Below are 72089 nucleotides of genomic sequence, written 5' to 3'. Positions count from 1 at the left end.
CCGTGCTGACATAGGTCAGCGGACGGCTATTGAGTACAAACTCAATCTCCGTCAGTACAGTACACAACACTTCTTCTGAGACGCACTGGTTTCCGAGCACGACCCGCAGAGCACGCTTGACCGAGGATACTAGTCGCTCCCACACTCCTCCCTTGTGGCTTGCGTTAGGTGGGTTGAACCGCCAGTCAATCTGTCTTTGGCTGAGTTCATCGACGATCTTCTCCTGGTTCCATTCATCCAAACAGACCTTGAGCTCCTTCTCTCCTGCCACTAGGTTGGACCCGTTATCAGACCAGACGACACGTGGCCGTCCGCGGCGGGCGACGAAGCGCCTAAACGCCATGAGAAAGCCGTCTGTGTCCATGGAGCTGACGAGTTCCAGATGCAAGGCCCGAGTCGCGAGGCACGTGATCAGCAGGATGTATCGTTTCTCAGTCTTGCGAAACTTGCGAACCGTCAGCGGCCCACAGAAGTCGAGTCCGACGCATGCAAACGGCTTCGTCATGTCGAATCGACTCGCCGGCAGGTCTGCCATCATTGGCGTCTGAGGCTGCGCTCTTCTGTTTCTGCAGAATGCGCATCGGTGTAGCATCTTCCGCACAGTTGATCTCGCCTTCGGTATCCAGTATTGGAGTCTCAACTCACTGAGTGTGTGTTCCAGACCAGAGTGCATGACGCGCTGGTGTACATCAGTCACAATTAGTCGGATGATGTCTTCGTCCTTACCAAGCAGGACTGGATGGCGACAGGTTTCTGGCACCGGCGCGTTACGAAGACGCCCTCGGGCTCTCAGCAGGCCTTGTTCGTCTACGTACGGGGAGAGCTGATGTAAGATGCTTTCTGTCGGCAGTCTAGATTTGCTAGCAGCAGCTTGCAGTTCGGCGGGATATGCGGACTTCTGAGCTTCTTTCAGAACAAACATCTCGGCGGATTTGAGTTCTTCGGCAGTTAAAGGCCCACTGACTCGCATGCCGCTTCCCTTACTTTGTTTGGCGTTCTTGGTGAAGCGAAGAACCCATGCCACGGTACGCTTGTACTTCACCCACGATGAGTGTCGAGCTGGGTCTAGCAATGGTCCATCGCTGTGGTGCGCCGCAAAGAAGACTTCACGTGGAGCCTTCACCTCCTCATGTTGAACCGGCTCTGATGCTTTGGTGTTGAATGGAGTTAATAGAAACCGTCATTTTAACCCACATTTTTTCCCGAATGTCGGAACAGTTTTAAACTGTTCCGAGCAAACTTAAGCCACATTTACCACTTAACTCATTCTATGGCATTTCACGTATATGCAAACAGGTAAATCAGTGCCGTTCTTCCTTTACATGATTTACATTCGCTCGTTCTCACTGCAACTAAATATCGCTGAACACATATTTTCTCGCGGCTTTCCAGATGAAATACCTCCGGCTTGAGATGACGGACCACTAAATAAAAACACGGATAAATTGTCGGCTAGTCGCAACAGTCACTACTGCAAGTGAAGTGCTTCGCCTCAGTGGTGGTCTTGGGGTCTGACTGATGGAAGGATCTGACGCTGGATGTGTGTAGAGATAGCTGATCAATCAGAAGTCGTCATCTGACGTCACGTTGACGTCATCTCTTCCAAGATTACTTTACTACTCTCTCTTCCTCCAGTGACGGTGAGGACGTGACCACTCCGCCGGACGACGCTCACAGCAAGAGTGACGTCATCAAGTCTGATGACGTCACGACCCAGGCGGCGCCGGCGGGCGGGGACCTGAATAAAACCGATCCCAGTGAGACAAACATTAATGTCCTGGACACTGAACTCCTAAAGATGGTGCTGAGAAAGATGGACTGCTTGGAGATGTTCCGCGCCAGACGAGGTAAGCCTCTAAATACCGATCTTGTGTTTCACAAGGCGATTCGAGCAGACGTGACTCTTCTTCCTCAGCCTATGGAAATGTAGTTACGTGGGATTTATACCCAGTACTCAGTACTCGTAGATCCAATGGTTTCAGCAGTCCCATCAGCCGATATATTCTGGTCTAGAGATGAAATATGCATGTACGCTGCCCTCACCCGTCCGTCGTTTCCATACTCAGGGTCAGGATGTTAAAATTATTTTCTCCCACGCCGCAACCCTCGCTCCGGGGTGGACAGACAACTCCCAAGCGGGCTGCTCCCTTGACGCGGCACCGTTGCTCCCATGGGGAGCACACCCGTAGCCGGGTGCAGTGAGTAACTTGGGGTATGGGTGGCCCGTCCATTCGGACTGGCTCAGCCCCAGCGACTCTCGAGGGTGTCTGCCCAGACCAATATCTTCCCCTAATTCCTATCATCCATCCGGCTCTGCAATGGTCTTGTCAGACCGAAAGGGCCTAACCCAACAAAACAACTTTAAAGTGACCACCGACGCTGATGCTGGACGGTGACACATGCCCATTTTCTCATTTATTTTCCGTCGGTGTCGACAGTCTGTCGGAGCTGGCGGTCCGCCGTCGACGGCATCCTCGACGACTGTCGGCGGAAGCTCGCCGACCGGTCAGCTCGGGGGTTTAACACTTTAACACTGACGAATCTGGAGCTCGTGATACGGGCAAAAGACCAGCCGAAAATGACATCACTGAAGGCGCCGACCGCTGAAAAGGGCACCGACATCCGACTGGTCGGTAAGTCCTGTAATGGATTATGGAACACACTTTACATCATCTGATGACTAATTATCACGTGACCTGTCCAATGTCCATGTGATTATTACTTTACACACAGTGTTGTTGTATTCCATGTATCCTATGACCTGTCCGTTTGATCGCTAGCTCACTGACGGTGGTACTGTATTCCAGTGGGCAGTTGTCACGCCCTCCAGACAGCCGACCTGCGCGGCTTCAAACTGAGAACCTCTGCCCTGCGCCATCTGGCGCGTGCCAACGCCTCCAGTCTGCGTGAGCTGACACTTCCAGCCGGCATCGGTGACTGCCAGCTGGAGGCGCTGCTGGAGCCACTGAAGGCTCTGGAGAGATTAAATCTTAGCCTACCCGTGAACAGCACCGGCAAGTGGCTGTGGCTGCTACCCAAGTCGCTGAAAAGACTGGACATCACTGGTAAGAGTGCCGTGCGGTACAGATTACATTGTACTGGAACAAAGCCGCGACTGCGGGCCGCTGCACCAAGCCGTTTGCAGTCTTCCTGACTTTATGTAGTGATTATTCATTTGCCGTCTCCTTCGGTCGTATGGGTCTAATGATGTCCCAGGTCTCCAGGTCTCTAGGCTCTAAATGCCCGCACTGCTAGAACAAATTACTGTTTGCTAGTATGATTAACTTCAAGCTCCATATGGTGTGCGTAGTATGCTTTGCCTAGTCAAAAGACAAGTGACCTTTTTACCAAGAAGTAGTTACGTAAGAACTTGTTGGATACTGGCTGCTACTGTATCGGATACTGACTACTCCTTTGTTGGACACTGACTACCCCTGGCTGGGTACTGACTACTGTGGTGGGTAATGACTCTTCAGTCTTGACCATGGCACTGACTCTGCTGTTGGGTTGGATACTGACTCTGCTGGGTGTGATACTGACTAGGTACTCCTCTGTTGTAGTCAAAAGATATGTTTTGTGTAGTCAAAACATAACTGACCTTATTTATGAAGCCAAACAGTCATTATGTGAAAATATGTTGGGCTCTGTTACCGTATTGGCACGGAATATCCCTCGCCCGGCGTGGGGGGGTTGATGCAACCCCCTAAGGTTTTTCGCAAATAACGTAAAAACGGCGGCGCGTAGCGCTGCCAAATTTGGCATAAAAAGTGCTAAACTTTTTAAGTACACTTAAGCAAGCAAACAAGTATATAGTTCGACGCGCCTTGACGTGCTGAGTTCACTGGTGCTTTTCTTTTTGCTCTATCTTAATTAGATCAAAAGTTATAAGCGAAAATTTTTTGGCCTGTTTTAACAAAAAATTTACACTTATACCCCCCAAACCCCCCTAAATATTGACCTAGAGCAACCAAATTTGCACAGGGGTGAGACCTCCTATAGACCCATCTACCCTGTAAATTTGGTGTTTCTAAATGCCATAGGAGCGAATCGCCACGGGGGGGGTTGTACCAACCCCCCTCGCCGTCCGTGTTATGGAAACGGCCCTCGCCTGGCGAGGGATATATAGTCTACGACAGACTATATGTCGTAGACTATATATTCCGTGGTATTGGATACCGGTTGCTGCTGCGTTGGATTCTCACTCTGTTCCTGTTGGATACTGACTCTTCTGTGGTCATGTTTCTCTCCACAGGGTCGGGAATGACTCGGTCACCAGTGAGCTATGATCCTGGTAAACTGAGTGTCGGCGTACAGCTAGCAACCGACAAACTCCTGGACCAGCTGAGTGTTCTGTCGAATCGACAACCCGATTACCGAGTATCCAGTTTGACCATACTTGGTGAGCAGCGGCAGCACGGACACAGTCCATTGAAGACATTGGTGCCATGTGGCAGCATAGTGCTCAATTTTGTATGCTATAATATGTCTTATGTAAATTTCACTTTAATGAACTTCTATACTTAAGTCACTGTATGCCAAGACTTAATGAAAGATAACACTACCATCATAAATACGCCAGAATCACCGTTACTTGCTTTATGTATGCGTGGTGTGCTCGTAACTTTCTTTTCACTCTAGGATATACTCGTACATGACCGTATACATTAACACATGACATGTATCTATATTGTCTGTACGTGTTTTAAACACATACTTTTTATATTTTACCAAAGTCACTATTACCTTTTTTATTTTCGTGCGTGCTTTGTTTCACCTTCTGATACCGGTGCGATTTCACCTTTTGGGTTGCGTTATTTGGACCGCAGCCACCGTGTCCTTATTTCTGTGTGTCTGTGTGTTCAACAGAGTCGCCGTCCGTGACACCGGGAGCACTGGCACGTCTTCTGGCTTCCATCACCAGCTTGTGGTGCGTCAAACTTGGCGTGGTCGGCGCCACTTTGGAAACCACGCTGGCCGCCCTCCACGGCTGCTCTGGGTTGGAGGTCCTGCGTCTCACAGCAGACCCGCGGCCCCTCACGGACATCCCTGCCCTGACCGAGTCAGAGGTGGCAGCGGTCTGCAGGTCAGTCGGACGGCCGGCGCCGGCGGGTATCTGTGTAAACGAAGTCATACAGACAGACATGCATACAAACAGACAGACAGACAGACATAAATACATACATACATAGTAGATACATACATACAGAGAGACAGACAGGCATATCACTATTTGCGAGTCGCACTACCCCAGTCTGGACATTTCATCTAGCGACATTCACATCTCCGTTCCCCTGTGTTGGTCTTGCGATGTCGATCCACAAATGATTCCTTTGGTCTTGTTTGGCTATTGTCAGTGTCAACGTGCCATGAAGTGTGGAGCTGACCGCTGGTAGTGGTGCCACTGTGTGTCACTGTGTCTCGCAAGCTGACCTGTTCTGTTCTGTTTTGTTACAGGATGGCAAAGGCCTGCAGGAAACTGCAGTATCTGTACCTAACCTCCTCAGCAGTAAACTGCCAGGCCGTCCTGGCCGCCCTGCTGAAGACAGGCCTGGGCTGCACTGACAGAGGCCAGTGCCGTTACATCAGTCTCTACGTCCCCAGTAAGTAACGGCGCCACTGACCACCCACACCAACCGACACGACGCCACCGGCCTCTCGGACACGCACCAGCACGAGATATTACTAGCACTAAACGTTACTAGCACTGGACTTCACTATAGCACTGGACTTCACTAGCACTGGACTTCACTAGCACTATACGTCATTATCACTAGACATTACTGGCATTAGACGTCACTATTACTAGACGTCACCAGCGCTAGTATGATGTCACACATGTCACATATGGCACGATGCCTTATCAGACATCAGTCGGGAGATATGACGTCACTTACTAGAGGTACATATCAGTAGGTATATTGTCAGTGCATCTCTAAAAGTGACGTCACACCAGCAGCATGGGCTAGCTCTTTGTGACGTCGCTGACGAGCGGTTCAATATACTTTAAATGTATTTGTACTGATTTGTTTATCATTTACCTAATCAGCCAGCATGGTACCATGGTTTATGTGATTGACGTCACACCATTATGCATTAGCTGTTTATGACGTTACTAACGGCTCATTGGCAGTGACTGACTCCCAAGGTGACGTCACGTCATCAGTCTGAACTGACTGTCTATGACGTCACTATCCGGCGTTGTGTGAAACCAGACATGCTCTCCTTTCAGGGGCTGTACTTGGACGGCTTAGCAAACCGCCCGACGGCAGTAACGTCGACGTGCGGTACTTCGACTAAACCCCATCTGGCCGCGCCGCGCCTCGCGCCGGCTGCCGTGCCGGTGGTAGTGTCCAATTCCGACAGCAGATGGCAGCACCGTCTCCCGTCGGCAACGCCGCACTTTGAGTCGTCCCGCCTTCAGCGACCTGAAACACCGCCATTTTATCGCTGCATTCGAGACCAGGAAACCCCACGGAAAGGGCATAACCATAGAAGGTGGCTATGTGACGCGTTCCAACACAGAGGTCTGTGGTTTTGTACGTTCTAGCGCGGTAATTTGTGTCGCTATTGTAGGTCCCCGGTCTGGGTTATCCAGAGCACACTTGTAGCTTACGTTGATAGTTCTGCGTTATATGGCCAGCTTGTTCACTAATCGAGACAATTCCACGGCCTGGATTTCCGTCCAGCCATCGGAGAGAGCCTTTGTGATCGTGACGTCACGTGTGTGATCCCGTTGTTCAGCTGAGTCGTGACTCACAGTGACTCTGTTTGGTGGCGAGTCACGACCGAATGTGAAATACACGGCTATTAATCACGGTATCCGTCTCTGCCGCGGTGTGTTGTCGGCGGTAATCCGTCAACGACTCTGGAGACGCCGTTACACCGGGCCCGGGTGTATGTGTGACGTCACAAACACCAACAGTGTGTGTTTCGGTGTAGCCGGGAGATACTGGGGGCTCCAACACCAGGGAGGTAGGTTCAGTTGGTCCCCTGATGACGTCATACCTTCTCTGTGACGTAGGGCGGGCTAGTGGGACAGCAAAAGCGGGATTTTTTTTTTCTCAAGTAACATAGGTACATACGTAGGTAACATAGGCAACATAGGTAACATTTCTCAACGTCCAATGTCGCAGATCCACTAGGCCGAGCATGATCACAACAAAATAAAGGCACGGTCAAACGATTTTTGTTGCTTTCGCTTGAAAACTTCTCGCACAGTAAGAATTCAAACTTTTTCCAATTTCCTCTGACCACCCGTTAGTAGGTACCCCCGCAGAGGTGGGAATTGTTGGATTTGGTTTAACCCTCGCCAGGCCAGGGGGATTGATGCAACCCCCCTTCCCCTAAGGTTTCTCGTTAATAGTGTCAAGAGGGCTTACTCTCTCCAGGGCAACCTTTTGGCATCTTCACTGACAATTTCAGGTAACAGTGACCTCAGGTCAGGTCACCAGGTCACAAAAACCGATACACTGTCAAATTGGGACTGAAATTACACTATTTTTTAACGAAATCTAGAGTGCACCGATCTGATTCCAACTTGCAGGACATGCTGAGCTCACCGAGCGCCATAACATGCATCATGGTTTTTCAAGTTCGGTTGACCTGAGGACATCTAGAGGTCATGACAAATTTTAAGAAAATTTAACCGAATGGGTCAAATCGCAAAAAAATATGAGATAAATGCAACATTTTTAAATAGATTAAATTAAAATAGATTAGTAAAATAAATTCATCAACGTTTTAATTGGTGCTTTACTTCATAGATTTATAGCAATGCGTGACTAACCTCGTGTTCTTATGCTACGGGCACGCTAGAGTCGGGTCAGCTGAAGTCAGATGGGGGATGGGGTAAAACTACGTTTTTTTTTTGCTAATAACTTGACTCACAACCAGGCTGGAGCTTCACGCTAGAGTTGGGGCAAATGAGGTCAGATGGGGTCAAGCTACGTTTTTTTTTTTCGCTCATAAATTGACTCACAATTAGGCTAGAGCTTCAATAATGGTGTCACCTATTATGTTCCTTGTAATCAGCCGAGTCGAATGATATGCAATATGATGCACTTTGATGAACGTGTGAACTTATGAACTCAATCTAAGTTCACCTAATTATCAGTGAGCTTTTAAGTTCCCCTTAACTGGTAAAAAAAAAGAATCAATGCGGATAGACGTGCTGAGTTCGCTGTTGCCTTTATTTTTGCTCTACCTTTAGGTACTAGACCAAAAGTTATCAGCCAAAAACCTTTCACGTGTTTTAGCAAACTTTTACATTCATATACCCCCTAAACCCTCCTGAAATATTGACCTGTGGCTTAGTTTAGTTTAGTTTATTGAGGGCATCATCAAAGGGCATAGAAGGCCCAATTACAGATGGAGTCGAATGTTAACACGCGCAGTGGAAGGGGGGGGGGGCGGATTTCGCCCACCCCTCCTGTTTTTCGCCAATAACTCGCGCCGCAAACATAATGTTAATGTGAAATTTTGGCTACCTGTCCAGAATTGAATTGCAGATCTTCCCGTGCAAGAAATAAGAAAATCGGTTCACAACTTTTCTAGTAATAGCGGTGTAAAGTCAAACATCCTGCCGCGGCGGCGGCGCGGCGGCGCGGCGGCCGGCGCTAGCCGTTACGCGCCGCCTGAATTGTAGACTGTGCCGGGGCGGGACGGTTACGTCTTTACTTCGCGCTCCTTACCGCTGATTACATTAGATTCGCGTCAAATTTGGTGAGAAGACTGAGAAATGTACAGGCAATCATATGGTCTAAGAATTTTGAAAATCGGCCGGTAACAACTTGAGTTATGAGCATAGGCGTAGGAACGTTTTCGAAAGTGGGGGGGCCAGGGTCCCAGAGATCCAAAACCTAACCTACCCCCAAAATCCGATTTCTCCTCGGATTTCGGCCACTTTGTTTTCGCAAACATGCTCAGAGGTAAAAAAAATAGAGACAAAAAAAAAGAAAAAAATTGGTTGAAATTTCAGGGAGTCTCCACTCTCCCGTCCATAAACTCAAACTGATGGACGCGTTCCCCTGTCCTCCGCAGCCGTTGGCACCCATGCAAATTCCAGAGGCATCCAGCAACTTTGTCATTACGAGCAAGCGTGAAACGTGCAAAGCGAGTCTTTTCAATATACCTATAAAAATCAGCATGAACGGCCCAGGTAGGCTCAGCCAGGCCTATAACGTTTTAAGAGGTTTTATATCAGCGACCACTGCAACTGGGCTGATTGACTTTCACTTATCAGAGGCCGGTGTGGGACTTTTAGACGGTCTGGGCCTTCAGAGGCCAGTTTAACCCTCCACGGCCCGGTCCTATAGGTTTTCTACATACGCGCTGGCCGAGGGGGCGGGGGGCGGGTACGACCCCCCTCGCCGTTTCGCCCCAGGTGGAGCTAGCGCGTCGCGGTAAAACGAGCGTGTGCGCCGTTACGAGACGCAGAGATCGATACCCGATTTTATGGTCCTAGGTCAACCAGTGACCTCTGACACCGTTCCGTGCTTCTATCCTCAGGATACTGAAATCCTTCTCCTCCACACCGCAACCCCCTCCGGGCTGGACAGGCAACTTTATCTCATGCGGGCTGCTCCCTTGGAGCGGCACCGCTGCTCCCGAGGGAGCGCACCCCGTAGCCGGGTGCAGTGAGTGCCTTGGGGCTGGGTGGCCTGTCCTCTGGACGGGCTCAGCCCCGGCGACTCACTAGGGTGCCTGCCCAGACCAATGTCTCCCCCTATGTATATCCTATCATCCTTCCGACTCTGAAATGGTCTCATTGGACTGGACTGAAAGGGCCTAACCCAACAAAACAAACAAAAACCGGTGACCTCTGAGGTCAGGTCAAGTGCCTCAAGGCACGGTTCCGTTTTTGGTGAATAACTTCGCAAAAAAATGGCCGCAGAGCCGCGATTTTGCCAGCATCGTGTTCGCCTCTCTCAGGCGCGTCGAATGATATACTTTTTGTTTGGGTGAGGTAAACTTAGGGTGTTGACCTCGGGTCACGGTCAGGTCGGCGTCCCCAGGTCACGAAATTGGTCGAAGGAGGTCATGTCGCATATCATTCGATTCGGCAGGTCTTCTTGAGTCCATAGGTGGCTTTCCCGACTCGCTAGCTCAATTTGATCGGTACCTAGTTATTGACGAAAAACTCTTATTTCCACACACTTATTTCACACTCTCTTATCACACTCTCTTAAACACACTCTTATTTCCAAAGGTACCCATGAACAAAAGGCAACCTTTCATTTGTAGCTAATTTTGAATGAAATTGGGGAAATTGTAGGTAGGGTAGGTGCATAGGTCCGTCCAGAAAAGGCAACCCTGGGATTTACATAATTCTCCACCCATGTCAAGGTCGCATTAATCATGCAATATGTATATTCACCAGATACACACCCACCTTTTTCGCAAAAAAACTTCTTATATCCATCTCATTTCTAAATTCTACCTGACTCAAACCAGATCTTCATCTTAGTGCCTTGACCAGATCCACAAAACGAAACCGGTTGGCGCAATAAACATATCAGATATGTCTCTTCTGCGCTGAATTTGAAAATTCACGCGCTAAATCGCTAAACTGCTGCATGTTTTAGACGGTGTTAATTCTACCTGCAAAGCACAGATTATCCGTGACAGAAACGGCACCGTGGCCCATCTTTTTGTGTTTAGTTGGTTGAATCGTGTTTAAAGTAGGGGAAGCGGGGGGAACACCGCCACTGTGGGAAACACCGCCACCCCATCTGGCGGCGAAAGTATGAACTATAAAGTGTAAAAATCCGTTATTTCCTATTAACCGCACGAAGGTACATGGGTGAAACTTTGACATCACCATTGGGGTCCCAAACGTCCAAGGGGGCCTCCATTTCGTGGGGGCCTCCAAGCAATTAGGGGCCTCCAATTGCGGAAGCGGTAATTTACGAGCCACGCCAGGGCCTCCTCTAACAAATTTTCATTGGGGGACCAGAGGCTCAGAAGCCAAACATGGGGTACCCCCAAATCCAGTTTTCTCATCGGATTTAGGCCACTTATTTTTCGTCACAGCTCTGATGCCATGATTTTTTTTTTTAATATCGATAAAGAAATGGTAGGTCACCTGACCCTACTGGTGGATCCAGGCCAGCAGGGTGACATTGTATGTAAATATCCCCCGCGGCATCCGAAATCGACGAAAATTTCTGGCTTTTTCACTTTTGACAATAAAACACAATGCCTTTATAATAGAAAAAAAATTAACGGCACAGCATTGCGCAAGGAATCTAGCCGTAAGCCGACCCCAGAAAGTGTGAGGGTTAACCTTCGCCGGCACCTGGGGGGAGGGTCGCCACCCCCAAGTTAGTTTTTCTGCTCTACACTTAACATTTTTAAAGCTAGAAACCTGATTTTCTTTGTATAGCTGCTTTTCTATCTTTTCTCAGCGTCCATTGAAAATTTCAAGCTTCTGCGGCATTTGGGTTTGGAGATATGACCTTGTTCTTCAGGTCATGTCATGTCCTAAATGACGAATACCCAATATCTTGCGATGGCTATGGGCCTTGTGAGCTTTTGACACGCTGATTTCGGCTTTTTTTTGCCAGTCTTACCTCCCACCTATCATTGAACATGTTGTTCTGCGATGTACAGATGTCAGAGTCAGGGTCAAGGTCAACCTAGGTCATCTAAAATTATTGCGCTTTAGGCAAGCTGAATTTACTTTTCGTGAAGTTTCTTTGACTGTATGTTTAGTAAAAGCTTCTCAGTTCATGATCAAGTGTAATAGGGACACACAAACCGATCTGTGCACACATCAGTACATACACAGACATACACAGACATACAAACACATATCATTGACCTTGACCTAACTTGACGTGAAATGACCACAGCCAGCAAATTAGTCGGATAGTGTGACAAAGAGCTGTTCTAGCTCGCTTGGCACTAATACGGCAGCGTCATCGGTATATGATGGGTTGGCCCGCTGCTTGTGTAGGTATCTTATTCGACATCACCACAATTTTTTCTTACAAGATTTTAAGCCTTGCGGTCAAGAGCAACAGATTCTTTGGGAAGTGACGAATCCAATGATACCAATTTTACCTCATCAGGTCAGTCATTGACCTTCCAGGTCAGGTCAAACTAAAGAATGTTGCTGTTTGGGGTCACCGTTGCCCGTTGGAATATCACGTGCGCTGCTCATCATGTACCGATGACGCTGCCGTATTGTGGTGCCAAGCCAGCTAGAACCTCTTTGTCACACTATCCGACTAGGTTTTTGCTGGCTGTGGTCATTTCAGGTCAAGTTAGCTCAAGGTCAATGACATGTGTTTGTATGTCTGTGTGTGTCTGTGTGTACGAGTATACTGATGTGTGCACCGACTGTGAATGTGTCCATATTACATGAGATCATGAACTGAGAAGCTTTTGCCAAAAATACAGTCAAAGAAACTTCACGAAAGTAAATTCAGCTTGCCTAAAACGCAATATTTTTAGACGACCTAGGTTGACCTTGACCCTGACCCTGGCATCTCTACATCATTGAACAACATGTTCCATGATAGGTGGGAGGTAAGACTGACAAAAAAGGCCGAAATCAAGGTGTCAAAAGCTCACAAGACCCAACGCCAACGCAAGATATTGGGTATTTGTCATTTGGGTTATGACATTACCTGAAGAATAAGGTCATATCTCCGAAACCAAAAACCACAGAAACTTGAAATTTTCAGTGGACGCTAAAAAAGGATAGAGCAGCAGCTATACGAAATATCCGACTTCTAGCAATCAAAATGTTTAGTGCAGAGCAGAAAAAAAAACTACCTAGGTCGGGGTGGGGGGTGTGGCAACTACTGCCCCCCCCCCCACCATGTGCGGACGAGGATTACCTAAGTAATTTGAATATCAGGAAAATAATTTGTTAAATCAGGTATTCCAACAGAGTCCCGCTTTTTTATAGGTGACCTCCGATTTGTGTTGCATCTAAGTTACCCAGGGGGCCTCTTATTTGTAATTGTAGGTACAGTACAGAGAGCCTTCGACTACTTGCACAGAGAGCCTCCTAGCGTACATACGGCTAAGCTTCTACAGCGCCGGTCTCTTGTACGTACAGAGAGCCTCCTACTGTTACAGAGGGCCTCCTGTTTGTCTAGGGGGCCTCCTATTGGTTAACGGCGCCTCCTATTTGTCCAAGCGGCCTCCTATTCGTCTATGGGACCTCCTATTTGTCCAGGAGGCCTCCTGTTTCTCCAGAAGGTCCCCTATTTATCCAGGGGGCTTCTATTTTCCAGGGGGCCTCCTCTTTATCTAGGGGGCCTCCTACGTGTCCTATTTGTCCAGGGGCCTCCTATTTATCCAGGGGTCTTTTATTCGACTAGGAGTCTCATATTTGTGCAGGGGCCTCCTATTTGTCCAAGGGTCTCCTACTTGTCCCGGGGCCTCCTTTTTTTTAAGGGACTCCTTTTTGTTAAGGGAGCCTTCTATTTGTCCAGGGGGCCTCCTATTCGTACAGAGAGCCTCTAGCTCCTACTTGTCCATGGAGCCTCCTATTTGTTCAAGAGGTCCCCTATTTGTCCAGGGGGCCTCCTACTTGTCCAAGGGACCTGTTATTTTTCTAGGGGGCCTCTTTGCCCAAGAGGCCTCCTATTTGTCCAGCGTGCCTCCTACATGTTCAGGGGGCCTCCTATTTGTCCAAGGGGCCTCCTATTGGTTAAAGTAGCCTCTTATTTTCCAAGCGGCCTCCTATTTATCCAGAGGGCTCCTATTTTTAGGGGGCCTCCTCTTTATCCAGGGTGCCTCCTTGTTCAGGGGGCCTCTTAATTGTCCAGGGGCCTCCTTTTGTGAAAGGGGCCTCCTATTTGTCCAGGGGGCCTCCTTTTGTGAAAGGGGCCTCCTTTTTGTCTAGGTCTAGGACCTTCTATTTGTCCAGGGGGCCTCCTATTTTTGCAGGGGCCTCCTATTTGTACAGAGGGCCTCCTACTTGTCCATGGGGCCTCCTATTTGTCCAGGGGCCTCCTTTTGTGAAAGGGGCCTCCTGTTTGTCTAGGTCTAGGACCTCCTATTTGTCCAGGGGGCCTCCTATTTTTGCAGGGGGGCCTCCTATTTGTACAGAGGGCCTCCTACTTGTCCATGGGGCTTACTATTTGTCTAGGGGCCTCTTATTTGTCTAGGGCCTCCTATTTGTCCAGGAGGCCTCCTACTTGTCCAGAGAGCCTCCTATTTCTCCAGGGGACTTCCTGTTTTCCGGGGGCCTCCTACTTGTTCAGGGGGCCTCCTACTTGTTCAGGGGGCCTCCTTGTTCAGGGGGCCTCCTACTTGTTCAGGGGGCCTCCTATTTGTCCAACAGGGCCTCCGATTTGTCCAAGGGGCCTCCTATTTAAACAGAGAACCTTTTATATGAATATCGGACCTCCGTTTGCAAAGTAGCTGATGCGTCTCGGGGGCCTCCACTATTGGGGTCCCAAAATGACAATTGGGGTCCCAAATGTTCGCATTGGGGTCCCACATGGGACCTCGAAAGTATACAAAGTTACACCCATGCGAAGGTAAGCGTCTTCTGATTTGTGTTCCGGTGTTTCAGTGTAATCGAAGCTCATTGTGGGCATTTAAAGAAAAATGCACATTCTCTTATAAAAATTCGATGAGTTGGGAGCACTTTTGAATGTCTTTAAGTAGAGACTCATTTTGATTTACTTGATTACATCGAAAAATAACTGATCGGCTTTGTCCAGTAAGATAGGTTTGCTTGAACCGTGTAGTACATTCTTGCCGCTGGCGATTTTTGCTTGTGATCACTTATTGGGGAACACCGCCACCCCGTGGCGGTGTTACCCCAATTGAGGTTGCGGTGTTTCCTGTTCGTAGCGTGATAAGTGATGAAATTCCAAAGACACGCTTTATTTATGTTCGTAGATGTTCCTAAGTCGGGAATAAGCAGCTTATTTGACTTTTTACTTTATATTTTCATGCATCCCGACCAAGCACTTGCCAGCTGTATAAAACTGGCAAACAGCTGATGAACCTATACCTATTTAGGTGTCCATTACCGATTATTTGCGAAAATTACCACTTACCGACAGGAAACTCATCGCACGCGATCTCTGAACAATTAAAAGCTTTCGTAGGGATGGGTTGGGTTAACATCAACACCGGTGGCGGGGTTACCCACACAATTTGTAGGCGGCAAATATGCAAGGTATTTTTAAAAGTCGTAATACATGAAAACCTTTTAGGAGCATGCAAAATAAGTACCTAAAACACGTGAGCAAATGTTTAAATATTGTAACCAAGACAATAACTACCAAGAGACTTCACACATATTCTCTCATTTTGGCGAAAAGCTTAGGGGGGCGGTGTTACCCCCGCTTCCCCTAAAGAGCGAATCTCAGACATTGGAGTGCTCTCAAAAGTGGGGGGGCCACACACATTACTGGCCCCCCCACTCCAAAATGGTGGGGTGGCCGTGGCCCCCCTGGCCCCCCCCGGTTCCTACGCCTATGGTTATGAGTGTGTAAACACAAAATTGTGATTGCCGCGTTTCCCGCGTCGGCCGATCCCGCTTTAGCCGGCGACATCTTACCCTTACCAGGCTTCTAACTGCCATATTTATTGTTGGATTAACTAGAAATTCACCCTACATACTCATAAATGTATGTTCTTTCGTACAGTGAAAGAAAAAAGAAAATCGGCCGGTAACTTTTTGAGTTATCGGCGTGTAAACGCAAAAAAGTCGCAAATAAGGCAGATTTGACCACATTTGACCTCATTTGACCTTGCAGATATTGACCTAAAGTTATGAAATTCACACACAACAGAGTTCCCCATGGCCCCCACCTACCCTCCAAATTTCGTTTTTCTAGCTCCACTGGGAGCTGAGATCTTAGGGGGGGGGCGACATCCGCCCCCCCTTCCACTGGGCGTAGTACTCGCAACCCTTCCACTGCGCGTGTTAAAAATACATTACATATGCCGACACAAAGATAAATACGCATATAGGTATACATACAAACAAATCATAGCAGTGTTTACTTACGAACATGGGCAATTACATAAGACTTCAAAAAGACGCAGCGCTGCTCGTCCACACGTCTATCTCACGGTTGCTGTCCAAGAAGCCATTGCAGAGTTTTGGCATACGACAGAATGGACTGTTCATCACTGTGTTCACCTGCGCGTACGGTACATGGAAGAGAACCCTTTTTCGCAGGGGGCGATGCGGCACGGCCAGCGGGAAACACTCCAGCAGATACGATTAGTCCACAGCATTACGGTGAACATTGCAGATGAACATAATATCATGCTGCTGACGCCGTACCTTGAGGGGTGACATGTGATGGTATTTGAGCAGAGCATCGTACTCGAAAGACACGCCCCAGACACCACACCTACCAGATAACCATATTAAAAACTTATGCTGTACGCGCTCTGTCCGAGTCATGTGCACCACTCTGCAGCTCCTCCCCAAACCACACTAGCCCGGCCGGGCCCGGGGGGTAATCCCAACCACCGCAGCCCGGGGGGGGGCGTTTTTCGCCCCCCCCTGTCTAACTGCGTAAATAGGGGAGCTACGGAAACAAAAGCGATACCAAACGAAATGTCCTTACAAGACGATTCTAAAGCACCTAAAATTTTTGACCTCAGGTCAATTTTCAAGGTCAGAGGTCAAGGTCAAAGGCAAAAACCGGCACATGTGTAGTGATCTCAAAGTAAGCGTTCTAGACGACGGCAGGATGCATAAAACCGGCAAAATTGGAAGTCAAACAAAAGAAGAGAATCTAAGGATTCCGAAAATGTGCTCAAAATCAAAGGTCAAGGTCAAGGTCATGCTTAAAATTGACCTCAAACTTTGCACTTTTTCGTACATCTTGCGTGCTAGCTTCCAAGATGTTTTGAAATGTTTTGAGGCTTATCAGTTCCCTATTTGTGGTTCATCTTACGATACAAGGCTGCTCAAAGGTCAAGGTCACAGAAGAGTATCCCTGCTAGAGGCTATTTCACTGATTCAAGTTAGTAATGATAAATAGGACAATTTTGCCGTCCAGAAGCTCTAAATGAAGGCTTAGAGGAAAATAGATGCCAGATTCGTGATCAGCGGGTACGAATCCATCATAAATGACCTTTCACGTGTCAAGGTCAACCAAAGGTCATTCGAGGTCACATGAGGTCAACATAAAACTTGACCTTTTCCAAACAAAATATATATCATTCGACGCGGCTCGACAAGGCGAATGCGATGGTACCACTGCCGTAGCTCTAGGGCCATTTTTGTCGAAGTTATTTGCGAAAAACTAAAACCACAGCTCGGGGTCGTTGACCTGACCTGTGGCCTCAGGACGCGACGTCCGCGACGGTGTCTACTTTGCTATACAGCTTAACATCGTCAGCGAACATCACGCAATCGGTTTGGACGCTGTCTGGTAGGTCATTGATGAAGCAGGCGAATGACAGTGGCGACAACAGGCCACCTTCCGGCGTGCCGGATGTACCGGTATCCACCGCGAACACTTCCCTTTCACCAGAACGCGCTGTTCTCGTTCAGACAGGTAAGATTTGCACCAAGAAAGAGCACTGCCACACAGTTGATAGGAATTGTTAAGTTTATGCAGGAGTAGTTTATGATTGACACTTTGGAAGGCCGAACTGTAGTCTGTGTAAATTACGTCTGTCTGAGACCCAGCTGCGACGTTGTTCCAGACAGCGGTTAGCATCGTCAACAGATTCGATGCATCGCCTTTCTGACAAAGCTGGGTTCACGTGATCGTACAAGGCAGCAAACACGACACGCTCTAAGACCTTACCAAACAGTGGCAGCAGCGATACTGAGCAGTATAGTTCAGCTTTTGGCGCCTTTCTTATGTATGGGCACAATGTTGGCGCGTTTCCACACCTTGGGGAAGAGAGAGAGAGAGAGAGAGAGAGAGAGAGAGAGAGAGAGAGAGAGAGAGAGAGAGAGAGAGGAGAGAGAGAGAGAGAGAGAGAGAGAGAGAGAGAGAGAGAGAGAGAGAGAGAGAGAGACCCAGCAAACATGCCCACATGGTTCCCATATGGGGCCCACATGGGCCCCCCACCTCTTCCATATGGGTCCCACATGGGAATGGCAGTGGGTGACACGTGGGACCCATATGGGCCAGCCCACGTAGGCCCCATATGGGACCCACGCGGCGCCCACATGGGACCCATATGGGTAGCCCATCTGTAGCCCATGTCCCATGTGGGCCCATCTGGCCCATGTTCACCCCATATGGGACCCACATGGGATGCCCATCTCCAGCCCACATGCGTTTGGCCCATCTTGATCCCATATGGGGCCCATATGGGTAGCCCATCTGTAGCCCATGTCCCACGTGGGCCCATCTGGCCCATGTTCACCCCATATGGGACCCATGTGGGCATGTTTGCTGGGGAGAGAGAGAGAGAGAGAGAGAGAGAGAGAGAGAGAGAGAGAGAGAGAGAGAGAGAGAGAGAGAGAGAGAGAGAGTCTGCACAACATTCAACTGCACCAACACAACAACAACAACAACACAACAACACAACACAACACAACTTTTCTGGATTGATGGCTCTCAATATGGCTCTAACGCTCTCAGTAGATACATCAAAGCATCGCAGAGAGTCTAAATTATACACAGGCGCTTGAGGTAGGTACGTCAGAGACAGACGAAACGGTGAATTTGCTCTCAAACACGTTATTCAACAGTTCTGCCTTTGAAGTGTAATAATGTACCTTTCTGTCGCCTTAAAGGGACCATCCCACCTTAACATTAGTTTTGAGTTGAGATAGCCAAGTTTGCGGCCAGGCTCAGAAACCACCATTTATCCTGGTCGCAAACCCCGCAGCTTTATGGTGTTCAAGAAATTTCTTCCCTTTACTTGCAGGGTGGGACCAGCTTAGTCCCTATCTCTTAACCATTAGCGGTTTTTTGATGACGTCAGCAGTCATTTCAACGCCCGCCATTCCTTGAACCCGAGTTTTGCTGACCTTGAGCTCCCTTCTTTATCAACGTGAAATCCGTCGTCGGCGCCAAGGCTATATAAACCAGGTAGAACGCTCCGGGAAAAAAGTTGGAAACAATAAATTAGTTGCGGCATTCCCTGATGACGCGAATGTGGGTCAGCGGCCGGCGGCCGGCCGCCGCTAACACTGTATGAGGAGGGATGCGCGAAACTTTTGCTTGTTGGTGATTGCGCTAGGCAGTTAAATGGTAATGTTAGGATATGTTTCGAAAGTAAATTGAACGACGCTTCGAACGCCGTCAATGAATTTGCGATACGACGACTATTTGTTTAGTTAGAGCCGGCGAACTTTTACCTTCCGACCGCGCGCGGAGGCGATATGGTGCCACACTGCGGTTTTTACGATAGCTCAAAATTCTTTTGAGATAAAGAGATGAAATTTGACATGTCCTGTCTTTTGATCAAGCTGGATCTCATGGTACAAGTCGCATATTTAAGGTAGGTCAGGTTGTTGACCTATGTTGTCGCTCGTGAGCCTCTGCACAGTCCAAAAACAACGCAATTTCTGAACACTCAGTGCCAAGAAATCCTTCACAGAAAGATGACACTTGGCAGAAAGAAGAGTTGTCGGTTTCTTACCGTTCGTATGTGTCGTGTTTTCACAAGAGTTTAGTAAGGTCAGGTCGGTCACGTGACCTCCCCTCATAACTCAATAGGTTTACTATCATAGAAGCGTTTATCAATCGCCGGAAATCTTAGCCAATCCCACTGGACACTGGATCCATACCCACGTGGGGCCCTCCTGACTGGCCACTCCCTCTGAAATCCACAATAACATTGGGCTGCGGCCACGGTTATGTATTAATGCTTTTCACTAACAGAAATACAACTTCAACCAGCACAGTGCACGCCGCCACAACAGTCCGACCCACGTCCCTGATATCGACTAGCTCCCGGCCGGATGCACATACGCGGAGCCAATCAGTCCGAATGTGACCTGCAGCTTACAATTGCTGTGTCGCATGGCGCATGGCACAGGACGATTCCTAGTTAGCAGCTGTCGGCTGGAGTGGAGAAACAGCACGTTGCGACACACCGCGCCGGCGACAGAGCTCAGCAGGGCTGGTTGGAGGCTGGAGCCGGAGGTAAGGGCGGACACAGGCACAGACATTGCAGGACAAATAACAGGATGTCAGTTAGGGATATAATTCAAGACGAATGATTCAAGACGGACTGAAATAATACACATTTTGCTCACTTGGATACCAACTTCAAACTTGACGTTTATGTATAGCACCATGGAAACAATGGGCACACAGGAAAGAAACAAAAGATGAGGGTTTTTTAACTCAAGGAAGTAAAACAGACCGAAGTGCAGACAGCACATACTTTTGGTAATAGCTATCAGCTGTCCTACTCCTCTTCTCCCTTCATCAGCTACTGGACACATTTGAAGCATCATATATAGCACCAATGTCCATAACCAAAGCTTGCAAGTAGTTTTAACTTCTATGAAGCCAAGGGAAATGTGCCTACATTATGCATGTAAACTCAAAATTACACATGCATGACAAAGGAAGCTTATGTAAAGAGAATAATGACAAAAGCATCTCATGGTTAAAATTATTCAAAACTGCACACAGGGCAAACATAAAAAGCAGCAAGTGTACTGTTCTGTTATGCTAAGAAATAGTCCAAAACAAAATACAATCTTTTCATGTTTGAACTGGTTGTTCTTCTATGCCCCTTCATCCATATCTTGATTACAGATGGGCTGTTACTGTAGGCTGATGAAGTGACACTTGATTGCCTTTGTGCGAGTTTCAGTTGCAGCCTCCTTGGTACTGCACTGGAAAGCAGATTGAATTGAATGCCCCTGAAAGATAGGAATACAGGCAAAGTTAGCTGTAGTAGTGTCAATGATAATAGACATGACATTTTTGTCCTTTGACATACATTTGTTGAAGTACAAAAAGGTACAAAATAAATTGGTTTGTTTCAAGACATGCACACTGCACAAAGCCACACAGACATTACACAGGCATATGAAATTGGTACACATAAAAATTGATGATTAAAAAGGTCAAAACTTGCAATAATAATTGAAGTAAAAGTTAAAATCACAATCATTTGATTTAAAATGACTTCACATAAGTCACAAGACGCAACGCTCCTATTCTTTTATGCCTTCATTATCCTCCACATATCAACCAGCTTGATACCAGGCTGTGCAATAGTGTGTACATAACCCCATGTTGCCATTTTATTAGAGCAAGTGGGGTTACAACAACAATGCTAATGTCAAACCCACATCTGCAACCCGTACTGCAGTTTCCATCACCCTACAAGCACACCTTCTGGCAGTTTGATAGGCAGAATGGTCATTACTACTTTCCCCTCATATTCAACACATATTCCCTTTATACAGATACAGTTTAGACCTGGTTATGGCAAGCACTTTCGAGAAAAGATATGATTTAAGTCCAAGACAAAGGTCGAGAGAAACAACACCAACATAAATCACCGACTATGTAGCACTAATACTGTCAAATTCATAAAAATATATACATGAGTCGATCAGAAATTCACTGTAGATTTCGAAAATGGTGTCAAATGCCACTCAAATACCCCCATTCGCATGTACGAAGCATGGGTGAAACTTTGACATTACCATTGGGGTCCCAAACGTCCAAGGGGGCCTCCATTTAGTGGGGGGGGGGGCCTCCAAGCAATTAGGGGCCTCCAATCGCGGAAGCGGTAATTTACGAACCACGCCAGGGCCTCCTCTAAGAAATTTTCACTGTGGGACCAGAGGCTCAGAAGCCAAACCCAGGGTACCCTCAAATCCAGTTTTCTCATCGGATTTAGGCCACTTATTTTTCGTCACAGCTCGGATGCCATGATTTAATTTTTTAATATTACCCCCGCCCGGCTGGGGGTCCTGGATTTCCACGCCCTGCTGGGGGGGGGGGGGGTGTTTGAACACCCCCCCCCCCTTCTAACTCGGCTCCTGGGCCACGTAGCGATACGCGGAAGGCGGAGTTCGAAAGAGCGTCAAAAATAATGAGGAAATCACTTCGGTCAATTTTTTGGTCAGGTCAAAGGTCAGGTCACCAGAGGTCATTGAAGGCAAAATTTCGCCGATTTCCAGGTCGAATGTCGACAATTTCCAAGAAGCCAACGCATAACTCGGGAACCAATAGAGCTACAGCGCTGCGGAAAAGCGCATTCGATAGCCCTATTAACGCCCTTTCTGGGTAATTTACTCAGATTTGACCTAACGTCAACGGTTTTGCCACCAGGGGGCAAAGACTGCAAAAATAGCCGATTTTTTTCGGAAACAGTTTTTCTGCAATAACTTGTGACCCAAGTCTTGTACGAGCTTACTTTTACCGGCATCGTGTTCCTCTCCTCGAATGACGCATCGAATGAACTATAACTTGACCTTGAAAGGTCAACTTGAAAATTTGACCTCAGGTCAAGGTCATGACCTGACCGGAAAGGGTCATGTTGCATATCAGTCGATCCGTATCGTCGAGCTGAACACATCTAAGGCGTTTTCATCGCTCTAGCATGCCTCTATCAAAAGTTATTTGCGAAAAACTGTTAGAAATAGATACCATTCGTGACCTAAGATGACCTCAGGGCATAAACAGGGGTCACGGACACCATTTTCATGTTCAGTGTGTCTAAACCACTTGTAATTCAGTGTTTGGGAGTGTTTAGGAATGTCTTTCGTCCAAAAGAGGCGCATTTCAATTTTCTCCCCTTGACTTATAATGGGGAGGTCGCAAAATTGACCTGACCTTAGGTCATCGATATCAAAATTCTGAGATAAACATTTTGTACATGCTATTGCTCTTAGCAATCGCTGAAAGTTTCAAAGCGATCGGTCACTCGGTGTAGCTATGACAGACATTGAAACTTTTTATGAGGTGAAGTCTTTTCAAGTGACCTGGTGACCTGACCTTGAATGACCTTGGTCTAAAATTTTCACAACATGTGTAGAATTGATGTATGATAAGGTGTACCAAAAACGGCGGCGCAGAGCGCCGCCGTTTTTGAGATATTTGCGAAAAACCACAAGGGGGGGGGGTGTTCAAACACCCCCCCAGCAGGGCGCGGGTTAATGAAGAAATGATAGGTCACCTGACCCTACTGGTGGTTCCAGGCCAGCAGGGTGATATTGTATGTAAATTTCCCCCGCGGCGTCCGAAATCGACGAAAATTTCTGGCTTTTTCACTTTCGACAATAAAACAAAATGCCTTTATTATAAAAAAGAATTTAACTGCACAGCATTGCGCAAGGAATCTAACCGACCCCAGAAAGTGTGAGGGTTAACCCTCGCCCGCACCTGGGGTAGGGGTTGCCACCCCCCAAGTTAGTTTTTTTCTGTTCTACACTGAACATTTTAAAAGCTAGAAACATGATTTTTTATATAGCTGTTTTTCTATTTTTTCTCAGCGTCCATTGGAAATTTCAAGTTTCTGTGGCTTTTGGGTTTGGAGATATGACCTTGTTCTTCAGGTCATGTCATGCCCTAAATGACGAATACCCAATGTCTTGCGTTGGCTATGGGCCTTGTGAGCTTTTGACACCCTGATTTCGTTTTTCTTTTTGCCAGTCTTACCACCCACCTATCATTGAACATGTTGTTCTGCGATGTAGGTACAGATGTCGGGGTCAGGGTCAAGGTCAGCCTAGGTCATCTAAAATTGTTGCGTTTTAGGCAAGCTGAATTTACTTTTCGTGAAGTTTCTTTGACTGCATGTTTAGTAAAAGCTTCTCAGTTCATGATCTCATGTAATAGGCAGGGACACACAAACCAATCTGTGCACACATCAGTACATACACAGACATACACAGACATACAAACACATATCATTGACCTTGACCTAACTTGACGTGAAATGACCACAGCCAGCAAATTAGTCGGATAGTGTGACAAAGAGCTGTTCTAGCTGGCTTGGCACTAATACGGCAGCGTCATCGGTATATGATAGGTTGGCCCGTTGCTTGTGTAGGTATTTTATTCGACATCACCACAATTTTTCTTACAAGATTTTAAGCTTCGCGGTCAAGAGCAACAGATTCTTTGGGAAGAGACGAATCCAATGATTAGATGACCTAGGTTGACCTTGATCCTGACCCTGGCATCTCTACATCATCGAACAACATGTTCCATGATAGGTGGGAAGTAAGACTGGCAAAAAAAGGCCGAAATCAAGGTGTCAAAAGCTCACAAGACCCATAGCCAACGCAAGATATTGGGTATTTGTCATTTGGGTTATGACATCACCTGAAGTAAGGTCACATCTCCGAAACCAAAAACCACAGAAACTTGAAATTTTCAGTGAACACTAAGAAAGGTGTTAGAGAAGCAGCTATACAAAACATCCGGCTTCTAGCAATCAAAATGTTAAGTGCAGAGCAGAAAAACTACCTGGAGGGCCCGGTGGGGGGTGGGGGTGGCAATTGCCCCCCTATGTGCGGGCGAGGATTAAATAATTTGAATATCACGAAAATAATTTATTCAAACAGGTATTCCAATAGAGTCCCGCTTTTTATACGTGACCTCCGATTTGTGTAGCATCTAAGTTGCCCAGGGGGCCTCTTATTTGTAGGCACAGTACAGAGAGCCTCCTACTTCGACTACTTGCACAGAGAGCCTCCTTTTTGTACATACAGCTAAGCTTCTACAGGTCGAGCGCCGGTCTTCTATTTGTACGTACAGAGAGCAGTCCCTACTGTTACAGAGGGCCTCCTATTTGTCTAGGGGGCCTCCTATTGGTTAATGGCGCCTCCTATTTGTCCAAGGGGCCTCCTATTCGTCTAGGGGGCCTCCTATTTGTCCAGGGGGCCTCCTGTTTGTCCAGAAGGTCCCCTATTTATCCAGGGGGCTTCTATTTTCCAGGGGGCTTCCTCTTTATCCAGGGGGCCTCCTACGTGTTCAGGGGCCTCCTATTTGTCCAGGGGCCTCCTATTTATCCAGGGGTCTTCTATTCGACCAGGGGTCTCATATTTGTGCAGGGGTCTCCAACTTGTTCAGGGACCTCCTTTTTTGAAGGGCCTCCTTTTTATTAAGGGAGCCTTTTATTTGTCCAGGGGCCTGCTATTCGTACAGAGGGCTTCTTGCTCCTACTTGTCCATGGGGCCTCCTATTTGTTCAAGATGCCCCTATTTGTACAGGGGGCCTCCTATTTGTCCAAGGGGCCTGCTATTTTTCTAGGGGGCCTCCTATTTGCCCAAGAGGCCTCCTATATATCCAGCGGGCCTCCTACTTGTTCAGGGGGCCTCCTATTTGTCCAGGGGGCCTCCTATTAGTTAAAGTAGCCTCTTGTTTTCCAAGCGGCCTCCTATTTATCCAGAGGGCTCCTATTCCTATTTTAGGGTGGCCTCCTCTTTATCCAGGGGGCCTCCTTCTTGTTCAGGGGGCCTCCTATCTGTCCAGGGGCCTCCTAATTGTCCAGGGGGCCTCCTTTTGTGAAAGGGGCCTCCTATTTTTCCAGGGGCTCCTAATTGTCCAGGGGGCCTCCTTTTGTGAAAGTGGCCTCCTGTTTGTCTAGGTCTAGGGCCTCCTATTTCTCCAGGGGGCCTCCTATTTTTCCAGGGGGCCTCCTATTTGTACAGAGGGCCTCCTACTTGTCCATGGGGCCTCCTATTTGTTCACGGGGCTTCTTACTTGTACAGAGGGCCTCCTATTTGTCCACGGGGCCTCCTATTTGTCTAGGGGCCTCTAATTTGTCTAGGGCCTCCTATTTGTCCAGGAGGCCTCCTGCTTGTCCAGAGAGCCTCCTATTTCTCCAGGGGACCTCCTGTTTTCCGGAGGGCCTCCTACTTGTTCAGGGGGCCTCCTTCTTGTTCAGGGGGCCTCCTATTTGTCCAGGGGGCCTCCGATTTGTCCAAGGGGCCTCCTATTTATAGAGAAACTTCTAGAGAACCTTCCATATGAACATCGGACCTCCGTTTGTAAAGTACCTGGTGCGTCTCGGGGGCCTCCACTATTGGGGTCCCAAAATGACAATTGGGGTCCCAAATGTTCGCTTTGGGGTCCCACATGGGACCTCAAAAGTATACAAAGTTACACCCATGGTACGAAGCAATAAAACACTGACCTTCAATTCCGCGTGCCATTCTCCATAGGCCACTGTGTATTAAATAACGCGTTCACTGATAGCAAAAAAAGAGACCCACATATGACGCGTTTGCTACCAGCCAATCAGCGCTCGAGTTACCGAGCGCTGATTGGTGGAGAGGGCCGTCGTCAGCAGCTAATTACACGTTGTTTTCCTTGAACATGTGCGTGAGCGCTGATGCTGCTCACGGGCTGTTGCCATTTTTCGTAATGCTGAAGGCACGGGAGCGAACCCCCCTGGTCGGCGCTGATAGTATTCTATGACCGTGGGCGCTGAGAAAGCCTGTTGCTTTTCATTTTAATTTGAATATTAGAAGATACCCACCACTGGAACTTGGACTGATATTATACCCAAGGCCATATATATTATACCAAGGCCGAAGATGATCAAGCTGCCTGCTATATCTGGAGCTTGGTGTTGAACTTTAACATGGAATAAAAAACAAAATATCAAAGCAAACTGGATATGGTACTGCAAGTTAAAGTCCAAAGAAATTTGAAGAGCTGACAATTGACATTAATTCTTTTCCTGCAAGGCTTTCATATGGAGATCACACCATGAAGAAATATTTTTGATGTTAACAGTTGAAAGGGGATTGATCTTCCAGTTTTGACGAAAGACGCTGCTGACTGTCTTTGGAAAAGGAAGTCGGCATGAGGTGCAATTGTGCTTGTGAAGTGGTTATAACTGGTATTTTCACAGTATTAAATTAAATGTGCCATTGCAGCCAAGTGTGTTATCATGTAAGGTAAAATCAAAACTACAATGTTGGTTTTACGAGCATTGAGAAGGCTGGTAGGTAACATCTGCCTGTGCTCGTAAATCATGCTGCCAAAGTATTCTAAATTAATTTTATCATACACTTTTATTGTCCAGAATGGTTGCACTATTGTTTGGTATCATATTATTCCATGTAAATATGGTAGTGTAAAGTCCGACCAACATGTTACCAGATTTGAAGCTGTTACGTTACCTAAGTACCTGTTTTTTACTGGCGTGGTGAATGTCACCTGGATTTTGTTTTGAGGTGCAGACCTAGTAACTCTGACTACATGGGTTTGAAGCTATTATCTATTCTGTTTTTACTGGCCTGGTGAATGGCGACTGATGTTGTCTGTGGATGGCACTGAAACAAATTTTGAGTGTCATGTACAGTGTTTTATTTTAATACAATGCTGAGGGCTGAAAGTTGTCTTGTTTAGAGTGGTGAAAGTTCAGGATATGCCAGCCACCATGGTGGGTCAGAGTTAATGTGTTGCAGTCAGTTCGGCTTCGGCAAGCACACGGATGGGCATACGCATCAAGACCTGCTCTGCCATACTTTCAGCCAATTTTACCTAAGTAAGTCTTTTCTTTTTTTCTGCCAAAAGCTATGACATTGTGAATTTCAGTGCTGTGGCCTGTGTGTAGCTTTCAGGAAAGCAATTCTAAATAAAGCTCTGATAAAGTGCAAAATCAGCAATGCAGCCCTCTAATACATTTTCTACAACATCTTACTTGTTCCTTGCATGGAGAGAAAAATGCAATGTTATGAATTCGTTTATTCAGTATTCACATAATTTGACAAGCATGCAGTTACCTGCTACTATCACTGCAGAAAACATCAGTTGATCAAACACAAGACACAACAGAAGTTTACAACATAGGGCTGCCGAACCTGCTTCCTCCCACCACAGTTGATGCCATTTCCTAGCCTGGCTTGATGTGAGCACTGAATAGCTGCTTTGTCTAATTACAGCTCACTACCATTCAACTTAAACTGCTCTCTTTAAAGTAAGAGTGAGAGCGTTCAGTGTTCATAGCAGCTCGACAGACGACAGACAACAAACATCTTGACAAACCAACCAGTTTTTGATTTGGCTAATGATTTATGTGCTTGTTGTATCATGGCCAAACTACTTTAACAGCAATAATCCCTGTTTCATCTTGATCTTGCTTTTATTTCCATTTGAACTCAGATCTTGAAACAATCATCTGAAGTGATATCAGATACTGGCTTCTGTTTCTCTTGAAAGCAAGTTAAAACAACAATGATCAGACTTGTGATCAGCTCAGTTGAGCCGGCTCAAAAATCAGCTCAGCTCATGAGCCGGCTCAACATTTTGCCAAATTGTTGAGCTGTGAGCTGAGCCGGCTCAGTAATGCATTGAGCTGAGCTGCTGTCTGAGCTGAGCTGAATGAACTTGAGCTGAGCTGAGCTGAATGAGCTTGAGCTGAGCTGAGCTGAGCTGAGCTGAGCTGATTGAGCTGAGCTGAGCTGAGCTGAGCTGAGCTGAGCTGAGCTGATTGAGCTGAGCTGAGCTGAGCTGAGCTGATTGAGCTGAGCTGAGCTGAGCTGAGCTGAATTGAGCTGATTGAGCTGAGCTGAGCTGAGCTGAGCTGAGCTGAGCTGAGCGAGCTGAGCTGAGCTGATTGAGCTGAGCTGATTTAGCTGAGCTGAGCTGATCCAGTTCTAGTAGGTACGTACACTGGAAGATGATGAGAACGGATAAAAATATAAAACCGAATGCAATGTGCATTGAACTATAAACACTAGAAACATGATAAACTGGAAATAATATTATATACAAACCAAAGACGTCACTAGGTGAAAGGCCATGCAGTTCGACACCGCAAACTGAAGCGATCGGTCGGGAAATCGCTACATTCCTCTATTGCACCCCGTTCGCACCGTTGTAAGCCGTTCGGTTGGTATCCTTATCCACTGCGGCGTGATGTCCCGACCTGTGTCCCGATGATTCGATGTCCATGACCAATCAGCACACGCATTGCCGTGACGTCATTGGCCGGACCCCGACACGTTACGGAGATATGGGTGGCATTCGGCATTCGGCAATGGGTGGCATTGAATTTAACTGAGCGGAAACTGAGCTGAGCTGAATTGAGCGGAAACTGAGCTGAGCTGAACGGGAACTGAGTTGAGCTGAGCTTAGCTGAGCGGAAACTGAGCTGAGCTGAACTGAGCTGAGCGGAAACTGAGCTGAGTGGAAACTGAACTGAGCTGAGCGGAAACTGAGCTGAGGTGAGCGGAAACTGAGCTGAGCTGAGCGGAAACTGAGCTGAGCTGAACTGAGCGGAAACTGAGCTGAGCTGAGCGGAAACTGAGCTGAGCTGAGCTGAGCGGAAACTGAGCTGAGCTGAGCTGAGCGGAAACAGAGCTGAGCTGAGCTGAGCGTGAGCGGAGCGCAGCCGGTTTGAGCGGAACGTGAGCTGAGCTGAGCCACGTTAAACTGAGCGGGAGCTGAGCGGGAGCGGATAAGACGGAGTTGAGCTGAGCGAGCTCACTTTTTTCTTGAGCTGTCACAAGTTTGACAATGATAAACTAAGGCAGGAGATGTGAGCTGTGGCAGTAGATTTTTGATTCAACATATGTCAACCTTATATTGCTTGAGACCTCTGTGACAGACAAACAAATATTTATAGTTTTTTGATAGTTTGGATTCTTGGCTTGATTTAGCAGATCAGCTGTGAACCTTGACTTTGATATCACATAAATGTCATGGTACCCGAACGAATACTCGCATGACATTTCTTCGTAGCACAATTTTTCGTCCGCATTTCTTCGTCTACAAATCTTCGTCGGTGCATTTATTTGTCCCTCAATGCTTACTCTTGCATATATTTGCGTTGAAGAAGAAATGCGAGCCGATTTTCATATACCCTGATGCGAGACAAAGTAATGCGATACGAATAAATGCCCTGACGAAGATTTGCAGACGAAGAATTGCGATACGAAGAAATGCCATAAGAAGAATTGTCCTGGAATCATATATTGACCTTGATAAGATAAACGCATCAATCGCGCAATATTTGTCGCACTTTGATACCAAACTATTGCTTCCAAATGCCGACGTAAAGAAAACCTTTATGTGACGTCATAGAAACAGCGGAGTTCCCAAAAAGTAAACAAAAATAAAAGTCTTATATCTCGAAAACGGGTGAATATTTTCCGGTAAAATTTGGTAGATGTTCATTTTCGCTCTTTGTGATTCACGCTACATCACTTTTATGCCAATTCGTTAACTTTTTTGAAGGTGGGAGGGTCCCTTTAAGGCGGGTCACTTAACTTGCAAAAGAGCGAGATTTCCTCCGGGTCCACCTACGCTGTAAATCAAATTTGGTGTTTCTTAGTGCCATAGGAGTCAATCGCCAGGGGGTCGTATATACGAGTAGGTACCCCCCCCCGCTGTGGGGGGGGGGGGGGGGTGCCGTCCCTGTTATGAAAATGCTCTTGACCTGGCGAGGATTAAAGGGAATAGTCCAATTTCCTCAAGTAAGTTTTTTAATGGATTTATGATTTTTATTGTCAAAATGATCAGAAAATAAAATAAAACATTGTTATAAAAAGGTTTCATTTTCATTATTATAGGAAGCACTATATTCTATATAAAATCATGTCTGACGCGGAAGGTTATTACGCGTTGACCAATCACGTTGCGTAGTTCAAACCTAAGCATGCTTCATTGGCTGTAAGCAGCATGCTGATTGGCTGACGATGACGTGACTGCATTCCTTTATAAGACACCACATTCCTGAGTAAGACACTCTTTTCGGAACGAGAAATGGAATATCTTTGCCTATATTATAGGGTGATCGCTATGACGTAAGAGCTTTTGATTTGTGCTAGCCTCAGCCAGCTCAAGCTACAAAACTGCTATACTACAGGGTGTTTCATAATGAGTGTTCATTTTAAACGTACCATTGGGGGATCTTAAATAAAACAATGATCGATAATTTTATGAGCATTGTTCCAAAAAGATTGGCCTTTTTATCTGTGCAAAAATTATCCCAAAGCATTCAGTCTCATGGCCGCCATCTGCCGCGATGTCAGCAGCACAGATGCGATGCACTGCGCCGTTCACACAAGGAGAGGCAGTTTGGGCAGTCGCAGAGTATGGTAGGCTGAGAAACATAACTGCGGTCCGCCGTAGGTATGGGTACCATTTCAAGGAAAAGCATAACGTACCATTACGGAATTACGGCGCAACCCTCCCACTACACTTCTGGAACTGCAAAACACCGTGGATGCATTTGCTCGCGGGCTGAAGCCAGAGGACGTCAGGCAGGCGGTTCGGCATGTCTGCAGGAGGGCTGAAATCTGCCTCCGCAGAAACGGCGCCAGTGCCGAAAACTGAAAGCATGTAAGTGTCTGAAACCATTACGACAGAAAAAGCCATTCTTTCGCCAATACAATGGTATATCGCTCTATGTGTTATGAATACAATTACTTAGATTTTGAGCCTATTTAAAATGCACATTCATTATGGAACACCCTGTAGTTCAAAACCCCCATGTTAAAAGTGAACTATTTACCTTGATAATTGCGTACAAGTGCTCTTTGCCGGTACCGTAGCTCAGTTGGTAGAGTGTTGAACTCTACGTGGTGGAGCACGCGTCCCAGTTAAAAAGTATGAGGTTCGTCAGTACCTACTAGAGATGTAAATCGGATGCCAACTTTTTGGTATACCGATACCAAACCAATGCCAAGTTGGTATTTAGTATTTCAAGGCTAGTGCATTTTGGTATTTTGTTAGTATTTTGAATCGTCGCTAATGTAAAAGAGCCGCTGTGAATTTGGTAAAAAGTTGGTATTTTCCTGATCTCCCGAGTTGGTTTGGTTTCGGTATTTTCCAATCCATGGTTATTGTTAGTATTTGGTTTGGTATCGTTATCACTATTTTCCGTAACTGATATCACCAATCAGTACAATTGGTAAGCACGGTGGGCACTGGGCATGGTCATAAAATAACTTCTTTAGCTGCTATAACGCATTGAAAATTAAACATAACTTTTCTCGCAATTTTCGGTAATTAGCCCCCGTAAGTGAAAATGTACATAACGACTCCTCCTGAGTTCGGGGCCTCGGGTGACATGCATTTCCTGGCGGCGGTAGCCCGGCACATAAATGACCGGCGAGCGAGTTCTGTGCGCACGCGTGGAGTTTGCAGCAGCATACTCTCCGATCCCCGTGTGTTTCTTTCCGACACATCAGAACGGGACACAATCATTGCGCGCAGATTTCTCAGGTGAATCAGGTGACCCCAGAATCAGACAGATTGTCTCCGGGGCACACTACGTAACCAGCTCCGACATATTACACACTCAGTAGCCAGCTCAGACAGATTATAAACGACAGATTACACACTCCGTAACCAGCTCCGACAGACCACACACTCAGTAGTCAGCTCTGACAGATTGTACACTCCGTAACCAGCTCAGACAGATTATAAACGACAGATTACACACTCCGTAACCAGCTCCGACAGACCACACACTCAGTAGTCAGCTCTGACAGATTGTCTCCCAGGCACACTCCGTAACCAGCTGGCCTCCATTTCAGCCATGCCAATTCCTTTGTGCACAAACCAACCGCCTCCTCCTGCACAGTACTCGATGGTCGTGTTTAGTTTCATCGAATATCACCCATAAAAAGATGTGAAGAAACATTGCCCTTTTCCTGGAACAAATAAAATATAATCCAAAAGATTTTTTGAATGTGGTGAGCTTCGGCTACAAGCCTTTGGCAAACCATGGCGTTGAATGGCTTGACAAAGGCTTGTAGCCGAAAGGTCACCATATTCAATATCACTTTTGGCTTTGATTGTATTTGTTCGAGAAATAGGTCAATGTTTATTCCCAGTTTTATGCTCATTGTATTCCTCGCAAAAACATCATCAATTTCATCGAGCCGAATGCCACCCAGGTGTTCTCTGATTGTAGAGAATGTTACGCGAATGCTACGTGAATGTTACGTGCCGTGTTACGTGAGTGTTACGTGAGTGTTGCATGAGTGTTACGTGAGGGTTACGCTAGGTGTTAGATCAGTGTTAAATAGGTGAACTACATAGGTGTTAAACGTTTTCTTCCAAAAATTAACAGGTGGGACTTCTCAGGTACCATTGATACTGCATTTGAGTAACTCAGGAGTAAAGTCACGCGTGGAGCCCTATGCTAGTTAACCGGCACATGACTGGGGTATTTTCCATAACACGACGGACCCGCCCACAACACACCGCGGCAGAGACGGACACCGCGATTAACAGCCGTGTATTTCACACTCGGTCGTGACTCGCCACCAAACAGAGTCACTGTGAGTCACGACTCAGCTGAACAACGGAAGCACACACGTGACGTCACGGTCACAAAGGCTCTCTCCGATGGCTGGACGGCAATCCAGGCCGTGTAATTGTCTCGATTAGTGAACAAGCTGGCTATATAACGCAGAATTATCAACGTAAGCTACATGTGTGCTCTGGATAACCCGAACCGGGGACCTACAATAGCGACACAAAACCCCGCGCTAGAACGTACTTACAAAACCACAAACCTCTGTGTTGGAACGTGTCACATAACCACTATCTATGATATGCCCTTTCCGTGGGGTTTCCTGGTCTCGAATGCAGCGATAAAATGGCCGTGTTTCAGGCCAGGCGGGACGACTCAAAGTGCGGCGCTGCCGACGGGAGACGGTGCTGCCATCTGTTGTCGGAATTGGACACCACCGCCGGCACGGCAGCCGGCGAGGCACCGGCCTGATGGGGGTTTAGCCCAAGTAACCCACGCGGACGTTACTGCCGTTGGGCGGTTGGCTAAGCCGTCCAAGTACAGCCCCTGAAAGGAGAGCATGTCTGGTTACACACAACGCCGGATAGTGACGTCATAGACAGCCAGTTCAGACTGATGACGTGTCACGTGACATCACCTTGAGATATAGTCACTGTCAATGAGCCGTTAGTGTGACGTCATTAACAGCTAATGCAGAAAAGTGTGCCGTCACTCACATAACATTGTATCACGTTGGCTGATTGTGTAAATGATAAAACCAATCAGTACAAATGCATAAAAAGCATATTGTACCGTTTGAACAGTGACGTCACAAACACCGAGCCCATATTGACGGTGTGACGTCAGTTTGAGAAACACACACTGTCAATATAGGGGAAGCGGGGGTAGCACCGCCATGTGGGAAACACCGCCATCCTCTCTATCGGCAAAACTCTGAATTGTAAATGTAAACACCCGCCATTTCGGTGTCCGAACGGAAACGGGACGCCGCGTGAGGTACACTGTAAACCAAATCTACAAGTTGGCTCCTTGTTACAAGTTTGGTTCCAATTCGCATAGGCGTCACCTTGTCGATTCACCAACCCCAGGCTTGTTGGCCAACAAACTAACAGTTTGTCTACAAGTTTGGTTCCAATTCGCATAGGCGTCACCTTGTGGATGCCTTGTCGATTCACCAACCCCAGGCTTGTTGGCCAACAAACTAACAGTTTGTTTACAAGTTTGGTTCCAATTCGCATAGGCGTCACCTTGTTGAGTACTAGTCTGGGCCTTGTGGACCTACTAACTTCTGGATAGGCATAGTCGTTTCCTTGTCGGTTCACCAACCCCTGGTTTGTTGATGAACTAGCCTTTGACTGGGCATTGCTAGCTTACAAATTGTCAACAAGTAAGTGCACTAACGCTCTGTTCGAACTTGTTCTTCCTTACAATCGCTTTGTTTGCGTTGATAACCTTAACAACTTACGATTCGCGTTCGTTTTCAATTGCCACGATACTGATTCAGGAAATATTTTCTATACGGACAGGTTATTTTTTGGCTGGAAGTGGTGCACAAAACCATGACTGGCATAACTTATTGCTCAAAGGCTTGTGCTGACAAGAAACGAAATACTGATGGGTTATATAATCAATTAATGCATATTGCATACACCACATCCATTTGGAAGTTTCTGGAATCATAAGTATTTATTACGGTCACGTAATTAATACTATTGACTGGAGACAATTCCGAGTGCATATTTTCGAATGGATGTGGTAAATGCATGAGGTAGGTATACCCATTACCCAGTAGGTATACCTATCGTGCACCGTCAGCATATACATAAGTCTTTGAAGCAAGAACTGCTGTTGGAAGGACATGGTTTTGTGCACCAAATCAAGCCAGAAGTATAACATGCCCGTATGACGAATATTTCCTGAACATTGACCATAACAATCATGGCAGTTGCACGATCACGCAGGCAGATAATTCGAATAAATCATGATCGCCTACCAAATTAGCTTTTACAGCCCATATATGTCCATCAGTTAAGCTAAAAATACAAAGAGTTGAATTAAAGACAAATAAATGTATTTATATATAAAAAACACCAACCGCAAAACATCTGCTCACATGTGCATGCACAGGTCTGGCCCACTTACATTGCGCGCGCAGGGGAAGGGAGGCGTCTCGACCGCGGGTATTATAGGCACGACTAGTGCGTCCCGCAGGCCAGAGGGGGCCTCACTCACAGCACGAACACCACAGTTCACATATTTCACTTTTTACTGCACAAATGCTGGAACAGCCCTCGTCGCTGATCCATGCTTCACGGCGGCCGCGCATTAACTGCTGGTTCGAAATCGCCGGGGCCCGCGCGGGCCGTTATAACGGCGGGCGGCGACCGCTGATTGGTCCGCCAAGTCTGACGTCAGGCGCAGCTGACCATGTGTATGCTGACCAGCTGACCAGTACAAGTTAGGCGCCGGTTAAATAACCATGCGGCAACAAGTTTCCAAAACTGGTTAAGAAACAAACGTTGAAACAAATGTAGAGTTGGTCTGGATACTGAGAAATTGGTGTGCATAATAACTATTGACTCGTAGTTGTCACCTGACAAGCAATGCACCAGAGAACGGCTTGCTTAATAAGTATCAGTTGGTAAACATACCAAGAGATGATTGGTTATATTACACAAGACTTGTCAATTTGGTTTACAGTGTAGGTTTCGCTAAGATTTATTTGATTTTGAGATCGCAATTGCCCATTTTATGAATTTCAAACCATCGTTGTAATCATTTGGCATGTTTGAGCAGCAAGTAAGTGGTCATTTCAAGTCAAAATGCCTTGATTTTTACGTTAAATTTGAGGGCATGAAGTGCTCTTTGTTGAGAAAGGAATTACAGAAGAATCGCGTCCCGGCTTGTTTTGCTGTCGGGGCGTTGTCGGTCCATGACTGTGAGTGGGGTAACACCGCCATGCTCGGCGGTGCTACCCCAAGGGGTGGCAAAATGGATAAAGCCGCAATGATGATTCACTCAGCTCGGAGAAGAGCTTTAGTTAGGCCGCAAACGTCGTCTGTTTTTTAACCTCACGTTTGACTTCACTGGATGTTTCGAAATAAACGCGAATTTGTCATGCTTTGTATGCATATTGTCCGCAACAAACAGTCTGATCTGTGACAAACTAACAACCAACTCTTGTGTGTCTTATATGAGTTTGAGTTACTATTTCAGACAGCAGTAACGCTTCCAAGGGTGGCTGTCACCGTAAGGCCGATCTGTGGATAACATCACCATCAGTGGCGGTGCTACCCGCACATTTTTTGGAGGACGAAAAAAGCAGGACTTGTTTTCGACGTCTGTAAAGTAGCGAAATTTTATAATGGAGCGCTGGAAGCTATGCCAACATGTAGGGAAACAATCCTACTTTCACATGAGTGCAAAAGAGCTTCGTTTTTACTACGCATATCAGCTCGGTGAGCAGAAATGCTTAAAGGGACCCTCCCACCTTCAAAAAAGTTAATGAATTGGCATGAAAGTGATGTCGCTCGGTTCAGAAAGAGCAAAAATGAATATCTACCAAATTTCATCGAAAAATATTCACCGGTTTTCAAGATATTAGATTTTTACTTTTGTTTACTTTTTGGGATCTCCGCTGTTCCTAGCGACTTTATTTGAAAGTGCGGCATTTGTTGCGCGCAAAGCAGCATATACCACCGCGTGCTGCCAAACGTTTTAGTAAAAGATTTAAAAATCGTTAGATCTCCGCTGACGTCACAAATTCTAAGGGGGCATACCAATGCATTAGCCCCTTAGAATCCGAAAACTGCAAGTTTGAAATTCCATATCTCCGAATTTAAGCATTTTTCGATGTTGTGAATGCCCAAACCGATATTTTCAGGCCATGGCCACCAATTTGGCTATCTCAACTCAAAACTAATGTTAAGGTGGGAGGGTCCCTTTAAGGTGGCGGTGCTCCCCCCGCTTCCCCTATGTACGGCTGGCAAGTGACGTGCGCCATACCTCCCGACTGGTGTCTGAGAAGGAATCATATCATGTGAGGCGTGTGTGACGTCACTAGTGACCTCTAGTGACGTCACTAGTGACCTCTAGTGATAGTGACCTCTAGTGGTAGTGATGTCTAGTGCTAGTGACGTTAAGTGCTAGTGATGTCTAGTCTTAGTGACGTCTACACTACTGTAGTGTAGACTGTAGTGACTACTACTAGCACTACACTACTGTAGTACTAGTCCAGAATTGGAGGATCAAAAGCATGCGATAGCATGCTTTTGCATCCGGAAATTCCCATTGGTGGGTCGCTGAAAAAAAGTTCGGCTGAACCTGTTTGTCAGTGAGTATGTGAGTGAGTTTGTCCAAGCTCTTTTGGACCTGGAGTCAAAATGGGTGGACCGATCGGGACGAAAGTGGGACCGTTTGATTCGTCTCCGGCGAGGTAAACTTTTGGTGCTGGCCTCGGTTCGCTCGGTGCTTCGTGGCACATGCTATTCCGCTTCAAAGTTTCGGTGACACGAATTTTTTTGTCAAGGCTACAGGTCAACCCGAGGTCACGGGCAAAGCCATACTGGCGGGACACATCGGTAACACCTTGAACCAGTTTCCAGGGGGGTCACCGTCTGCGAGGGGTGCAGGCTGCACGTGCTGGGGTCGGAAAACCGTTTTGACGTGAGGTCCTCTGGCTCAAAGAAATTTTAAGCTATCAACCTCAAAATCGGTTCAATGGTGGTCCCAGGCAAGGCCTCCAAAATAATGCACATTTCATTGGGCTATGGATCCTCCAATTCTGGCCCAAGGCAACGCACGAGCGCTGCCGGCATCTAGTAGTAGCAATGTCTAGTGCTGGTGCGTGTCCGAGAGGCCGGTGGCGCCGTGTCGGCTGGTGTGGGTGGTCAGTGGCGCCGTCACTTACTGGGGACATGGAGCTCGATGGTACGGCCCAGCTCTGTCTTCAGCAGGGCGGTCAGGACGGCCTGGCAGTTTACTGCTGGGGAGGTTAGGTACAGATACTGCAGTTTCCTGCAGGCCTTTGCCATCCTGTAACAAAACAGAACAGAACAGGTCAGCCTGCGAGACACAGTGACACACAGTGGCACCAGCGGTCACCTCCACACTTCATGGCACGTTGACACTGACAATAGTCAAAATAAGACCATAGGAATCATTTGTGGATCGACATCGTACGACCCACACAGGGGAACGGAGATGTGAATACCGCTAGATGAAATGTCCGGACTGGGGTAGTGCGACTCGCAAATGGTCTTATGTATTGATGTCTATGTATGTGTGTATGTATGTATGTATGTATGTATGTATGTATGTATGTATGTATGTATGTATGTATGTATGTATGTATGTATGTATGTATGTATGTATGTATGTATGTATGAATGTCTGTCTGTCTGACTTCATTTACACATAATACCCGCCGGCGCCGGCCGGCCGACTGACCTGCTGACCGCTACCACCTCTGACTCGGTCAGGGCAGGGATGTCCGTGAGGGGCCGCGGGTCTGTGAGATGCAGGGTCTTCAACTCAGAGCAGCCGTGGAGGGCGGCCAGCGTAGTTTCCAAAGTGGCACCGACCGTGCCAAGTTTGACGTACTTCAAGCTGGTGAAGGAAGCCAGAAGACGTGCCAGTGCTCCCGGTGTCACGGACGGTGTTTCTGTTAAACACACAGACACACATACATACAAACATATGTACACGGTGGCTCAGGTCCAAATATCAAACCGTAAAACAAAGCACGCACGGAAAAAACGGTAGCAGTGACTTTGGTGAAATATGATAAAGTAGTTGATCGACATCCTTACAGCCATTAGATACATGTGTAGGTGTACGGTCGTGTATAAGATAGAGTGACGAACACAGACATAAAGCAAGTAACGGTAATTATCAAATATTAATGTTGTTAGTTGTATGGTCTTTTAATAAGAACTGACATACAGTGGCTTAGGTATAAAATGTAGGTAAATGTGAGAATTATATATTACATATAACATTCAAGACACTCCATAGAACCAGGGATTATGCCCTGACGTGGTGTGTGTTCAATGGACTGTCTGTCCGTGCTGCCGCTGCTCACCAAGTATGGTCAGATGGGTAACTTGGTAAGCGGGTTGTCGGTTCGACAGAACGCTCAGCTGGTCCAGGAGTTTGTCGGTTGCTAGCTGTACACCGACACTCAGTTTACTATAACCAGAGTTCACTGGTGACCGAGTCATTCCCGGCCCTGTGGAGAGAAACAGAGTCAGTATCGAACACAGGAAATAGGAGTAGTCAGTATCACACACAGAAGAGTCGGTATCCAATACAGGAGCAGTCAGTGCCATGGTCGAGACTGAAGAGTCATTACCCATCACAGTAGTCAGTACCTGCAAGTATTCAAGTATTCAGCCAGGAGAGTATTCAGTATCCGATACAGTAGCAGCCAGTATCTAACATGTTCCTACGTAACTCCTGCTTGGTAAAAAGGTCACTTGTCTTTTGACTAGGCAAAGCATACTAGGTACACCATATGGAGCTTGAAGTTAATTATAATAGCAAACAGTAAATTGTTCTAAAAGTGCGGGAATTTAGAGCCTAGAGACCTGGAGACCTGGGACATCATTAGACCCATAGAAACAAAAGAGACATCAAATAAATAATAAAAATAAGGACTGGAAGACTGTAAACGGCTTAGTGCAGCGGTCCGCATTCCCGGTTCTATTCCAGCACGATGTAATCTGGTACCGCACGGCACTCTTACCAGTGATGTCAAGTCTCCACAGCGACTTGGGCAGAAGCCACAGCCACTTGCCAGTGCTGTCCACGGGTAGGCTCAGATTTAGTGCCTTTAGAGTCTCCAGTGGCTTCAGCAGCGTCTCCAGCTGCCAGTTGCTGACGCCGGCCGGCAGCGTCAGCTCACACAGACTGGAGGCGTTGGCACGCAGCAACCGACGCAGGGCAGAGGCTTTCAGCTTGAAGCCGCGCAGGTCGGCTGTCTGCAGGGCGTGGCAACTGTTCGCTGGAATACAGCATCACCGTCAGTGATGTAGTGATGACATGGACAAGTGGTATGATATATGGAACACAGTCCCACCGTTAATGAAGTAGCGATCACATGGACAGGTCCCATGACACATGGAATCACCAGATCGTGTGATGTGTGTCCCACGCAGGACTCACCGACCAGTCGGATGTCGGTGTCCGTCTCAGCGGTCGGCGCCTTCAGTGAGGTCATTTCCGGCTTGTCTTTTGCCGTCACCATCAGCTCTAGCGCCGTGGCCGGCTCAGGGGCTCTACCACCGCCAGCGGTCCGGTCGGCGATCTTCCTCCGACAGTCGTCGACGATATCGTCGACGGCGGACCGCCAGCTCCGACAGACTGTCGGCACCGACGGAAAATAAGTGAAAAGAGACAGGTCAGGTCATCGTCAAGTCTCGCAGTCAGTGATCACAAAAAATTACATAGCTAGTTTGCAATTTTACTCATAGCGTTACACATAGTTTAACATAGGTACTTTATGGTTATGTAGCATTCAGGACGTCGATTGGTTAGTGGAAATCCTCAACAGCTTTCAACATCAGACCAAACTGGCTTCCATCGACCTCTAACCAAGCTGACCTAGAGATGACCTCAGCGATGACGCTCACCCCGTCTAGCGCGGATCATCTCCCAGCAATCCATCTTGCTCAGCACCATCTTCAGTAGGTTCGCTCCATGAATGTGGTAGATGTTTGCCCCGCTGAATTCAGACTTCCTTAGGTCGCCGCTCGCCGGCACCGCCCCGGTCGTGACGTCTTCAGACTTGATGACGTCACTCTTGCTGGAAGCGTCGTCCGGCGGAGTGATGACGTCCACACCGTCACTGGGGGAGGAGATGACGTCAATATGACGTCAGATGACGACAGCTGATGGATCAGCCATCTCTACAAAGCTGCAGTGTCAAATCATTTCTTCAGTCCGGAGTCCGCACCACTAGCGCCACCCACTAAGATGAACCGTCCAACTAAAAGTGTGGCGGTTGGCCTCAATTGTTCCTCACCCCTGCTGTTCTTATCCCCAAATTGCCCCCAAAATTTATTTATTTAATTATACGTACAACGGCATCCAAACAATTCGTAGCTTTTCAGCCGAGGTGAATATGTGATTAATGAACAATGGCAAGGAGAATGATAAGGATAAGAAGGATTGGATGATGTGGGATACAAATCTGTGAGTGCTGCTGCTGCCTCGGTGTGTCGCTGCGCACATCAACAGACTGTTTAAAAGTTCACGAGGTTGCACCGGGGTCCTACAACAGAAAAGTTACTTAAACAAAACACTGGTGATGAGCACTTGTTTTCGAAGTCATTCGCTTGTCGTTCACTTGTTTTCGAAGTCGTTAATATTATTTACGTTAATAAATATTTTCCCAAAATGTTTTTCACACAAATTGTCCCCTTACCCTTGCTGACGGTTGCTCATCACGTTTTGATGAAGTTCGCATGTCTCCTCTTGCTGACGGTTGTTTGTCTCTTCTTGCTGAAGTTCGCATGTCTCCTCTTGCTGAAGGTTGCCAGTAGTCTTTGTCTGGCACTTACAAGTAGCCTTTATCAGACGGTCGCATTTCTCCTCGAGCCGAGAGACGTTCTGCTGCAGTCCACCGATGGCCTTCCAAATGTCTTTCTCTATGGTTTGTCGGGCAGAGCGTTCTTCAATCAGCGCCTGCTCAAGTCTGTCCATCTTCTCTTGAAGTTGTTGTATCTCCGTCTGAAACAGATGGACAATGATGATATCCCGCGCCCCAGTGGCGGTCTCAGCCAACTTCGCCCTAGTGGGGGGGGGGGGGGGCATATGTTACCACCCACCTCTAACTCAAAAACTAAGAGGGCTAGAAAGATGGGGTAAAAAGCAGTCGATAGCTCTCAATGCGTACGTTTGAAAGTATTTCGGTCATTTTTCACCTTAGAGCAATATTGGGTTCACCAGAGGTCATCAAAGGTCAAAATTTGCAAATTGTCATTATATTTTTCAGAAAACATGCCGCTATCTCAGGACCTATGGTAGCTAGAAAAACGCAGGGAAAAGCAATCGATAGCTTTTGAACTCTTCTTTTGAAAAGGTCATTATCAATATTGACCTCAGGTCAACGGTTTAGCCTCCAAAGGGCAAAAACTCCAAAAATAGCTGTTTTTACGAAAAGTGTTTTTCGACAATAACTTTCGACTACAAAAGCCATGACATTGCTATTGCCAGAATCGTGTTCCCCTGGCCGAAACGCGTCGAATGAACTATAATTTGACCTTGAAAGGTCAACTTGAAAATTTGACCTCAGGTCAAGGTCATGACCTGACCGGAAAAGGTCATGTTGCATATCAGTCGATGCGTCTCAACAAGACAAACACAATGAGACCATCCCCAGCGTTCTATCTCTTTCCATCGCGAGTTATTGGCAAAAAAACTGTTTGTAGCCTCAAATGACCTCGGGTGACCTTTCTAGAGGCTATCAGCAAAAATGACACCTTGGTCATCACGAGTGGACTAAATCATTGTGATTCTGAAATATTTGGACTGTTCCTATGCGTACACACGGATCTAGAGGCATTTTCATTTTTCTCCATTGACTTGTAATGGAAAGGTCACGCCACTGAGTCACTGACCTGACCTTAGGTCACGGATATAAAAATCCGAGATATACAAATTGTATGCGTCCATAACAGCATGTAATCCACCAAGGTTAAAACCTTTCTGACAAACACTGCAGGCTGGACATGATTGCAAACTTTTTTAGGCTTGGTCAGTTAACTTGACCTGGTGACCTGACCTGACATGACCTGGGGTCAAAAATTTCACACTTTGTCCAAAATTGATGTACCAAAAGCAACCCCAAGCGGCGCGGCGCTATGCGCCGCGGTTTTTTATTCAGACGCAAAAAAACGCGACAGGGTGGTAATATATGCCCCCCCCCCCACTGGGGCGAAGGATATGATGAAACAACTCGTGACCAGATGGAACCTGACCCATAAAGTTAGCCATGATTAAAGGAAGGGTGCCACCTTTTGGACACAACGCAGTTTTTACAAGATTAGCCTCACATGAACCTAAAAACCGGCTTCACTTACCTATGCTCGAGACGGTCAGCATTGAATCCGCACGTGAAGTTATCATTTGCGAGTTTTGCTGCCAGCATTCGGGCAGGCAAAAATCTTCAGCACTATTTCCTCGTCGTGTTAAGGGTATTTTATAAAACATGAAATCAGCAAAGGTATGTATAAAAGTTATACTTTTGAAGCATGTTTTATCATTTTGAAAGGGTATATTTTTTCTTTATGGTATACACTTAAGTTTTAAAATTTTAATTGGGAAGTTTTTCTAGTAAGTTGCATGAAGGGTGAAGGGTTCCATAGATCTCTTAAGCATTGTAAAGGAAAAACCTTTACTCGACTTATTTGATGTTCTTTTGACGTATCTTACTTAGTTCAACTTACTTACTACAACTTAGTTCAAATCATGTTATCTTCTTCCTTTTTATTCGTTCATCTTTTTGTCTCAGTTGCGCCATCAATGCAAATGGCAGAATGATATGTTGCCATGGCAACAGGATATGCCAGCCGTCCTAGCTGCCACATCAAACGACCTTGAGTTGTAGTGGTGATATAAACAACGATCTTTTTTTTTGGCCAATGTATTAAATGCAATGTTTCGGTTTTTTGTATATTGTGGACGCGCTAACCACGTCTAAAAATTCAAATAAGTAAAATAGATTCATAGAACAAAAATTTCGGAAGGTGGCACCCTTCCTTTAACACGCTCAGTGAAATGGGCAAGGGAGGGGGATTTCGCCCACCCTTACATTTTTTCGACAATTACTCACGCCGTTATCATGCCATTGATGTCAAATATCGGTACCTCCCTATAATGAAAATTGCGAGCATTACTGTGTAAACAATAAGTAATCGGCCTACAACTTTTCTAGTGATGTAATGTCAAACATCCTGCCGGAGCGGCGGCCGGCGCCGGCCGTTACCCGCCGCCTGACTGGTAGACTGTGCCGGCGCCGGACGGTTCCGTCTTTTTTGCATTGCGCTGCTTACCGCTGATTACGATCGATTCGCGTCAAAATATCTGTGAAGACTTTGAGACTTTAGACTTTGTACGTACAGTAACATTTTGGTAACATTTTTTGTAACATTTTTGGTAACATTTTGGTAACATTTTGAGTTACGAGGGTGTAAACATAAAATTGTGACAGAAACGTTTCCCACGCCGACCGATCCCCGTCAGGCCGGAGACATCTTAAGGCCGCCGTCCACTGCGACGGAATTCCGTCCGGAGTCCGTCCGGAATGTCGCCGCACGCTGGCCGCATCCGGTCCGGATGCGGTCCGGATGCGGTCCGGATGCGGAGAGCTAATAAATGTTTCCTATCACTTATTATATTTAAAGCCCATGGCGTTGCAGATAATGCGATTATGGGATGTCGGATGTCACCAAGTAGCTGCCGATTTGTACATCGCTATGCAACCATCGAACAACGCAATATTAAGTTAATTGCCTTCACTTCACATCATAAGGCTCGCTCGTATTTCAAACAGATACCTATCCTACATCGAAAATGGTATTTGTTAGGAATCGTTAACGTTTGTTCGAAGCGTGTGAGCAGTAGGTTGAGGAGTGATGGTCCTCTTGGTCCTATATACAAGAGTCAACAAGAGCCTAACATTTACTTGACCGTCTGCTGCAATTGATTCATAGCACGTGAAGCGTCAGCGAAATGCATAGTCCTTTACAGATGGCAGGGGTGTCGTTTGTACAGAGGTCGCTGATGGGCACGGGTCAATGCCGCAGTCATGGGCGGAGCCTAATGTCATGACGTAGAAAGCCTCTATCCAGGATGGAAAAACAGTTAACATTACGAGTCAATGACAAGTGCCACAAATATTTAAGTGACGACAAAATGTATTTGAAGAAAAAGTTTCGGCAGGTCTTAAAACAGCTACTTCCTAAATATGGTTGAAATTCTTCCACGCATTTAAAAATAATTGCGAAAAATTAGGGTCTCATGGGGACTGGCGTTAACAGTAGGGCGCGGATGAGAGTAGCCATAGTTGATGGTGGCAGGGTGTCACACAGCTTTCTGAGTGTGATGAGAATTCCGTAGCAGCGCTGCACTACACGGGCGGTTTGCTTCTCCATGGATAAATTCTGATCTATTATGACTCCGAGAATTTTGATGTGGTCAGTGGGTTTCAAAGTAGTTCCGTCGAAGGTGATTCGAAAGTTGACGGTTTTTGCGATAGATGACTGTGTTCCGAACAGAGTCATGTCGGTTTTGGCTGGGTTAACTTTTAAACCATTGCATTGAAACCATGCGGAGAGCACTGTCAAATCGTTCTCTACGTTTCTTTTTAGCTCGAGAAGCCCGTTCTCAGTAGGAGGAGCGCTGTGTAGCAGCACAGAGTCGTCTGCATAGGATATGATTTTGCAGGCATCTGATAAGTGACTAGGCAAGTCATTGGTGAACATGTTGAACAGGACTGGACCCAAAGTGCTGCCCTGGACGACCCCAAAATCGACAGTTTCGAGGCTGTCGCTGCCTCGTACAGACTGCATCCTGCCTCGAAAGTAGTCCCTGAACCAGTGGTCCGATATACCGTACCAGTTAAGCTTTGTAAAAAGTAGCTCGCGGTCCACGGCATCAAACGCTTTGGAGAGATCGCATGAACTGATGCAGGTCACACGTCCAGAATCGCGGTTTGTGGCTATAGTACTTATCATGTCTACCACAGCGTCCTCCGCCGAATGTTTGGGGCGGTAAGCATATTGGGAGGGTGACAGCGCCTGGGTTTTTGCCACAAATTCAACAAGCTGCGAACTGATGACCTTTTCAGCTAGCTTTCCCATAACACTAAGGACACTGATGGGCCTAAAGTTACACGGCAGAGCTCTATCACCTGACTTGTGGATCGGCACTACAATGGCACGTTTCCAGATGGCTGGGACCTGCCCTGACACAAACGACAGATTCAGCACGTGAAGGATATGGGGCCCGATCACAGCAAAACACCGCCATTGGTCATTGGTGTAAAGGAAGCAAGTTGTTCAACGCGAACAACAATCACGGTGACAGCCATGACTGAATAACAGTATATGGTGCAACGCAACACGTATTTGAACTGGACTGGCCGCAGTGGCGCGGGAACCGGGGGGGGGGGGGGGGAGGGGCTAGCGGGGGCTGAGCCCCTCCAACTTTCGGCTGGGGGGAGGGCTCGTAATGTAGGTATTTGAGCCCCTCCAGGCTCCAACTGCTGGAGGAATCGAAATCGGAAATCTACGAACATAATTTCCTAGATTCATATACACCTATTCGAAATGTTAACGAAACAACCTTCATTATTGAGCGTTCTAACGCAGAAGACTGTGACAACATGACAAGACAACATGAGAAGACTGTGACACACTGAAAACAGTTTAACCCAGGGCCGGCGAGTAAACCGGTGTTTCGCGGGTACCCCTATCCGCAACCAGTTTTAACCACCCTCCCAGGAGTACAGTAAGGTCCCATTGCAGTGTAGCCGTATCTGCCTCAGCGGTTATATCCGCTCAGAGCAGGTTTTTTTAAATATTTTTGTTGCCCGACCCGGGCTTTTGTCGTTAGTAGCACACATTCATACTGGGTTAGTACACTATATATTACGGCCCGTTTTAAAACCCGGCCTGTATTAATGCTGCCCGGCCCGTATTAATACTGACCGGAGGTCCGGCCCGTATTAATGCGGGCCGGTCAGCATTAATGCCGGCCGCCTTGCCGGTCGGTATTAATGCGGCCGATTTAGGTGGGCAGTATTAATGCTGCCCACCTTTAAGTGAAAAAAAATATCAGTTTGCTTCAAAATCAATTACATTAGCTATGAATGCATGCCCATATTGATAGTGGCTTACTGATAAAAGTTGAACGCCCTATGTGAACATTCGCCAGTCACGCCTCGAATCCACAACCATTCCATAGGGCAAGTTAGGGCAATGCCGGAGTTGGGGCAAAGCCGAAATTCGAGATATTTCGAAAACCGTACGACATGGATGCCAGCTGTCAGTGATGCTCTGAAGCTTAAGTGACTACAATTATCGCATGTTTGTTACGAGTCGTCATTCGGAATACTTCGGCTGTGAGGGCGCCAAGAGCGTTTTCAAGGTACGCGTTCCTACTTCCTTGTACTACATGCGCCTTTGAAGCTGCATTTCTTACTCATTATGCTACCGTTTGTCTGGCCAATTCGGTCAAGTAATCTTCAGCCTGTCTTTGCATAAGTGTGCTGCCTATTTGAAATTTATACGGCACGTTGAAGTTATGGGCCTGCAAATGAAAGTATGGCTGGCTGGGGTAATGCCGAAAACGTGCAATTACGCACGTTAAAGCACGCTACGTGGACTTTACTGCTGTAGAATAGCAACGCGAATTTTTAGTCACACAAATTACACTTTCAACCGACACAACGGCCTGTTACCATAAGGAATGATTTACCTGGCCTTTTCTTATTATATCACACAATTATAACTTCCAGTGTGCACCAAGCGTCCTCAAGCTCTTAAAACGCGTGTCAGCTTTGACGAATTCTGGATAAAATTTGAGATAAAATAGCAAAACATCAATTTCGGCATTCCCGTAATCATTTCTCCCATTTACGGCTTTCCCCGCAGTCCGGGGCAACGCCGAAAAAGTCCCTCCTTTGATATTTTTAGTTTGTGGCTTAACGGTATGCGAATTCATCAAATGCGCCTGTTATGTTTGAAAGGCAAAAGACTGGCCTCTCGAATGACGCCAACAAGAATAGCTTATGTTGTCTACCTTGCGTGCTACGGGCGTCAGAAAAAAGTATTCGGCGTTCCCCCAACTCCCCCCCGTACTAGTTCCTACAATTCCGGAACTAGTCCCCGAGTCTAGCGAATCAAGATCGAAAGGCTGCGAATAGGACAAGCAGTTGTAACTAATGCTCGCGAATGATATAGAACAAAGCGTGCTCGATAAAATAGATGTTATTATACATGATCAAAACAGTTCAAAATATCATGTAGAGAAAACAAACGAAGACATTTCATGATTCCGTAAAGACAACTAGCGGTATTCATCTAGATGTTGCCTAGGAGAATATGAGCAGGTCTAACACCTCACCCAAGGTCACCTCAGGGGGTGACCTTGGGTCACTGCAGGCCTACGGAGCATTTGCCAAGACATGAAATAGGACTAATTACAGGACTGTAGTTAGTCCGTAACAGCAATAGGACTGTAGTTGGCTAGTTTTGATATGGGCCAAGTCTTGATATGGCCGCGAGGAAAAAAGTGGCCTGTATTAATACTGCCCGGCCCGTATTAATGCCGACCGCGAGGCAGTCCGCATTAATGCTGACCGGGGGCCGTATTAATACGGGCCAGGCCTCCGGTCAGTATTAATACGGGCCGGGCAGTATTAATACGGACCGGGTTTTCAAACGGGCCGTAACATATACACGGCAGTGGTACGAATCGTTTTCGGCACCCGCTACGCGGGACAGCCTTGACCGCACGCTTCCTGTCACGCACCCCAGGTGGCACCGCACTGGTGCGCACGCTGGGGCTATCCCGATTTCTCGGGCCCGGCAGGTCAGAGGGCTGCTCCGGGACATGAAGCGAGGCCGTGCCCTCGGGACATGTCACCGGACCGAAGGATCTGTTTAAAGGCGGATCAGGCCCGTGTATCTGTGGCCGGGGACGCTGGCTGGCACAGCGGTAATCCCCACGACCGAGCGAACACTCCCCAGTTACTGCCATCTCCTGGGTAGGAGCCGGCCGAGGAAAACGCTGCCAGAGGTCAGCTTTGATCCAAGGACCTCCCACGCCAAACGTGAACGCACTTGCCAATTGCGCCACAAGGGTGGTCGCTCAGAGCAGGTATGATTAAAAGGGGTTACCCTCCACGCCTACCCTTCGTCGACCAAGTCAGGAGGGCCAATAAAAAACTCCCACGCTTGACCATATTTGAGGGAAATTATCTATATTATGACAATCTCACACTTGGAAAACATCGGTGAGAAAGTTCACGTCAGTGGGAACGGTCAAATCGAATTCCCATAGAAAATTCGACATGACCCAGTCACCGGTAGTCGTACAGACCGCCCGAGATCAAGAAGATGTCTCGCGATTGTTTGTTTTTGTTTTGTTTTGTTGGGTTAGGCCCTTTCGGTCGACAAGACCATTGCAGAGCCGGAAGGATGGTAGGAATTAGGGGGAGACATTGGTCTGGGCAGGCACCCTAGTGAGTCGCCGGGGCTGAGCCCGTCCAAAGGACAGGCCACCCAGCCCCAAGGCACTCACTGCACCCGGCTACGGGGTGCGCTCCCTCAGGAGCAGCGGTGCCGCTCCAAGGGAGCAGCCCGCATGAGATAAAGTTGCCTGTCCAGCCCGAAGGGGGGTTGCGGCGTGGAGGAGAAGGATTTCAGTATCCTGAGGATAGAAGCACGGAACGGTGGTCTCGCGATTGTTTGTTTTGTTTTGTTGGGTTAGGCCCTTTCGGTCCAATGAGACCATTTCAGAGCCGGGAGGATGATAGGATATAGGGGGAGACATTGGTCTGGGCAGACACCCTAGTGAGTCGCCGGGGCTGAGCCCATCCAGAGGACAGGCCACCCAGCCCCAAGGCACTCACTGCACCCGGCTACGGGGTGCGCTCCCTCGGGAGCAGCGGTGCCGCTCCAAGGGAGCAGCCCGCATGAGATAAAGATGCCTGTCCAGCCCGGAAGGGGGTTGCGGCGTGGAGGAGAAGGATTTCAGTATCCTGAGGATAGAAGCACGGAACGGTGGTCTCGCGACTGCTTTCGTGACCTATATAAGAATCTAAATGGTTTCACTTGGTAGTTTCGGAAGAAAAGGCGTTGCCAATCGTCCCGTGATGAATACTGCAGAGGTTTTAAAGATGCACCCTAACAGTTGTACTTTCGCCCCCACTTGAAACCGCCAAACAATGTGCCAGTATATCATTGGTGCAAAAAAAGTTAATTGCTGTAATTCAAAACTGTATGAGACAACGCCATCTAGTTGTGCCAGTAGATCCAACTCCTTCAGAGCAGGTTATCCCGCGACCGCCTGGGGGGGGGGGTCGGATCCGACCCCCCCCCCCTCTGTGTTTCTTGAATAACTCATGAACCGCTTGCGCTATCAACTTGAAACTTCGCATACCTTCTCCCCCATCAATTTGACGTCTCTTGTGCAATTTTTAAGAAAAAATTTTCAATTTTTTATAGATATATCGATTTTAGTGATGTAACTACATGGCGTTTTCAGTCAAAAAAATGGTAAATGTTTAAAAAATCGCCAAAAATCGAGGTTTTAAGCAAATTGCAAATTAAGGACATGACAAGACGCAGCTCAACGAGTTCTTCAAAATGGCTATCTCGGATTTTCCATAAAATGCGTTTTTCACCCCTAAAAATTCAAAAAACTGTATTTTTTTGAAAACAGCTTATAAAATCCAAAATTTTGAGAATTTCCAAAAAAACCGGAATATATGTTATAGAGCTCTATTAGAACATTAGATGTCCCAAATTTCAACTTTCTTTCTTGATTTTTGACCCCCAAATTGTAAAAAATAGCTCCAACATGCATACGGCATGGTGACGTCATAAGCATTTTCGCGAATTAGAGGCACTTCTGAACATCGCATGTGAAAACAAATAGCACCACTAGATTCCTGGGACAAAGCTCGTCTAGAAAAGTGCATTGTTATGTCAAAAATAAAAAGTTGAAAAATTGACTTTTTTTCTTAGCCCTCGTTTAGTTATGTATGGAATAAACGATTTTTTATGCTTTCAATGCACACTTATCACCAGCACAGTGACTTGGGGTCACATATAACCATTACCATCGGATTTGGCGTGAAAAATAAGCCATAAAACATGTGTCGCACGCCCATGTAGCAGAAAGTGAAAACCGTGACCTTTCGTGACCTGACCTGACCTTGACCCGTACTTAGTATGACCCCTATACGCACATGGTGCCTTCACTAGGTCTTTGAGGTCATTTGTGGTGAGTTTCGGGCAGCAGCTATCGATTCCGCTGTCCGTAAGCCTAATCATGCAAAACCCCTGAATTTGACCTTTGACCTGACCTTGACCCGAAAGTTGACCTCAATCTTAAAATCTTAAGAGTGCTTTGGGAAGGTCTCGTAGAGACCTTTCGAACGCCGCCTCGCGGGGCTCGATACGACCATTGGTTCTCGAGATAACAGGGGGGGGTCGGATCCGACCCCCCCCCCCCCAGGCTGATGTGGGTACGGAAATAGCCCAGGCGGTGCCGGGTAGGGTTGTTAAAAAAAACCGAATTTTGGAAAAGTATATGGGCTTATGGCTCATGTGGTGCGGTTTTCTTTTCTGAGACCAATGATGCCCTTTTTTCTGAAAAGTATTAGTTTTTGTTTTGTTGGGTTAGGCCCTTTCGGTCGACAAGACCATTGCAGAGCCGGAAGGATGATAGGAATTAGGGGGAGACATTGGTCTGGGCAGGCACCCTAGTGAGTCGCCGGGGCTGAGCCCGTCCAGAGGACAGGCCACTCAGCCCCAAGGCACTCACTGCACCCGGCTACGGGGTGCGCTCCCTCAGGAGCAGCGGTGCCGCTCCAAGGGAGCAGCCCGCATGAGATAAAGTTGCCTGTCCAGCCCGGAGGGGGGTTGAGGCGTGGAGGAGAAGGATTTCTGTTTCCTGAGGATAGAAGCATGGAACGGTGAAAAGTATTAACTGTTAGGGGCTCCTCAAACGGCTTAAAGAGGACCATGCTACGCCCGCCGACCGGCCGGTGTCAATAAGGGCGAGAACTCGACGGCGCACGGCGGCGGCAGCGCCTTATCGGCACCGCGCGCCACGACATCTGCCGGGCGGCCGGCTGGGCGGTGGGAAGTTATAAGTGCGTGGTCTTATTGCACACGATCGGGGTGAGCTATCCCATGTTTTCGGGGCGGAAAGTTTCAGTGCAGCATCGGTGCGTCTGCCACGGTGGTCTGTGTCGATGGTATAGAAAATAACTCAAGCAGAGCTCAGAAAAGAGTGAGTGATTCTGGGTAGTTGCCTCGAAACAATCCGTTTTAAGAATACAGCTGCCTTCTTAACGTACCGTATCACTTGTTAATTCTTCAAAAAACAAACCCTGAGCAATAACACACCTCTTTGCATTGCTGTTGACAATTTACGTTAGTTTTTGACGGTGGCTCGCACCCCCAATATGCTGCCGCGCAACTTTATTCCAACGGCGAAACGGCAACTTCGCGAGAATCGAAAATTCACGATATACGTACAGCAGGGGCTGGCAATGCAGTATGCACAAGGACAGAATATGGAGGAGACCCGACAGTCATCGGCCCAAGTTTGGGGGTGGCTTTAACGAGCATAGGCGTCACCAATGTCATTATTCAGATACGTTGATGTCAGATGCTGGGGCAACAGAATCGACGCCAGGTCATTCGCCGGAGTACCTACTCATATAAATCAAGCGCCGTTTATCCAATCCTTCGAGCATAAGCGACGCCGGCAGTCCGGCCAGGGCGGCCGTGCCCACCGATGCCGATCAAGACCCGAATCCAGACCCGGCATAGAACACAGCTCTGCCCTGACGTGACACATTACCCCGGTGTGTCACTCATGACGGATAAACCAATGCAGGAGCCTTGCCAGCTCCTGTTGTACCTACTTCGTTAAATTTTCGATTCTCGCTACGTTGCCGTTTCGTCGTTGGAATAGAGTTACGCGGCAGCATATTGGGGCTGCGAGCCACCGTCCAAAAGCAACTTAAATTGTCAACAGCAATGCAAAGAAGTCTGTTATTGCTCAGAGCTTGCTTTTTGAAGAATTAACAAGTAATACAGTACGTTAAGAAGGCAGCTGTATTCTTGAAACGGATTGTTTCGAGGCAAGTACCCGGAATCATTCAGTCTTTTCTGAGCTCTGCTTGAGTTATTTTCTATACCATCGACAAAGACCACCGTGGCAGACGCACCGATGCTGCACTGAAACTTTCCGCCCCGAAAACATGGGATAGTTCACCCCGATCGTGTGCAATAAGACCACGCACTTATAACTTCCCACCGCCCAGCCGGCCGCCCGGCAGATGTCGTGGCGCGCGGTGCCGATAAGGCGCTGCCGCCGCCGTGCGGCGTCGAATTCTCGCCCTTATTGACACCGGCCGGTCGGCGGGCGTAACATGGTCCTCTTTAAGCCGTTTGAGCAGCGCCTAGCAGTAATACTTTTCGAAAAAAGAGGTATCATTGGACTCAGAAAAGAATACCGCACCACATGAGCCATGAGCCCATATACTTTTCCAAAATTCGGTTTTTTTTAACAACCCTAGTGCCGGGTTATGTAAAGGTTCGCCATCCACGGATATGCGTTTACAATATCTCGAGTAGTTTCAACTCTTTCAGTGAGGGCTATCCCAATGACTCGACACCCGCGGGGACAATATCCGATGCTGAGTAGCTACCTTACTGCAGACTGTGGGTAGTGGTACGGTGTATATTTACGAGTAATAAGGCAGGCAAGTCTGCTTACCCTCTAGCTAGAATCTGGACATGCCACATGGCGAGTTAATACACATATACCACCCGCAGAGCAACGCTTAACCCTCGCCGGCCGAGGGGGGGGGGGGGGTGCCGCCCCCCATAGGGTTTTTTCGCGATAGCTCCGAACACGCTGGCGATAGAGAGCTGAAACTTGGCATACCTGACCTTTGATCCAAGCCGCATCTTTTGACACCAACCGCATTTTTGGGTTAGGTCAGGTCACTGACCTATGACGTCATAAGTGAACCTCTGCACGGTCTTCAGATGTCGCAACTTCGCAACGCCCTCACTGCCAGAGGAGATGTCACAGGGAAATGAAACTTGCAGGATCTAGTATCCATTATGAGTCTCACAACCTGTATATCTTGGATTTTTCCTAAAGGTCATATGAGGTCAGGTCATTTTCGTGACCTCACCATTATAAGTCAATGGGGAAAAATGAAAACTGCTATTCTGGCGCCGGGAACGATCTCCAACTATCTCAAGCACACAGAATCGTGATTTGATGCACTCCTTGCAAGGTTAGATGCGTCACTTTTGCAATGTTGACCTTGTGTGACGTCATTTATGACGTCATCAAGGTCATATTAGTTTTTCGTCAATAACTCTTGATCAAATTGAGCTAGCGAGTCGAGAAAGCCACCAATGGACTCAGGAAGACCTGCCGAATCGAATGATATGCGACATGACCTCTTTCGACCAACTTTGTGACCTGGGGGTGCTGACCTGACCTTGACCTGAGGTCAACACCCCAAGTTGACCTGACCCGGACAAAAAGCATATCATTCGACGCGCCTGAGTGAGGCGAACACGATGCTGCCAAAATCGCGGCTCTGCGGCCGTTTTTTGCGAAGTTATTCACCAAAAACTGAATCGTACCCTGGGACACTTGACCTGACCTCAGAGGTCACCGGTTGACCTAGGACCTTAAAATCGGGTACCAATCTCTGCGTCTCGTAACGGCGCACACGATCGTTTTTTTCCGCGACGCGCTAGCTCCACCAGGGGCGAAACGGCGAGAGGGGGGTCGTACCCGCCTCCCCCCCCTCGGCCGGCACGTATGTAGAAAACCAATAGGTCCGGCCAGGCCCATGTCACTCCATTTTTGATGACATCATAAGGGGGCCTGAGGACAAAAATGGCGCGGTGCGCCACAATCGCTTCAAAGCTACTTGCCAACAGTTGCCATTTTTGAAAATATTATTTTGAAATAAAGTTCCCAGTAATAAAAATATTGTAATAAAGTTGTTGAATAAATCGATACCATATCTAAAAACTTAACCCTCGCCCGCACATGGGGGGGGGGGTGGTTGCCCCCCCCCAAGGTAGTCTTTCTGCTCTGCACTCAACATTTTTAGAGCTAGAAGGCTGATTTTTCGTATAGCTGCTCCTCTATCCTTTCTTGATGTTCACTGAAAATTTCAAGTTTCTGTGGTTTTTGGTTTCGGAGATATGACCTTGTTTTTCAGGTCATGTCATGACCCAAATGGCCAATTCTCAACATCTTGCGTTGGCTATGGGCCTTGTGAGCTTTGAACACCTTGATTTCGGCCTTTTATGCCAATCCTACCTCCCACCTATCATGAAACATGTTGTTCGACGATGTACAGAGGTCAAGGTCAGGGTCAAGGTCAACCTAGGTCATCTAAGATAATTGCGTTTTAGGCAAGCTGAATTTACTTTTTTTGAAATTTTTTGACTACATTTTTGGTAAAAGCTTCTCAGATCATGATTTCATGTAATATGGACACATAAACAATCGGTGCACACATCAGTATACACACAGACACACACAGACATACAAACACATATTATTGACCTTGACCTAACTTGACCTGAGATGACCTCAGCAGCAAAAACCTGGTCGGGTAGTGTGACAAAGAGGTTCTAGCTGGCTTGGCACCAGAAAACGGCATCGTCATCGGTATATGACAAGCAGCGCGCTTGATATCCAACGGTGACCTAAAACAGCAACATTTTTTAGTTTGACCTGACCTGGAAGGTCAATGACTGACCTGAGAAGGTAAAACTGGGTATCATTGGATTCGTCTCTTCCCAAAGAATCTTTTTGGTCTTTACCGCTAAGCTCTATCTCCAACAGGAACGAAACGGCGCGGGGGGGTGGGTGGCAACCACCCCCCCCCCCCATGTGCGTTCTAGGATGGGAAAATGGCATGTGCGGGCGAGGGTTAAAGGGACCCTCCCACCTTAACATTAGTTTTGAGTTGAGATAGCCAAGTTTGCGGCCAGGCTCAGAAACCACCATTTATCCTGGTCGCAACCCCCGCAGCTTTATGGTGTTCAAACAATTTCTTCCCTTTACTTGCAGGGTGGGACCAGCGTGGTCCCTATCTCTTAACCATTACGGGAATCTGATGACGTCATCAGGCTTTCGAACGTCCGTTAAATGTTTGACTAAAACGTTTTGTAGCACGCGATGGTATATGCTGCTTTGCGCGCAACAAATGCCGCACTTTCAAATAAAGTCGCTAGGAACAGCGGAGATTCCAAAAAGTAAACAAAAGTAAAAGTCTAATATCTTGAAAACCGGTGAATATTTTTCGATGAAATTTGGTAGATATTCGTTTTTGCTCTTTCTGAACCGAGCGACATCACTTTCATGCCAATTCATTAACTTTTTTGAAGGTGGGAGGGTCCCTTTAATGAAAAATGATTTATTCATAGTAAAAATATAAGCTCGATGCGTTTTTACGTTGCTTTCCTGCAACTGCAGAGGATTTTTAAATCGTCTATATCTTTAAAACCGGCCATTTCTTAGCATATTGCTGCTCCTTTTTATCGCTAGAAAATTGGTTGGACTTTCTAATGACATCAACGGCTGAGCGATATGTGTAGAGTGTCACCAACAATCTTCAAATGAAGTTAGTCATGTAACACGGCGGTTTCTCGTGCCCAGGGCGGGGCGCGCCGGTGTTGTAGTCAGCCCTTGCCAGAGAGATGTTCTGCCGGTCCAGGTGTATTGTCCACGAGCACAACACAGAGCGAGATGGTCAGCTACAGTGTCGGTCGAGACCGATGCAGGTACACGTCCGGCCTCAGTGGCCGCCGGGGGTCTTCTCACAAGCACGCGGAGCAGATGTTATGCGTCCAGCGGCTGTGGAGCCCTGTGGTCTTCCCGGACTGGTAACACGTCCGGCGCCGATGGTGGCTCTAGGTCTTCTCCCCCGTTCCTCCGTCCGGGAGGCCAGAGCAGAACTACTCTAACTTTAGGGCGTAGCCTTCTAACCTACGTGGCAGCTTACTATTGGCCAGGAGAGCATTTCATACATGGTTACACAGTTTGCGATTGGTCACTACCTCGTCGGAGGTGGGAGGTGCACTGCCCGAGGCGCACCCGGTACTGACTAAGTGTGACTAAACTATGATGGACAGGTATGTAAACGGTAGATCTAAAGCTTTGTTAAGTACAGGGCAGAGCCGAGATAGTTGAATAGCGCGCGCCGCTAAATCCTCAGAAGATAGACATGCGTGACACCGTGACGAACCGGCTTTGGGCGGCGGCGCGGCGCCACGGCTGGGCGGCGGCGCGGCGGCACGACAGCGCAGCGGCGTTCGGCGAAGTCGGCAAAGTCGGCCCCGTACGGCAGAGATACAGTGAAGTAATGAACGTTAAAGATGTCTAATTGAAATAGGGCCACCACGCAGGTAAAATCGAACTGCAAACTGTTTAATCCTAAACCCACTAAAATAGAAGCTACGGTTAGCGTAGACAAACAACAATAAGCAATTAATCGAGAGAGACGCACGTTACACACCTCCCCCACCCAGGGCAAGAGCTTTGACCAGGACAAAGCAGAGTCCGACGCCTGAAGGGCGAAGGACGCAAGGCACACAACAGGCACGACGAGAACACAACACAGGGAGGGAGGGTGGGAAACGCGACGGACGAACGCGGAACGCGACGGACGAACGCGACGAATAGCACTTGTGCACTCGCTGCAGTGCACGGAAGCAGTGGTTGCAGTCCATGACGTGAGTCATCGTAGCCCACGGTGTTAGATGATGACCTGGATCGTGAGCCGGTGAGGCAACTGGTGACCCAGATTGCTGGTGCGCGGGACACGTCACTTGGTAGCGCACGGTTGCGCTCGGTGCGCTACACTGAGTAGTTCAGTGACCCGGATAGTTCCTTGGTCCATTGTGATGCAGGCGCGGCGCCGTGCATACACCATACACATACACTCGCACGCACATTGGTGAAAGGAAACAAAGAGGCCTCACACCTGGCCATACGTGGCCCGTCACGGCATATCCGTTGTGGCACTAGACTGGGCGCTGAATGATGCCGGTGCATCGTTTACAGTTACCACGTGCCGGCTCTGCTAGCCAGCCGAGCACAATGTGACACTCGTCAAGTTATGGCTGGCTCATGATAGTCTCGAGAAATGGAAGCTGGGAGGACAAAGGGAGGAATGGTAGGTAGATTCGCAAAAACATCCATCCATAATGCATCGCTGTGACACCTATGGTCCCAATCACAACGACCAATGCATCGTTGTGGCTCCTACGGTCTCTACCACAACGACCGTTTATTACATCGAGCTAGAGATAGCCAAATCAATGCAAAAAAAAAACTAAGTAATCGGAAGCTTCCAGTAACAATCCGATGAGTCACCTCAATCATGGTGCTACATCACGGCAAATGGTTGTTGAACGTCAACGACATTTGGATTGCTAGCTAAACTGCCAGACAATCAGTTCCAGATTTTACCTTCGTCTCTCGATTGCAGGGCACTGATAAAAAAATAGACATTTGTCTCTTCTATTACGCAGCTCTGGTGTACGTTCCGTCGTACACAACCCTTCGAGAGGCTCGAGACCTCAGACCTAATCGTGCAGCCTCTGTGGCAGCGATAACGTCCATGCTCTCCACTGTCCGGTAACTGTGGCGAGATTACAGTGGGGTCACCTATTGCTGCTGAAGGGTTCTGAAAATTTGCAATGCACCTGTCTCATACGTTTGTTGACTTTACTCAGAAAAGCAGACCAACATCAGTCACCGTGCGTGACTTGACCGCACTCGGTCACCAATTAATATACAAGTTTCATTCCTTTCTTCGGTAAATGCCTCCCTAAAAAGATTCTTGCAACATCATAAGGGCTTATCTCAACATCGTAGTCCTATTTCAGGCGTAGTCATCAATTGCACTAATTCTGTTCGGCCCGTTTACATTTTTATTTCGTTTTGTAGGATTATTCAAGGGGCCTAAATTAGTGCTTTTCGGAGCGATTACACGAATCTGAGTTTATCAAGGTCTGGGTATTTAGGTTCCGGCTGAATGGGCGCTTGATTGACTCGTCGCTGTTGGGTTTCGTGATCCTTCCGTCCAAGATAAGTGTCTCTTTCGTTAATGATTGATAATAGCTCTAGGCGTTCGGCTCGCTCACTAGAACTTAGATCGAACAGGTCAGCTTTGTTCATTTCGGCACGCCATAAGTCTAGTTTTTCGCCAAATGGATTTATTCTTAATAACTCTCGGTCCTTTGCAGGCTGGCGTTGGGAAGCACTGGGGTTTTTCTTTGTTACCTTCACCGAGGATTTGGAGGATCCGGAACCAGGAGCATGCAGGCGGGACGAGTTGGATTGAGCCATGATTGATACAACTGAGAGCGAAAAATACAAAATCATAAAGTGAACCCTTTACGTTACGCTGAGCTTTTCAGATTGCAAAAGTAAAATTAAAATCCAGTGCCACTCGGGAGATGTCGAGACGTACCTTTGATGGCGTCGCCGAAGATGGGTTGTTCACTCGTTAACTATCACTCCACTATCACTTTCACTATACGCGCCGGGACGGATTGTTTCGATTACGCGCGAGAGAGTCTGGTTGTAGCGCTGGGTGTGGAACGCCTTTGAAGTCACTCGATGAAGATGCCTCGAAGAAGAAGAGCGTCAGTTGACCTCTCTGATGACGTCAGTTGACCTCGTTGGAGAGCGCGAGTTGAACTCTCTTTCCTGTTACTTTTTGTCTCGATGACGAGAGACAGTCGGTTAAAGTTGTCAGCGGCTTAGGTCGTGCGCTGGTTGTGATAACTGCCGTATAACTCGGGCAGATTGGGGCCTGACTGGTACAGTTCTGATTTCAGAGCCCTTTATGACTGGTACTGGTACAGGTACTTGTACCTTAGACTGACACCGGTGAAGATAAACGATGTCGAGCTTTAGCGTACTCACTTTGGAGCAGTTTGTTCAGCGGCTCACTGTAAAGTATCGGCAGATGTAGTAGCCGTGAGAGCTGGCTAGTAGCAGCTGTCGTTCAGCAACGATGACCAGGTACTTGTCATCGACAGAGTTTGTCAGCAGCAGAGTTCGTCAGCGGCAGAGTTCGGACTGAAGAATAGAATCGGCGCACGAAGAAGCAGATGGAAGTGAGAAGACGGCTTCTTCGGCAGGTGCAATCCGACGTCAGCGGCACCAATGTAACACGGCGGTTTCTCGTGCCCAGGGCGGGGCGCGCCGGTGTTGTAGTCAGCCCTTGCCAGAGAGATGTTCTGCCGGTCCAGGTGTATTGTCCACGAGCACAACACAGAGCGAGATGGTCAGCTACAGTGTCGGTCGAGACCGATGCAGGTACACGTCCGGCCTCAGTGGCCGCCGGGGGTCTTCTCACAAGCACGCGGAGCAGATGTTATGCGTCCAGCGGCTGTGGAGCCCTGTGGTCTTCCCGGACTGGTAACACGTCCGGCGCCGATGGTGGCTCTAGGTCTTCTCCCCCGTTCCTCCGTCCGGGAGGCCAGAGCAGAACTACTCTAACTTTAGGGCGTAGCCTTCTAACCTACGTGGCAGCTTACTATTGGCCAGGAGAGCATTTCATACATGGTTACACAGTTTGCGATTGGTCACTACCTCGTCGGAGGTGGGAGGTGCACTGCCCGAGGCGCACCCGGTACTGACTAAGTGTGACTAAACTATGATGGACAGGTATGTAAACGGTAGATCTAAAGCTTTGTTAAGTACAGGGCAGAGCCGAGATAGTTGAATAGCGCGCGCCGCTAAATCCTCAGAAGATAGACATGCGTGACACCGTGACGAACCGGCTTTGGGCGGCGGCGCGGCGCCACGGCTGGGCGGCGGCGCGGCGGCACGACAGCGCAGCGGCGTTCGGCGAAGTCGGCAAAGTCGGCCCCGTACGGCAGAGATACAGTGAAGTAATGAACGTTAAAGATGTCTAATTGAAATAGGGCCACCACGCAGGTAAAATCGAACTGCAAACTGTTTAATCCTAAACCCACTAAAATAGAAGCTACGGTTAGCGTAGACAAACAACAATAAGCAATTAATCGAGAGAGACGCACGTTACAGTCATTTTTACGTTATAAAGGAATGGAGTACCCCTGGCGAGCATCGGGGTGACGTCACTCAGGATCTGTCTCTGATTGGTCGGCGGGGGAGTGACTGTACCTTCTATAGATGGCCTTGGGTCCGGCGAGGGTTAACCCGCGCACCGACGGGGGTCTGCGCCAACTTCGTACCGACGGGGGGGGGGGCGGATGACCGCCCCCCCCCGAGATCTCGAGAACGAAGCAAGATAGCGAAAAGCGGTAAACGGCAAGTGATACGCACGGACAAGGTCTACAATTTTTACGAAGGTCATTTTCAGGTCAGGTCAAAGATGACGTCACAGGGGTCAAAAAGGTCAAAATGGCGGCGCTAGGTATGGAGAGAGTTTTTCTCAAATAACTTTCGAACTAGTCAATATAGGAACAAACTAAGGGCATCATCATGATCCTCTCGTCAATCCGCATCGAATGATATATATGTTGACCTCGAAAGGTCAAGGTCAAAGGTTGACCTCAGGTCACATGACTTCGAGGTCATCATGTATATCATTCGATATGTCTTGACGAGCTAAACACAATGAGACCATCCGCGTGGCTGTATCTTGTTCCTGTACGGAGTTATTGGCAAAAAACCGTTGGTGACCTTTGATGACGTCACATGACCTCACAGCTGCCCAACAGCAAAACAGACCTCAAGGTAGTGAAGGTTGATCGTATATGAGGTCATGTATGGTTTATGGGGCCATTCCGACCCGTTTTAGTGGTAAAAACAGGGAGTTGATTTTCCCCCATTGACTTATAATGGGGAGGTCGAGAAATTGACCTGACCTTAGGTCATCGATATCAAAATTCCGAGATAAACAAATTGTAGCTACTAATGACCTTATAACATCCTGCGACTTTCAAAGGCCTCCGACATCTACTGTAGCTCTGGCACGGTGACAAAGGTGCAAAAAAGTAACTTGAGGTTGGGTCATTCAAAGTGACCTGGTGACCTGACCTTGAAATTTAGGAGGTTCAAACTTGCACACCATGTGTAAAAGTGATGAGAGAATAGTCGTACTAAATTTCGCGGCGCTACGCGCCGTGGTTTTCCCGCTATTTGCGAAAAACCTCAGGGGGGCGGATATTCGCCCACCCCCGTCGGTGCGCGTGTTAATTCGCCAGCTTCGGGTAAAATTGTTTTCAGTGCAAGACAGCACACATTCATTCTTCATACATCATACATTTCCACCAAACGCCCTCCACACATAATGCTCAGAAATCAAGCAGCTATCTACGAGCTACCAGTAACCGGAACGCGAGTGGCCCGGCACGGACGTCACAGAAGCGCGTCTGAGCGTGCCACAGGCATTTCCCCGCGACTCTGCCAGACTCCAGCCGGCATAGGCGCGTGAGCCGGGGGCAGCATGGGGGCAGCCTGCCCTACAACTCTGGGGCCGTGGGGGGCGGAGGAGGCATTGCCCCACAAAGTTTTATTAAAGGCCAGGAACCGTCGGGGCAGCTTGTCCTCCCTATGCTGCCAAAAAAAAAATGCTGAATGGAAGACAATCTTACTTAATAAATTTCAAGTTGTCTCTGCGTCCGTCAGCCTTATGTGTCTTCTTGCGCCGGAACGGCGCCGCGTAGCGACGTGAAATTTGGTGACCACAAACTTTGGGTGGGGCGGACCATCGTATCAAAAGATGGGCGCAATCGGACGAGGGGTGCGGCGTCAGCGCGTGCATCTCTGCCCCAGGCTGGGCGCGGCCGGCGCTGAGCAGAGAGCACGCGCTTTAGGCTCAGTTGTTCGCTTAAAAAACTGAGTGAAAAGCATCAGAGCCGGGAGGTCGTTGACCTTTGACAACGAAGGCCGACACAAGGCACCGCTCGCCAAGAGGATTCGCCAGTAAATACAATTAATTTGTTTTTGCAATATCTCAGCCGTTTCTGGCCCGATTTAGCTGAAACCTGGACTGTCGGTGGAAGTGTAGTGTAGGGTAGGGTAGGGTAGGGTAGGGTAGGGTAGGGTAGGGTAGGGTAGGGTAGGGTAGGGTAGGGTAGGGTAGGGTAGGGTAGAGTAGGGTAGGGTAGGGTAGGGTAGGGTAGGGACTAGGGGTAGGGTAGGGTAGGGTAGGGTAGGGTAGGGTAGGGGTAGGGTAGGGTAGGGTAGGGGTAGGGTAGTGTAGGAGTAGGGTAGGGGTAGGGTAGGGTAGGGTAGGGGTAGGGTAGGGTAGGGTAGGGTAGGGTAGGTTAGTGTAGGGTAGTGTAGGGGTAGGGTAGTCTAGGGGTAGGGTAGGGTAGGGTAGGGTAGGGTATAGGGTAGGTTAGGGTAATGTAAGGGTATGGTAGGGTAGGGTAGGGTAGGGTAGGGTAGGGTAGGGTAGGGTAGGTTAGGGTACGTTAGTGTAGGGTAGTGTAGGGGTAGGGTAGGGGTAGGGTAGCGTAGGGGTAGGGTAGGGTAGGTTAGTGTAGGGTAGTGTAGGGGTAGGGTAGGGTAGGGTAGGGTAGGTTAGGGTAGTGTAAGGGTAGGGTAGGGTAGTGTAAGGGTAGGGTAGGGTAGGGTTGAATTGAGTAACATCCTAACTTACAAAGGGCTCGAACAACTCGCATGCATCACCATCATGCCTTACAGTTCAATTAAAAGCAGTTACCCAGTTCTACACAAATAATACCAATAAAAATGCAAGCTTCTACACCCAAACAAATGCATCCGTTAATCATGCATGTCAAAACGTACAGTTATCGCGTAAACCTGTATTCTAGTCTTACTTAAGGCCTGTACACATTCAGCTGTTGTGCTGTTGTCAGCTGAAATAGGCTCCGCCCACCGCTTCTGGCTGACGGAACTGTATACATTTGGCTGATGAGAAATGTCAGCACTGGCTGACTGTTTACAAATATGGCGTTGTAAACAAATATTTCGTCTCATCTTCATGTTCTTTATTAATACAATACTTAAGCAGTTAGATATATTATCAAAATATTTACAGACAATGTGCGAAAGTAATAAGTATATGTCTTGTATCGACAATTAATTATGAAACCAAATATGTGTGAATAGCGCCAACATGGTGTCCAAATTTCATTTATCTGCAGTGCTCAATAAAAATCTGGCACGTGATTTGCTTTCATGCGCCACTACCAGTGTCTAAATGCGTCATTTATGGCTTTTGCTGACGGCTCGGCATCTCTGCACTTGCTTTCTCTTAGCAGCACAGCCCGTCAGCCCATGCTGCCGGCAGCAGAGAGGTGACGTCATGTTGCAAGTGCAACAAAACGTCATCAATTTTTCAGCCAATAGTGTGAGTGATTTTCGGCTGACAACAGCACAGCAGCTGAATGTGTACAGGCCTTTAATAAATTTCAAGTTGTCTCTGCGTCTGTCAGCCTCATGTGTCTTCTTGCGCCGGAACGGCGCCGCGTAGCGACGTGAAATTTGGTGACCACAAACTTTGGGTGGGGCGGACCATCGTATCAAAAGATGGGCGCAATCGGACCACGGGTGCGGCTTCAGCGCGTGAATCTCTGCCCCAGGCTGGCCGAGGCCGGCGCCGAGCAGAGAGCACGCGCTCTAAGCTCATTTTCTTCGCTTGCCAAACTGAGTGAAAACGATGAGAGCCAGCTCGGGAAGTCAACTCTGTGGATTTAAAGAATACAGGTTTTCGATTAGCATCAGGTATAGGCGCAGGTACAGGTATTTGGTACAGGTTTTATCGGTAAATGAAATAAATTTATTATCAAGCGAGCGAAGCGAGCAAAGTGCGAGCGAAGCGAGCAAACTTTCGGATCTGCAGCGCTCCTCGAAAAGCGCATATACCTACATGCCTACCATACAGCTAAATGAAGTAAGTAAACAAACTTAACCCTACTGGCATAAACATACAAGTTTTAACAACCAAACTAATAATCCCCTTAAACATATGTCTCGAATCTATACAGTTATAGCGTAAACCTGTATTCTAGGCCGGCCGGCCGTGGTGACGCTTTTGCGAGGCTTATATCTCAGCAACCACTTGACCGATTTACATGCGGTAATTTTTGCAGGGTAGCTTCATTCTTTCTACCAAGTATTGGACTATTCCCGATGTACGTGGGTGACCACTTATGCACGTGCCACGTGCAAAACGAAGAGGTGTTGGTTTTGCAACAATTGCAATATCTCGGTAACTACTGGGCCGATTGCGCTGAAAGTTGGCATGTAGTCTTATTTAATAATGTGTCTCAATGCTTCTAAATCCTCTGCCGCTCATTCTTCGTCACTATATCCACCGTAATCTGTGTTTTCATTTAAGAGTAGCGAACCAACTTTCAACACGGCATTGCCGTACAGTATGCACTCAGGCGGCTATAACCGCCAGAAGCGACATTGCGGTACAGTATGCAATCAGGCGTTTGATAGTTCTGCCACCTAGCGCGTAAAAGGAAAGGTTGGGCGGCGGACACGACATTGCGGTACAGTATGCACTCAGGCGGCTTTATTCGCCAGCACCGCCATTGCGGTACAGTATGCAATCAGGCGTTTGATGGCTCTGCCATCTAGCGCGAAACAGGAAAGGTGGGGTGGCCACGCAATGGATAGTAGCCGGTTCACGACGGCCATCTGGTAAGTACAAATTTAGTGCAGGTTTGGTGCGATTAGGTTCAGTGTGTTTCTTAGCAGCTATCAGCTAGGGTTACATCAATTACTTATAGCTATTCCTGCTTTTTCATAGTATCAGACATTATTATCGATCAACCCTATTACTGGTGGGGGGGGGGGGGGGCATCGGCCCCCACCTGTAGTATTTTTGCTGTCGATGGAAAATCGCCTTAGGGGTTCGAAATTTGGCGACTTTTCCTTAGCTAAAGGCGTATCCAGGATCAGTTTCTCGGGGGTAAATCCGGTCACACTTAAAACAAAAATAATTTCAAAACAAACGTGTCCATCTGTATGTGTGCATATGCCCTAGAGACAGTATTGCGGTACAGTGTGCATTCAGGCGGTGATACGGCAGACGCGGCACTGCGGCACAGCGTCCATTCAGGCGCTTGACGCTCCTGCCATCTAGCGAGTAAAAAGGAATGTTTGGGCGGTTATGCGAGCCGCACTTATTGGGTAGGTATGCACACTCGATTACCTACCTGGCAATCTTCAAGAGAACAACCTTTCACCATTTACAGCATTAATAATATCCATGATATTGAACAAACGAATGTGATAGAATACAATTAGAGTAGTTTACAGTGCTCATGTTAAGAACGTAGGTATGTTATGTTATGTTACGACTTACTGGTGGTTATAGGAATACACTAGAGTAAGGTGGGAATAGAGCCTATGAGTAGGGTATGGGTAGGGTGTAGGTAGGGTATAGGTAGGGTAGGACATGTATATGGGTAGAATAACGCTTTTTTGCGGCGATCCCGATTGGCGGCGGGCGGGCGGGTAATGCGGGCGATTTTCTTTTTTTGTGGTGTTTGCGGTTGGCGGCGGGTGGGCGGGCGCACGATGCGGGAGGTTTTCATTTGTTCGAGGCGTTTGCGGTTGGCGGCGGTCGGGCGGGCGGTTTTTATTTTTTGCGGCGTTTGTGGTTGGCGGCGGGCGGGCGTGCGATGCGGGCGGTTTTTATTTTTTTGCGGCGTTTGCGGTTGGCGGCGGGCGGGCGCGCGATGCGGGCGGTTTTTATTTTTTGCGGCGTTGTTTGCGGTTGGAGGCGGTCATTTTTACTTTTGCGGCGTTTGCGGTTGGCGGCGGGCGGGCGGGCGCACGATGCGGGCGGTTTTCATTTTTTCGAGGCGTTTGCGGTTGGCGGCGGTCGGGCGGGCGGTTTCTATTTTTTGCGGCGTTTGTGGTTGGCGGCGGGCGGGCGTGCGATGCGGGCGGTTTTTATTTTTTGCGGCGTTTGTGGTTGGCGGCGAGCGGGCGTGCGATGCGGGCGGTTTTTATTTTTTGCGGCGTTTGCGGTTGGCGGCGGGCGGGCGCGCGATGCGGGCGGTTTTTTTGCGGCGTTTGCGGTGTTGTTTGCGGTTGGAGGCGGTCGTTTTTATTTTTGCGGCGTTTGCGGTTGGCGGCGGGCGGGCGTGTTTTTTTTTTAAATAATTCAATGTCCAAACCTTTGGATTCGTATTGCTCCTCGAAAACCCATCCCTACCTACTATACAATTAAGAGAAGCAACTACCAAACACCACCCTACTTATATAAACATAAAAGTTTTGACAACCCAACTAATGGCCCCATCAACCATATCTATCCGAACGTACAGTTATCGCGTAAACCTGTATTCTAGTACCTATTTAAGGAAAAAAAAAGATAAAAAATATCCCTCTGTACCTGACTTGACACTTGACAGCTCATGTGTGGAAGCTTTTATTAACCTTTATTCCAGGTTACCAAAAAGGTAGTTCATTGACTCAGATGAGACGGAATATCTCACTTCTTCGCAACTGTTTTCGTTTCAATTTTTCGTTGCAAATGCTAAGGGGTGAAAAACAAGTGGCCTAAAACCGGTGAGAAAACTAGATTTTGGGGTACCCTAGGTTCCCGGAGGGATCAGGTGTGCAGGTGTGCCCCATCCCAAATTACCTTCCGCCGCCTATGACGTCCCTGGTTTTTATGTGGGGTTTAATGAAATCACAGGTGCCAGCCATGAGCCCAGAGAGTCTCTCGAAAGTGATGAGGATAATTTGGAAGGTCGCACGTAGAATCGACCCGATTTCTGCGCTGAATTCATCTCGGAGATTGCGCGGTACACATACTTATCTCTGAATTCTGCGAAAAAGCGGTCATTCAGAACACGTGCTGCGGGGAACGCCCAGGAGCGGGAAAGAGTGTGAATGACACCAGGTATAAAACTTCCAGAAAAAGTGATTAAAATGCACTAATCATTTTGAGATATTACTATAGTTCGCTTTTTAGTGTTCGTTTGCCCCTCACTGTGAACGTCTTTTTGAACACAACACGAGAATTGCTAGCTGAAACTGGTTGGCGCACATTGATTTCACCAGATTTCACAGACGATCAATTTCATCAAAGTTGTTGACAATTTCACAGACTCAAGGCTGAGCTACACTAGTTAATAGTTAAGAGATAGGGCCTTAGCTAAGGCCCACTTTTCAAATGAAGGGAACGAATTTCTTCAACACCACGAAACTAAGGATATTGCGACCAGGATATATAGTGGTTTCTGAACCTGGCCGCCAACTTGGCTATCTCAACTCAGAACTAATGCAAAGATGGGACAGTCCCTTTAAGACTTCTAATCACTTCTAAACATTCATCAGTAACAGGAGATCCCGCTGAAACCATATAAAATCAGCGCTCTGACTGAACTATTTCTGTTCCGACTCGTCGTTTTTTTTCGGGGGGGGGGGAGCTTTTCGCTCCACGGGACGACACCATTGGCAAGGCAGCTCGCACTATACATTCGCTATGGGACGAGTTTCACGGCGCCAACTGAAATCTCGCAGGAACTGAACTAACGTGATAATTCATGCTAGTGTAGCTTATAGGCTTTATGGCAAGCGCCAAGGTCCCGTTATGGTCAGTTCAAGGTCATTGGTCTCGCATGCCTTTTTTTTTACTCATTTGTTTATTGAAGTGCATCTGAAGTAGTTTTTTAGAGCTGCAATCAAATTTAGCACAAATATTTACATTAGCAATATGGTTTTGGTGCCAACGTCGTATGATCTTTGTATGATCGCAAGCTTTGCCAACGTCGTATGATCGCAAGCTTTGGGAAGATATCAGTGGTGCTGAACACCTTATGGATAGCCGGCAGGACGTTTTCTGGTTGACCTGACATGACCTGACCCGACCTACCCCGAATGCATGGGGATGCATGAGGATTCGAATATTCGATCATTGATCGAATCTACTCAATAGAATGAGCTATCAGGACCTCGAAGAAAAAAACGTAACAATCCCACTCTACGCAGTCCTGGAAGGTCCCGATTTTGCCGACTTTTGGGTCATTGACCTGACCTGAAACATCAACCGATAACCCTCACCTTTAAAATTGGGTTGTCATCGATTTTCTCTCTTCACGGGCAGCACGCGCGATTGTTTTTTTTTTACAACGCTGTAGCTTGATCAGAGTCCGGACGGCAGAAGAGAGGGGCGTTCCTACTACGAACCCCCGTCTCCCTCTGGAAGCGAGATGTAAATAGGCCAATACGGTCGAGTGTTCACCCGACTTATTGGCGTTTTGCCAGCCACTGCGAGGTCAGTAGCGGCGGAACACCTTCAATTAAGCGGGGGGACACTGTCGACCTTTGGTCCCACTCTTTCCATGCAACGCCCATAGGGCCAATGTTAAAATGCCAAAATCAAAGGGGGGCACGGTGCCCCGGTGCCCCCCCCCCCCCGTTCCGCCGCCAATGGTGAGGCCATCACAGGCGGGTGGGGGGTTCTTAGAGCTGCTGGTCCCTAATTGGCCGACAAGGGTCCTCAGAGTCCGGTAAGGGACCCTGGCTCAGAGGCCGGCAAGGGGCCCTTAGAAGCCGGCGTGGGTCCCTTTTGGAGATTAACTTGGCTACTTAGTTGCCAGGAGGTGCTCTTGCGAGCCCTGTGGGGCCCTTCTGAGTTGAATTATGACTAGCATGGACCCCCAGCGGCCAATTTGCATCGCAAGGCACCTCGGGCCCGGTCCCCCTAAACTTGAAGGGGGAAACGTTCATCCTGACCCCTCTGGCTAAGCCACTGCCCGCTTTCACATATGAAGGCCCCCTCTTTCGCATCCTATTCCTTTATAGGCGATGGTACCCCCTCTAAGAATGGCGCCCCCTTTGAAGGATGGCGCCCCTATGAGTTGGTCCGCACCATTTTTTTCTAGCGTGGTTACGCCCCTGCGCCTATGTGCGAGGTACAGGGGGAGGGGAGCATTGTCCTCCCCCAACCGCTCCACCTCTGAGCAGGAGCTTTTAAATCTTCGTTCTGTTCTCTTTCCAAACCCCGTTCCCTTTTCATTGCCCCCTTCGTCCGCTGCAAAACCAACTGCGCCATTCCAGTTGACTGGACTTCCCCGGGCGCATGCGCAGTAAGGCTCTGCACACTGTCTTTGTTACGATATAACGGCGAGAATCTGATGTCAAATATCAATATAAATGGGGTGTCACTACCCCCTGACGAGTGATAACTGATAAGGGGTCTCCTAACCCCCTATCCCGACCCCTTACCGTATTATCGGTTGCTGGCAGAGTCTGCACTCGTTCCACACCCCAGCCCTCTGCCCCACACTGCAACACTGAGCGCTGCTTCATGAAGGTCACAGACATGGAACGTGAGTCATGGGCGCACAGTGGACACGGTGCGCTGTGCAGCGGGAAGTAATTTAACGATCTGATGTGGCATATTGTGGTGGATAATAATTATAGACCGGTTGTAGACTTTAGACCTGTGGTGGGGGGATGTCGGCGGCGGGCAGGCAGACACTGGAGCCGCCGGGAAGGGGGGGGGGCGTCTGCAGAGGTCACAGAGATCATCCCGTCCGAACTCGTAGTTATAGCAGTGGCCACTTTCGAACTTATAGATAGGCACTGATGAATAGGTAGTTGCAGTCTATCAATGCTTTGTATCATGGGGACGGAACCGGAGGTATTACTGGTTGGGAGGGGCGCTTACTATGGCGTGCCTCCCCCCCCGCTGTACAGCCCCGCTGTTGCTAGGTCGCTGTTTATACCATGGGCTGCGGGGGTCATGGGCCGCCCACGTCCACGGCGGCGGGCGGTATTCCTTCATACGCGACGCTAATTGCTGACATTTATTGATTTTACTATTTTTATCACCTTTACAACTTATTTTGGTAAAGCTACGCTTTTAATGTCATCTTTTCATACTTGCTGCTGGTTTTGCAACTGCTGTCATCGTTTTCATGATTGGCGTGGAGAAAAATATGAATGTGGCGTCATCTATGTTACTCGTACAAGTAAAGTGACAACTAGCGACACCTATGCATATCCAGCTGGTATCACTGTGGTATAGAGATGTCAGTCAGATACCAACTTTTTGGTATACCGATACCAAACCGATACCAACTTGGTATTTGGTATTTCAAGGCTAATGTATTTGGTATTTTGTTGGTATTGTGAATCGTCCCTTATGTAAAAGACGCTGTGAATTCGGTAAAAGTTGGTATTTTTCCTAAGTTTACCAAGTTGGTTAGGTTTCGGTATTCCTCCATGGTTATTGTTGGTATTTGGTTTGGTATCGGTATCAAAATTTTCCGTAATTGACATCACTACTGTGGTATCACTGATGATCACGTACGAAGGATGCTACCCCAGCGCCATCTGTTCAACAGGATACTTCCCCAGCGCCCTCTGTTCAACTACACTGAGATGGAGGTTGACGTCACATCACACTCTACGCTCTACCCTGGGTTCCTCGTGACATAATATCTTGGATGTATGGACATTGTCCATGCGTTTATAACGGTGGAATGAGGAGAGAACGTTGGGGCAAATGGGGGATATGCCCCCATTCCCCAACGGCGCGGAAGAACGACTTTCCGAACCGAATGCGGCAGCCGGCAATGTGCTTACCTATTTGTCTCTTATTTAGGGGAAAGTGGGGTTATAGCGATTAGCGGACAACTGCACCGGAGCAAAGCGAACCACCCACCCTGTTGTATGTACGTATTAGCAGCACTGTCCGTTTTTGTTTTTTTTTTAGATAGCCATTAGAAGTGCTTCCCATATGCGCACTTTCACCTGCAGCGGCAGCTCGATACGGGTGACTTCCTTCGCTCTAGAGCCAAAATTGTGCTTTTTTAATTTCCCTTCTGTTTTCAGTGTTACAAAAAATGTCATCATATCTACCATGTTTATGCCTTTATTTTCATGAACGTATGTGCTTCGGAAACAGTGGCGGATCCAGGATTTTCACTGGGGAGGGGCTGCAGGTCATAATTGGGCGCCACGCCCCGGATGGGCGCCATAGTCGCATCGTATTGGCGCTGAAATATTGGCGCCCAGTGGCCCTGACAAGAGGCGCCCAGGATCAGTATGTACATTGTACAGTGACACCACACGATTGGAAATATCGGTGCGGAGCGTACTGAAACGACGTTATTCGACTGATTTTTGCATCCTAGTCCTAGTATGCGGCACTCCGATGAGTTGCGAATTGAAAATTGGCGCCACTGCGCCTTCGGCGCAGTGGCGCCAGTTTTCCTTGGGTGGGG

General features: G+C 47.8%; 2 protein-coding genes across 4 annotated transcripts in view; one reads left to right on the top strand and one right to left on the bottom strand.

Moving 5' to 3' along the window:
- LOC122390794 overlaps positions 1 to 6819 on the top strand; it is a 15207-nt gene extending 8388 nt beyond the window's left edge. For all 3 annotated transcript variants that reach the window (XM_043384101.1, XM_043384104.1, XM_043384102.1), the window contains exons 3-9: positions 1636 to 1847; positions 2439 to 2633; positions 2808 to 3065; positions 4253 to 4399; positions 4867 to 5083; positions 5455 to 5600; positions 6230 to 6819. In XM_043384101.1, coding sequence (XP_043240036.1) covers positions 1636 to 1847; positions 2439 to 2633; positions 2808 to 3065; positions 4253 to 4399; positions 4867 to 5083; positions 5455 to 5600; positions 6230 to 6297 — 1243 coding nt within the window. In that variant the 3' untranslated portion in view covers positions 6298 to 6819. The remainder of the gene's footprint in view (positions 1 to 1635; positions 1848 to 2438; positions 2634 to 2807; positions 3066 to 4252; positions 4400 to 4866; positions 5084 to 5454; positions 5601 to 6229) is intronic.
- A 26258-nt stretch (positions 6820 to 33077) lies between these two features.
- LOC122390800 lies at positions 33078 to 70170 on the bottom strand. The gene is made up of 9 exons (XM_043384111.1): positions 70084 to 70170; positions 41537 to 41841; positions 40743 to 40957; positions 40276 to 40473; positions 39857 to 40114; positions 39194 to 39340; positions 38560 to 38773; positions 38021 to 38145; positions 33078 to 33657 (listed from the first exon to the last, which is right to left on the bottom strand). Exons 1-9 carry the CDS (start codon positions 70165 to 70167, stop codon positions 33590 to 33592), a joined length of 1614 nt encoding a protein of 537 aa, XP_043240046.1. The 5' UTR covers positions 70168 to 70170; the 3' UTR covers positions 33078 to 33589.
- Positions 70171 to 72089: the final 1919 nt, after the last annotated feature.

This window comes from Amphibalanus amphitrite, unplaced genomic scaffold, assembly GCF_019059575.1.
Source record: "Amphibalanus amphitrite isolate SeventyFive unplaced genomic scaffold, NRLGWU_Aamphi_draft 000409F_arrow, whole genome shotgun sequence".
In the NCBI taxonomy this organism is placed as follows: domain Eukaryota; kingdom Metazoa; phylum Arthropoda; class Thecostraca; order Balanomorpha; family Balanidae; genus Amphibalanus; species Amphibalanus amphitrite.
Note: the sequence above shows the minus strand (reverse complement) of the source record. Positions and strands in the feature narration are given on the sequence as shown.

Excerpts from the sequence above, each read along its gene's own strand:
- LOC122390800 (XM_043384111.1), bottom strand. The coding sequence starts at position 70,167 with ATGAAGCAGCGCTCAGTGTTGCAGTGTGGGGCAGAGGGCTGGGGTGTG. Across the intron at positions 39,341-39,856 it reads GTGGAGACTTGACATCACTG|GGCCGGGAATGACTCGGTCA; the intron begins GTAAGAGTGCCG and ends TTCTCTCCACAG. Across the intron at positions 33,658-38,020 it reads CATCGAGCTCCATGTCCCCA|GGGCTGTACTTGGACGGCTT; the intron begins GTAAGTGACGGC and ends CTCTCCTTTCAG.